A 72,089-nucleotide genomic window follows, 5' to 3' on the forward strand; every position below is an offset into this window, starting at 1 on the left:
GTACAGAGCAACCAACCGCGCCACGACAGCAGTTGATATAAATCTATGTTCGTTTCTAATACTTAAAGTTCCAGAGACCGTATGAGATCGCGGCAAAAGCAAACTGCCCCCACCTGGTCTCGAGCCCGCGATCCAAAATACGTCACGCTCTCGAGGTACAGAGCAACCAACCGCGCCACGACAGCAGTTGATATAAATCTATGTTCGTTTCTAATACTTAAAGTTCCCGAGACCGTATAAGATCGCGGCAAAAGCAAACTGCCCCCACCTGGTCTCGAGCACGCGATCCAAAATACGTCACGCTCTCGAGGTACAGAGCACAACCAACCGCGCCACGACAGCAGTTGATATAAATCTATGTTCGTTTCTAATACTTAAAGTTTCTGGGGCCGTATAAGATCGCGGCAAAAGCAAACTGCCCACACCTGGTCTCGAGCCCGCGATCCAAAATACGTCACGCTCTCGAGGTACAGAGCAACCAACCGCTCCACGACAGCAGTTGATATAAATCTATGTTCGTTTCTAATACTTAAAGTTCCAGAGACCGTACCAGATCCCGCAAAAGCAAACTGCCCCCACCTGGCCTCGAGCCCGCGATCCAAAATACGTCACGCTCTCGAGGTACAAAGCAACCAACCGCGCCACGAGAGCAGTTGATATAGAGCTATGTTCGTTTCTAATACTTAAAGTTCCAGAGACCGTATGAGATCGCGGCAAAAGCAAACTGCCCCCACCTGGTCTCGAGCCCGCGATCCAAAATACGTCACGCTCTCGAGGTACAGAGCAACCAACCGCGCCACGACAGCAGTTGATATAAATCTATGTTCGTTTCTAATACTTAAAGTTCCAGAGACCGTATGAGATCGCGGCAAAAGCAAACTGCCCCCACCTGGTCTCGAGCCCGCGATCCAAAATACGTCACGCTCTCGAGGTACAGAGCAACCAACCGCGCCACGACAGCAGTTGATATAAATCTATGTTCGTTTCTAATACTTAAAGTTCCAGAGACCGTATGAGATCGCGGCAAAAGCAAACTGCCCCCACCTGGTCTCGAGCCCGCGATCCAAAATACGTCACGCTCTCGAGGTACAGAGCAACCAACCGCGCCACGACAGCAGTTGATATAAATCTATGTTCGTTTCTAATACTTAAAGTTCCAGATACGGTATGAGATCGCGGCAAAAGCAAACTGCCCCCACCGGGTCTCGAGCCCGCGATCCAAAATACGTCACGCTCTCGAGGTACAGAGCAACCAACCGCGCCACGACAACAGTTGATATAAATCTATGTTCGTTTCTAATACTTAAAGTTCCAGAGACCGTATGAGATCGCGGCAAAAGCAAACTGCCCCCACCTGGTCTCGAGCCCGCGATCCAAAATACGTCACGCTCTCGAGGTACAGAGCAACCAACCGCGCCACGACAGCAGTTGATATAAATCTATGTTCGTTTCTAATACTTAAAGTTCCCAGAGACCGTATAAGATCGCGGCAAAAGCAAACTGCCCCACCTGGTCTCGAGCCCGCGATCCAAAATACGTCACGCTGTCGAGGTACAGAGCAACCAACCGCGCCACGACAGCAGTTGATATAAATCTATGTTCGTTTCTAATACTTAAAGTTCCAGAGACGGTATCAGATCGCGGCAAAAGCAAACTGCCCCCACCTGGTCTCGAGCCCTTGATCCAAAATACGTCACGCTCTCGAGGTACAGAGCAACCAACCGCGCCACGACAGCAGTTGATATAAATCTATGTTCGTTTCTAATACTTAAAGTTCCAGAGACGGTATCAGATCGCGGCAAAAGCAAACTGCCCCCACCTGGTCTCGAGCCCGCGATCCAAAATACGTCACGCTCTCGAGGTACAGAGCAACCAACCGCGCCACGACAGCAGTTGATATAAATCTATGTTCGTTTCTAATACTTAAAGTTCCCAGAGACCGTATAAGATCGCGGCAAAAGCAAACTGCCCCCACCTGGTCTCGAGCCCGCGATCCAAAATACGTCACGCTCTCGAGGTACAGAGCAACCAACCGCGCCACGACAGCAGTTGATATAAATCTATGTTCGTTTCTAATACTTAAAGTTCCAGAGACCGTATGAGATCGCGGCAAAAGCAAACTGCCCCACCTGGTCTCGAGCCCGCGATCCAAAATACGTCACGCTCTCGAGGTACAGAGCAACCAACCGCGCCACGACAGCAGTTGATATAAATCTATGTTCGTTTCTAATACTTAAAGTTCCAGAGACGGTATCAGATCGCGGCAAAAGCAAACTGCCCCCACCTGGTCTCGAGCCCGCGATCCAAAATACGTCACGCTCTCGAGGTACAGAGCAACCAACCGCGCCACGACAGCAGTTGATATAAATCTATGTTCGTTTCTAATACTTAAAGTTCCAGAGACGGTATGAGATCGCGGCAAAAGCAAACTGCCCCCACCTGGTCTCGAGCCCGCGATCCAAAATACGTCACGCTCTCGAGGTACAGAGCAACCAACCGCGCCACGACAGCAGTTGATATAAATCTATGTTCGTTTCTAATACTTAAAGTTCCAGAGACCGTATGAGATCGCGGCAAAAGCAAACTGCCCCCACCTGGTCTCGAGCCCGCGATCCAAAATACGTCACGCTCTCGAGGTACAGAGCAACCAACCGCGCCACGACAGCAGTTGATATAAATCTATGTTCGTTTCTAATACTTAAAGTTCCAGAGACCGTATGAGATCGCGGCAAAAGCAACCTGCCCCCACCTGGTCTCGAGCACGCGATCCAAAATACGTCACGCTCTCGAGGTACAGAGCAACCAACCGCGCCACGACAGCAGTTGATATAAATCTATGTTCGTTTCTAATACTTAAAGTTCCCAGAGACCGTATAAGATCGCGGCAAAAGCAAACTGCCCCCACCTGGTCTCGAGCCCGCGATCCAAAATACGTGACGCTCTCGAGGTACAGAGCAACCAACCGCGCCACGACAGCAGTTGATATAAATCTATGTTCGTTTCTAATACTTAAAGTTCCAGAGACCGTATGAGATCGCGGCAAAAGCAAACTGCCCCACCTGGTCTCGAGCCCGCGATCCAAAATACGTCACGCTCTCGAGGTACAGAGCAACCAACCGCGCCACGACAGCAGTTGATATAAATCTATGTTCGTTTCTAATACTTAAAGTTCCAGAGACGGTATCAGATCGCGGCAAAAGCAAACTGCCCCCACCTGGTCTCGAGCCCGCGATCCAAAATACGTCACGCTCTCGAGGTACAGAGCAACCAACCGCGCCACGACAGCAGTTGATATAAATCTATGTTCGTTTCTAATACTTAAAGTTCCAGAGACGGTATCAGATCGCGGCAAAAGCAAACTGCCCCCACCTGGTCTCGAGCCCGCGATCCAAAATACGTCACGCTGTCGAGGTACAGAGCAACCAACCGCGCCACGACAGCAGTTGATATAAATCTATGTTCGTTTCTAATACTTAAAGTTCCAGAGACCGTATGAGATCGCGGCAAAAGCAAAACTGCCCCCACCTGGTCTCGAGCCCGCGATCCAAAATACGTCACGCTCTCGAGGTACAGAGCAACCAACCGCGCCACGACAGCAGTTGATATAAATCTATGTTCGTTTCTCATACTTAAAGTTCCCAGAGACCGTATGAGATCGCGGCAAAAGCAAACTGCCCCCACCTGGTCTCGAGCCCGCGATCCAAAATACGTCACGCTCTCGAGGTACAGAGCAACCAACCGCGCCACGACAGCAGTTGATATAAATCTATGTTCGTTTCTAATACTTAAAGTTCCCAGAGACCGTATAAGATCGCGGCAAAAGCAAACTGCCCCAACCTGGTATCGAGCCCGCGATCCAAAATACGTCACGCTCTCGAGGTACAGAGCAACCAACAGCGCCACGACAGCAGTTGATATAAATCTATGTTCGTTTCTAATACTTAAAGTTCCAGAGACCGTACAAGATCGCGGCAAAAGCAAACTGCCCCGACCTGGTCTCGAGCCCGCGATCCAAAATACGTCACGCTGTCGAGGTACAGAGCAACCAACCGCGCCACGACAGCAGTTGATATAAATCTATGTTCGTTTCTAATACTTAAAGTTCCAGAGACCGTATGAGATCGCGGCAAAAGCAAACTGCCCCACCTGGTCTCGAGCCCGCGATCCAAAATACGTCACGCTCTCGAGGTACAGAGCAACCAACCGCGCCACGACAGCAGTTGATATAAATCTATGTTCGTTTCTAATACTTAAAGTTCCAGAGACGGTATCAGATCGCGGCAAAAGCAAACTGCCCCCACCTGGTCTCGAGCCCGCGATCCAAAATACGTCACGCTCTCGAGGTACAGAGCAACCAACCGCGCCACGACAGCAGTTGATATAAATCTATGTTCGTTTCTAATACTTAAAGTTCCAGAGACGGTATCAGATCGCGGCAAAAGCAAACTGCCCCCACCTGGTCTCGAGCCCGCGATCCAAAATACGTCACGCTGTCGAGGTACAGAGCAACCAACCGCGCCACGACAGCAGTTGATATAAATCTATGTTCGTTTCTAATACTTAAAGTTCCAGAGACCGTATGAGATCGCGGCAAAAGCAAAACTGCCCCCACCTGGTCTCGAGCCCGCGATCCAAAATACGTCACGCTCTCGAGGTACAGAGCAACCAACCGCGCCACGACAGCAGTTGATATAAATCTATGTTCGTTTCTCATACTTAAAGTTCCCAGAGACCGTATGAGATCGCGGCAAAAGCAAACTGCCCCCACCTGGTCTCGAGCCCGCGATCCAAAATACGTCACGCTCTCGAGGTACAGAGCAACCAACCGCGCCACGACAGCAGTTGATATAAATCTATGTTCGTTTCTAATACTTAAAGTTCCAGAGACGGTATCAGATCGCGGCAAAAGCAAACTGCCCCCACCTGGTCTCGAGCCCGCGATCCAAAATACGTCACGCTGTCGAGGTACAGAGCAACCAACCGCGCCACGACAGCAGTTGATATAAATCTATGTTCGTTTCTAATACTTAAAGTTCCAGAGACCGTATGAGATCGCGGCAAAAGCAAAACTGCCCCCACCTGGTCTCGAGCCCGCGATCCAAAATACGTCACGCTCTCGAGGTACAGAGCAACCAACCGCGCCACGACAGCAGTTGATATAAATCTATGTTCGTTTCTCATACTTAAAGTTCCCAGAGACCGTATGAGATCGCGGCAAAAGCAAACTGCCCCCACCTGGTCTCGAGCCCGCGATCCAAAATACGTCACGCTCTACCAACCGCGCCACGACAGCAGTTGATATAAATCTATGTTCGTTTCTCATACTTAAAGTTCCAGAGACCGTATAAGATCGCGGCAAAAGCAAACTGCCCCCACCTGGTCTCGAGCCCGCGATCCAAAATACGTCACGCTCTCGAGGTACAGAGCAACCAACCGCGCCACGACAGCAGTTGATATAAATCTATGTGCGCTGCTAATACTTAAAGTTCCCAGAGACCGTATGAGATCGCGGCAAAAGCAAACTGCCCCCACCTGGTCTCGAGCCCGCGATCCAAAATACGTCACGCTCTCGAGGTACAGAGCAACCAACCGCGACACGACAGCAGTTGATATAAATCTATGTTCGTTTCTAATACTTAAAGTTCCCAGAGACCGTATAAGATCGCGGCAAAAGCAAACTGCCCCCACCTGGTCTCGAGCCCGCGATCCAAAATACGTCACGCTCTCGAGGTACAGAGCAACCAACCGCGCCACGACAGCAGTTGATATAAATCTATGTTCGTTTCTAATACTTAAAGTTCCAGGGGCCGTATAAGATCGCGGCAAAAGCAAACTGCCCCCACCTGGTCTCGAGCCCGCGATCCAAAATACGTCACGCTCTCGAGGTACAGAGCAACCAACCGCGCCACGACAGCAGTTGATATAAATCTATGTTCGTTTCTAATACTTAAAGTTCCCAGAGACCGTATAAGATCGCGGCAAAAGCAAACTGCCCCCACCTGGTATCGAGCCCGCGATCCAAAATACGTCACGCTCTCGAGGTACAGAGCAACCAACCGCGCCACGACAGCAGTTGATATAAATCTATGTTCGTTTCTAATACTTAAAGTTTCAGGGGCCGTATAAGATCTCGGCAAAAGCAAACTGCCCCGACCTGGTCTCGAGCCCGCGATCCAAAATACGTCACGCTGTCGAGGTACAGAGCAACCAACCGCGCCACGACAGCAGTTGATATAAATCTATGTTCGTTTCTAATACTTAAAGTTCCCAGAGACCGTATAAGATCGCGGCAAAAGCAAACTGCCCCCACCTGGTATCGAGCCCGCGATCCAAAATACGTCACGCTCTCGAGGTACAGAGCAACCAACCGCGCCACGACAGCAGTTGATATAAATCTATGTTCGTTTCTAATACTTAAAGTTTCAGGGGCCGTATAAGATCTCGGCAAAAGCAAACTGCCCCGACCTGGTCTCGAGCCCGCGATCCAAAATACGTCACGCTGTCGAGGTACAGAGCAACCAACCGCGCCACGACAGCAGTTGATATAAATCTATGTTCGTTTCTAATACTTAAAGTTCCCAGAGACCGTATGAGATCGTGGAAAAAGCTAACTGCCCCCACCTGGTCTCGAGCCCGCGATCCAAAATACGTCACGCTCTCGAGGTACAGAGCAACCAACCGCGCCACGACAGCAGTTGATATAAATCTATGTTCGTTTCTAATACTTAAAGTTCCAGAGACCGTATGAGATCGCGGCAAAAGCAAACTGCCCCACCTGGTCTCGAGCCCGCGATCCAAAATACGTCACGCTCTCGAGGTACAGAGCAACCAACCGCGCCACGACAGCAGTTGATATAAATCTATGTTCGTTTCTAATACTTAAAGTTCCAGAGACGGTATCAGATCGCGGCAAAAGCAAACTGCCCCCACCTGGTCTCGAGCCCGCGATCCAAAATACGTCACGCTCTCGAGGTACAGAGCAACCAACCGCGCCACGACAGCAGTTGATATAAATCTATGTTCGTTTCTAATACTTAAAGTTCCAGAGACGGTATCATATCGCGGCAAAAGCAAACTGCCCCCACCTGGTCTCGAGCCCGCGATCCAAAATACGTCACGCTGTCGAGGTACAGAGCAACCAACCGCGCCACGACAGCAGTTGATATAAATCTATGTTCGTTTCTAATACTTAAAGTTCCAGAGACCGTATGAGATCGCGGCAAAAGCAAAACTGCCCCCACCTGGTCTCGAGCCCGCGATCCAAAATACGTCACGCTCTCGAGGTACAGAGCAACCAACCGCGCCACGACAGCAGTTGATATAAATCTATGTTCGTTTCTCATACTTAAAGTTCCCAGAGACCGTATGAGATCGCGGCAAAAGCAAACTGCCCCCACCTGGTCTCGAGCCCGCGATCCAAAATACGTCACGCTCTCGAGGTACAGAGCAACCAACCGCGCCACGACAGCAGTTGATATAAATCTATGTTCGTTTCTCATACTTAAAGTTCCAGAGACCGTATAAGATCGCGGCAAAAGCAAACTGCCCCCACCTGGTCTCGAGCCCGCGATCCAAAATACGTCACGCTCTCGAGGTACAGAGCAACCAACCGCGCCACGACAGCAGTTGATATAAATCTATGTGCGCTGCTAATACTTAAAGTTCCCAGAGACCGTATGAGATCGCGGCAAAAGCAAACTGCCCCCACCTGGTCTCGAGCCCGCGATCCAAAATACGTCACGCTCTCGAGGTACAGAGCAACCAACCGCGACACGACAGCAGTTGATATAAATCTATGTTCGTTTCTAATACTTAAAGTTCCCAGAGACCGTATAAGATCTCGGCAAAAGCAAACTGCCCCCACCTGGTCTCGAGCCCGCGATCCAAAATACGTCACGCTCTCGAGGTACAGAGCAACCAACCGCGCCACGACAGCAGTTGATATAAATCTATGTTCGTTTCTCATACTTAAAGTTCCCAGAGACCGTATGAGATCGCGGCAAAAGCAAACTGCCCCCACCTGGTCTCGAGCCCGCGATCCAAAATACGTCACGCTCTCGAGGTACAGAGCAACCAACCGCGCCACGACAGCAGTTGATATAAATCTATGTTCGTTTCTAATACTTAAAGTTCCCAGAGACCGTATAAGATCGCGGCAAAAGCAAACTGCCCCAACCTGGTATCGAGCCCGCGATCCAAAATACGTCACGCTCTCGAGGTACAGAGCAACCAACCGCGCCACGACAGCAGTTGATATAAATCTATGTTCGTTTCTAATACTTAAAGTTTCAGGGGCCGTATAAGATCTCGGCAAAAGCAAACTGCCCCGACCTGGTCTCGAGCCCGCGATCCAAAATACGTCACGCTGTCGAGGTACAGAGCAACCAACCGCGCCACGACAGCAGTTGATATAAATCTATGTTCGTTTCTAATACTTAAAGTTCCCAGAGACCGTATAAGATCGCGGCAAAAGCAAACTGCCCCCACCTGGTATCGAGCCCGCGATCCAAAATACGTCACGCTCTCGAGGTACAGAGCAACCAACCGCGCCACGACAGCAGTTGATATAAATCTATGTTCGTTTCTAATACTTAAAGTTCCAGAGATGGTATCAGATCGCGGCAAAAGCAAACTGCCCCCACCTGGTCTCGAGCCCGCGATCCAAAATACGTCACGCTCTCGAGGTACAGAGCAACCAACCGCGCCACGACAGCAGTTGATATAAATCTATGTTCGTTTCTAATACTTAAAGTTCCAGAGACGGTATCAGATCGCGGCAAAAGCAAACTGCCCCCACCTGGTCTCGAGCCCGCGATCCAAAATACGTCACGCTGTCGAGGTACAGAGCAACCAACCGCGCCACGACAGCAGTTGATATAAATCTATGTTCGTTTCTAATACTTAAAGTTCCAGAGACCGTATGAGATCGCGGCAAAAGCAAAACTGCCCCCACCTGGTCTCGAGCCCGCGATCCAAAATACGTCACGCTCTCGAGGTACAGAGCAACCAACCGCGCCACGACAGCAGTTGATATAAATCTATGTTCGTTTCTCATACTTAAAGTTCCCAGAGACCGTATGAGATCGCGGCAAAAGCAAACTGCCCCCACCTGGTCTCGAGCCCGCGATCCAAAATACGTCACGCTCTACCAACCGCGCCACGACAGCAGTTGATATAAATCTATGTTCGTTTCTCATACTTAAAGTTCCAGAGACCGTATAAGATCGCGGCAAAAGCAAACTGCCCCCACCTGGTCTCGAGCCCGCGATCCAAAATACGTCACGCTCTCGAGGTACAGAGCAACCAACCGCGCCACGACAGCAGTTGATATAAATCTATGTGCGCTGCTAATACTTAAAGTTCCCAGAGACCGTATGAGATCGCGGCAAAAGCAAACTGCCCCCACCTGGTCTCGAGCCCGCGATCCAAAATACGTCACGCTCTCGAGGTACAGAGCAACCAACCGCGACACGACAGCAGTTGATATAAATCTATGTTCGTTTCTAATACTTAAAGTTCCCAGAGACCGTATAAGATCGCGGCAAAAGCAAACTGCCCCCACCTGGTCTCGAGCCCGCGATCCAAAATACGTCACGCTCTCGAGGTACAGAGCAACCAACCGCGCCACGACAGCAGTTGATATAAATCTATGTTCGTTTCTAATACTTAAAGTTCCAGGGGCCGTATAAGATCGCGGCAAAAGCAAACTGCCCCCACCTGGTCTCGAGCCCGCGATCCAAAATACGTCACGCTCTCGAGGTACAGAGCAACCAACCGCGCCACGACAGCAGTTGATATAAATCTATGTTCGTTTCTAATACTTAAAGTTCCCAGAGACCGTATAAGATCGCGGCAAAAGCAAACTGCCCCCACCTGGTATCGAGCCCGCGATCCAAAATACGTCACGCTCTCGAGGTACAGAGCAACCAACCGCGCCACGACAGCAGTTGATATAAATCTATGTTCGTTTCTAATACTTAAAGTTTCAGGGGCCGTATAAGATCTCGGCAAAAGCAAACTGCCCCGACCTGGTCTCGAGCCCGCGATCCAAAATACGTCACGCTGTCGAGGTACAGAGCAACCAACCGCGCCACGACAGCAGTTGATATAAATCTATGTTCGTTTCTAATACTTAAAGTTCCCAGAGACCGTATAAGATCGCGGCAAAAGCAAACTGCCCCCACCTGGTATCGAGCCCGCGATCCAAAATACGTCACGCTCTCGAGGTACAGAGCAACCAACCGCGCCACGACAGCAGTTGATATAAATCTATGTTCGTTTCTAATACTTAAAGTTTCAGGGGCCGTATAAGATCTCGGCAAAAGCAAACTGCCCCGACCTGGTCTCGAGCCCGCGATCCAAAATACGTCACGCTGTCGAGGTACAGAGCAACCAACCGCGCCACGACAGCAGTTGATATAAATCTATGTTCGTTTCTAATACTTAAAGTTCCCAGAGACCGTATGAGATCGTGGAAAAAGCTAACTGCCCCCACCTGGTCTCGAGCCCGCGATCCAAAATACGTCACGCTCTCGAGGTACAGAGCAACCAACCGCGCCACGACAGCAGTTGATATAAATCTATGTTCGTTTCTAATACTTAAAGTTCCAGAGACCGTATGAGATCGCGGCAAAAGCAAACTGCCCCACCTGGTCTCGAGCCCGCGATCCAAAATACGTCACGCTCTCGAGGTACAGAGCAACCAACCGCGCCACGACAGCAGTTGATATAAATCTATGTTCGTTTCTAATACTTAAAGTTCCAGAGACGGTATCAGATCGCGGCAAAAGCAAACTGCCCCCACCTGGTCTCGAGCCCGCGATCCAAAATACGTCACGCTCTCGAGGTACAGAGCAACCAACCGCGCCACGACAGCAGTTGATATAAATCTATGTTCGTTTCTAATACTTAAAGTTCCAGAGACGGTATCATATCGCGGCAAAAGCAAACTGCCCCCACCTGGTCTCGAGCCCGCGATCCAAAATACGTCACGCTGTCGAGGTACAGAGCAACCAACCGCGCCACGACAGCAGTTGATATAAATCTATGTTCGTTTCTAATACTTAAAGTTCCAGAGACCGTATGAGATCGCGGCAAAAGCAAAACTGCCCCCACCTGGTCTCGAGCCCGCGATCCAAAATACGTCACGCTCTCGAGGTACAGAGCAACCAACCGCGCCACGACAGCAGTTGATATAAATCTATGTTCGTTTCTCATACTTAAAGTTCCCAGAGACCGTATGAGATCGCGGCAAAAGCAAACTGCCCCCACCTGGTCTCGAGCCCGCGATCCAAAATACGTCACGCTCTCGAGGTACAGAGCAACCAACCGCGCCACGACAGCAGTTGATATAAATCTATGTTCGTTTCTCATACTTAAAGTTCCAGAGACCGTATAAGATCGCGGCAAAAGCAAACTGCCCCCACCTGGTCTCGAGCCCGCGATCCAAAATACGTCACGCTCTCGAGGTACAGAGCAACCAACCGCGCCACGACAGCAGTTGATATAAATCTATGTGCGCTGCTAATACTTAAAGTTCCCAGAGACCGTATGAGATCGCGGCAAAAGCAAACTGCCCCCACCTGGTCTCGAGCCCGCGATCCAAAATACGTCACGCTCTCGAGGTACAGAGCAACCAACCGCGACACGACAGCAGTTGATATAAATCTATGTTCGTTTCTAATACTTAAAGTTCCCAGAGACCGTATAAGATCTCGGCAAAAGCAAACTGCCCCCACCTGGTCTCGAGCCCGCGATCCAAAATACGTCACGCTCTCGAGGTACAGAGCAACCAACCGCGCCACGACAGCAGTTGATATAAATCTATGTTCGTTTCTAATACTTAAAGTTCCAGGGGCCGTATAAGATCGCGGCAAAAGCAAACTGCCCCCACCTGGTCTCGAGACCGCGATCCAAAATACGTCACGCTCTCGAGGTACAGAGCAACCAACAGCGCCACGACAGCAGTTGATATAAATCTATGTTCGTTTCTAATACTTAAAGTTCCAGGGGCCGTATAAGATCGCGGCAAAAGCAAACTGCCCCCACCTGGTCTCGAGCCCGCGATCCAAAATACGTCACGCTCTCGAGGTACAGAGCACAACCAACCGCGCCACGACAGCAGATGTTCGTTTCTAATACTTAAAGTTCCAGAGATCGTATTAGATCGCGGCAAAAGCAAACTACGCTGGCCTGGTCTCGAGCCCGCGATCCAAAATACGTCACGCTCTCGGTGGTACAGAGCACAACCAACCGCGCCACGACAGCAGTTGATATAAATCTATGTTCGTTTCTAATACTTAAATTTCCAGAGACCGTATAAGATCGCGGCAAAAGCAAACTGCCCTGGCCTGGTCTCGAGCCCTTGATCCAAAATACGTCACGCTCTCGAGGTACAGAGCACAACCAACCGCGCCACGACAGCAGTTGATATAAATCTATGTTCGTTTCTAATACTTAAAGTTCCCGATACCGTATAAGATCGCGGCAAAAGCAAACTGCGGCGGCCTGGTCTCGATCCCAGGATTCAAAAATCCATACCTAGATATCGCTAGATATTACTATATATCCATAAAGTACAGTGTCCTTGGGATTTCTTGGGAATTTTTGGACCCTGTTCTTGGAAATAGCAAAATCGGGAGTGGTCACACTCCATGTAGGTCAGAGGACGACCTCTAGAGGTGACTCATACACAACCCGATCACCTTTTATCGATTAAGTTGTGTGTTGTCGGATTTTGTCAAGGTTTTGGTACTGGGGGGGGGGGAGGTCTCTAATTAAGTTTCGTAACTCATCGGGTAGCGATTAGAGGCCGGGTGGGGCGTAGGGTTGTGGGGCGCGCGTTTTCATGCAGATGGGAACAATCTCAAGAAGTGATGGGTGCGTCCATAGTAGTTGGTTTCATAGCACACTTGTACAATTGTTTAAGGCGTCCATACGCACACGCGCGTTATGATAGACCATATATATATTTGGAAATTTTTGAAATATATATATATATATATATATAATTTTATATGAAATATTATATGAATGAAATATTATATGAAATATATATATTTGATTTGATTTGATTTATTTTGTTTTTTCACGTGCAAATATACAAGGTGAAAGGAAGTCTTCTATAAATCATACAATAGCTTAACAATGTAGAAGACTCCCTGAAGAAAGAAAAGAGAAGAAAAAATTAAAGATCAAATTTAACGTTTCGACAATAAATCAATTATATGATATTTTAATTAATATGATGCAATTGTTTCTTTAATATAACATTTGCTAAAGGACCTACACGATAATTTATTTTTAATAATGTCAGTAATAGAATATATATATATATATTTTTTGAAATTTTTGAAAAAAAAACTAAATTTATTGAAATTAGATGACATTATAAAAGTTAATATTGCAACATTTACATACAAGGCTTGGAATGGATCATTACCAATCAGTTTTCGAAATTTTATAAATAGCAACACAGATTTCCATAATCATAATACCAGAACGGCTAGCAACGCACATTATAAATCATATAAAACACGCACTGGTATGTTAAGCCTCAGAAACCGTGCAACCAACATTTGGAATTCACTGTCAATAACTTTAAAAAATAAGGAAACAAGCTCCACATTTAGTAAATGTCTTGCTAAAGAAATTATCATGTCTTATTAATTATGATTTAGCTGCATAGTCGCAAAGCAGCATATTCACATATTGAAGCGTATACGTATTGTTATTAACATTATTTTCACTATTTTCTATCTTTTCATCATGGGAGTCTTCTGTTTTGCCAGCATAGGCAGACTTCCATTCACATTGTAATATTTATGTGAAAAAAAAACAAATAAATGAATGAATGAATGAATATATATATATATATATATATATATATATATATATATATATATATATATATATATATATATATATATATATATATATATATATATATATATATATATATATATATATATATATATATATATATATATGTACATATACACTAGTGAGAGAGGGAAAATGGAAACGTCAAAAAAGGAGTTGTTGGTGTAAGGGGTAGGGTGAGACGCACGCCCCTTCCGAAATCCTCGATCCGTCACTGGCTACCTTGTGTATATTATAGGGATCAGCGCTGTAATTATGTCACTGTTCCTCTTTCTCTTCCCGGTGTCTTGGCGTTTTTCAAGTCTTGTACTCCCTCCTTTTCTCCCTTTTCTCTCTTTCCTCTTTTTCTTTTCCCTTCCTTGCTCTCCTTCCTCCTCTTCCCCCTCTTTTTCCCTTTTTCCTTCTTTCTAAATTTCTCTCATCTATTTCCTCCCAGGGGAGCGAGCACCTCAACGCCCCTGGATACGCGCCTGTGTAAGTCGGATTGTCTAGATACCACTCTGTCGGATGAATAGATCTCTGTCAACCAGTTCTAGTGTAATACATTCATTACCATAGAAATAATCGTCTGTACTTCATTCAAGGAAATGGGATTTTCGGGAATAGTAAGTGTTATACATTCATGAACGGTTTCTGATGGCATTTGTGTTGGGATGACCTCATATATAAGGTCGCCAACCATAATAATATCCTCATCAATAAAAATACTGTTAAAAACAGTTTCACCGTTCTCTTCGCGTAAGAGAGAGTTATGTAAAATTGGTTGGATAAGCATCTCCTCTCTTGGCCTAGAGGGGACTTAAAGGGTGTGAAGACTCGCGCAAAAAGAAACGTATAATGCCGGTAACATGACCTAGTTTCGAATGAGATGTAACAAAAGTGTTAGACACCACCATCGATCCCAGAAAATACACACAGCTTGCTACCATCGGTAATTAGACACTAGTGTACAGTCAGTACATACAGCTGCGGTCAATACCTACAGCATAGCGTACAGACAATACAGCGCTGGACATCTTATATAACACGTTAACACATTTCATTACTGTACTGTCTGCATTTTGTAGCGACACGAACAAATCGTCACTTGCAAGCCACGGAAAGTTAACTGTTTCAGATGGCCGCACGCGGTTTGGGGCGACTCTTCAATGCCTTTAAATTGACCCAATTTTTGCTCAATATGTATGTTCATTTATGCTCTTCAACATGCAAGCCACAGAAAAACCCAGATCATGATTGATAACGGGTCAAAAAGAGATGTTCTCCTGCTGCTTTTTGGAACTTTTCCTGAGATTGAATAACAATCGGGCGGATAGATATTGATTCTAATAGGAGTATGCCATCTGCACCCTAAGGTAGCATACGCCCATTAAAAGCCCCATTGACTTACACACTAAATCACAAAAGTAATGTGGTCTCTTAAGGCCCGGTCACACTACAGCGATATTTTATCGAAATACGGTCCGATTTTTCCGATTTAAGGCCAAAGAGTGAGGTTTGTGGTAGTGAATGTAATGAATGCAGTAGAATATTCGAATACCTACTTCAAATCTGAGGGGTTCTAGAACTGACTACATTCTGAAGTGACGTCACATCGAAAAGCGATAAAAATCGGAAGAGAAATCGGATAGCTAACCGATAAAAGGAAACGGAGTCAATATCAAAAGTTAGGAGAGGGCTATTCCACATCGGAATGGCTCAACAGATAGCAAATCAGGTCCTTTATCACTGTGGCTAGAAGACCCGAACGAAAAACTGTCTGTTTCGATTCCTCTGGGAAAATCGGATAGTATTCCGATAAAATATCGGTATAGTGTGACCGGGCCTTAAGTCTAGATAGAAGTTTTCACTAGCTAAACGCTACCCATCACCGGATAGCTGACAAGTTGGCCTTTCATGGCACCATCAATTTGCCGTACCATGACCGTGTAGATTTTTTGCTATCCGAGCCGGAAGTTTTCGTCACTTGTAAACAAACCTCTTCACTCAGTGGTAAACAAATTTCCTACGCTGCTCCCGGGAGGCCTAAAGGTCTAAAATTGCCTCAATTGACCCAATTTTCTCACCATATGTACTTCCATTCATGCTCTTCAACATGCAAGCCACAAAAATCTAGATTATGATTGATAACAGGTCACAAAAGATGTTCTCCCGCTGCTTTTTGGCACTTTTCCTGAGATAGGAGAACAATCGAGCGGATTGATATAGACTCTAATAGGAGTATGCCACCCTAAATCAAAAACTTTTAAGTTTTTGCAATGTGCAGACGACACTGGCATACAAACACATATTTTGTATAAAACGTGTGTAGGCTAGGCTAAAAATGGTTTTGTATTGTTTTAAAGAAAATATCTTGCCTTGCTGTGCGGCCTAATGTAGCCAGCATAATGGAGATAGAGTTCGTTTTATTTGGTTTGCCTACCAAAGTACAAAGACGAAAGATTTGGGAGACAAAATTTCAATTGCATGACGGTCTAGAGGCCTACCAAGCTGTGTGAGGTGGGGATAGGCATAGGGCCATAGGCACTACTAGTACTACTACTCGGTACTAGGCTAGGCTTCAACAACTAGTATTACGACAGTAAGAGTAGATCGGCATGTTTTGGTCATAAAGTCCAGGATTTCCTGTTCAGTTCCATTTTAGGCTTGGCTTACTACTTATTTGAGATCAAAGCAAACAAGCTTAGGCCTGTGCCTTGCTTAGTCTAGGCCTACGACTGAGTTATAACAAGCCTAGCCTAGACCTAGTTATGCCAGTGCAACCCTGACTGTAGCTGGACTGAGTTAGGCCTAATGGACCTATATGCTGTGTATCTCGATCATAGGAATTGAAGTTGAATATGGCCATAAGAAGTAGCCTACTACTACTATGGGCATAGCAATACATACTAGGTCTAATGCTATGCATGAAGGCCAAGACTGTCTATAGATAAACAGTCCTCCTCAAATTCACTCGAGCATTAAGAACTTGTTACTTGATAGCATAAACTACCCCCAATACTGCCACTAGGATTCATCCTTGAGCTCACCTAATTAATTCACCAGTCAACATGTATGGTTGTAAACATAATGGCCAGCACTACTTTCCTGTGCATGAAGACATGTTTGGCTTGCCCTATGAAAAAATACTCTGTGTGCTTAATTAATCATGAATTTGTGCAGAGGAGCATTAAGTATGCCTAGCATTACCAAATGGGGTAGATATTCAATATCCCCTTTTTTGGCCAATGACAGGGGAGTCAGGTGGTATTGCAATAAGTATATGGAAGATTGTAATGGCTTAGCCTAAGATACTCCTAGGGTAAGCACCTAGCATGCTATGCAACAACGCTTTGATTGAAGATTTGATAACAGACTTATCAGCCATACGGCTAGTTCTAAATTAGCTAGGCCTTACACAGTTACAGTTTCAGCCAAAAATTCCATTAGGCCAATACAATTTGGCCTACTGCCACTGGCTAGAGTTTAAAACAATAGGGTTAAGACTTAGACTAGGCTCATGCAGTACATCAGCAAAAATCGTTTACAACAAAAGTCGATGACTATTGCTACTGTAGGGTTTTGCAGGCCTGCCAACTCTCGCGGTTTACTGTACAACTCTCACTGCAAGTCTTCAAAATTTTACAAAAGTTTGTTATACCTTTGAGTTTGACATCAGCGTTTTGGAAATTGGGTCTGTTCATGTTTCACGGTTGCCAAAGGTAGCAAATTTTCAAATTACAGTACAGAACTTCTATTCTAAATAAAAAAAAACATAATTAATATCTGCAATTATGAATTAGAATTGACCAGACCTTAAACTATTCCGGAAATTATATTCAAGATGGTAGAAAAGTGTGACAATCTATAAATTTTCCAAAAGTGGTTCTTTTCTTAATGGTGGTGCCACTCCATTACTGCTACATTTTGGGAATTCTGTCGTTAGTTCCTTTATTAACATAAAATTGACTATAATCAGACAAGTTTTCAATGATATTGATGATGTTATCAAAGAAAAATTAGAGTATCGTGAGAAAAATCACAATTTTTCCTGAATTACAGTTTTCTCTTTAAAGAGCAAAATTGAAAGTAATTGAAACAAAATACCATAAAATCAAACCACAACATAAGCATATATATATTAACCAAAAGCTGACAGTTTTGGGTAATGTCCTCTCAGATTTTTTTGTCATGACTCTTGTTCCAAACATCACCTATCCAAATAGATCTTGTTTCAGACATCACCACCAATGCTTTACCTAATATAACCTAATACTTAGTAATAAAACATATATTGTTCATTTAAAGGCAATAATAATGAGTAAACAAACATGTTATTAATTGATAACCTTACTAAAAAAGATATATAAACTCTTAATAGGTTCCAAGTTCGAAACAAAGAAAAGTGATCAACAAGACATAAATTTATTAAACACAGGCCATGCTTGTTAATACTAAGCAATACATTTCAATGTGTAACACGCAGGCACACAAAATTCTTAGTAGTTGCATATTTGCACGCACTGTTCTGGCCTCGGTTAAGCATTAGGAGTTGAGACCGTTAACTTACTTAGCCCGATCTGATATTACAAGATGACTTCTCCTGAGCTGGATACCGATGAAGAGTACAGTATCATTGGAAAATATCGTTTGTCAGGACTGTGCCCTGAAAATTCAACATTAAATGTAAAAAGATCGATACGGAAAAGATCGAAGAGTTTAGACTAACGGGAGCAATAAACAGCCACCGAGCTTTGTGCTGAAAAGTGTGAGCAGTAATAGTTTTAAATCAAGAAAAGCCAAAATCATGCAATTTAAATCATTGAAATTAAAAAAGCTTCACTGTCCAGTATCAAAAGTATTTGCGAAATTTGATACAGCATTCTGTTCTGTACAAGAATGTTGTTGGTATGATTGTGTATGGTTCTGAATGCTATTTTCCTTTTTTTTTAGGTGGGTGTGGATATGATTGGACCCCTTGCAGAGACCATCAATGGAAATAAGTACATCATAACCCTATGTGACTATTTTTCAAAATTGCCAGAGGCTGTTGCTGTAAGAGACGAAACAGCATAAACCGTTGCAAACTTTCTGTTTGAAACCATGGCCAGGTATATATCCATGTACTTTGTTTTTACTTTACATAACATACTTTTGAAGTTAGTTATGCAGACCTGCATTTGTTCTCAGTTTTACCTGTGACCCAGAAAGCGGCAAAATGGTTACAGAAATTTCTTGAAGTTGTTTTATAAGTTAATGTTAATAAAATGTTAGTGGGATAACGGTCAGTGCATCCAAGACCAGGTGTTATGTCAGTGCTTAACTTACTTGTTTTGAAATCAGTGCTAAAAGAATCTCCTGATTAAACCACGCAGCCACTCTGAAGATGCCAATAGTTTACTGCATTACTCTAACCAGTACTTTAACAACTTGTTTAATTTTCCATTTATTTAGATTTGTGTGCATGAAAATTTTCATCTCAGACCAGAGAGGAGAATTTGTTAATGCTCTGAACAAGTCCCTATTTGACATGACAGGGGTGAGCCACAGAGTATCCTTCAGCTACCACCCACAGACCAATGGGCTGGATGAAAGATTCCACCAAACTCTGCAAATGTCACTCATCAAAGTTGTCAATCAAAACCAAGATGACTGGGATGAAACACTGTCTTCCATTCTCATGGGGTACCGTACAGCAAAACATGGTTCAACAGGTCTTTCTCCTTTCGTTGTGATGTTTGGAAGGTTTGTAATAATTCAAACCTACCATTGCTGAATAGAGGTTTACATTTGTAAAGGTCATATACTGTACAGAGAAAAGCAATCAGGGACAAGAGAGTTTGGACAAATCCTGCATAGCTACACTGATCCTCTATAGGATAAAATCTCATTCGACACATCCCAGGTACAGGGAAAAACTGCTAAATAGAGGACCACCAATAACCCTATGTAAGTTACAACACCTAAACAAATAAACAGATTAACTCTGTATATGGTACACTCTTCAGCAAGTACAAAAGATGAACATTCATTAAACTATAAAAGCATGCCAATTAATTAAGATACATGCAATTAATGCCACTGACATTGGTTTTGTTTTTCATATACTATATATCATATTTTGGGCTGGTATGCAATTTGGACCTATAACAGCACAGAATATACTTTGGTTTTATATTTCTGCTGGTTTGAGTATGTGATGTGACTCAAATTTATGGTTCCAGGGTCTTAATAGCGAAAATAAAATATAAAAAAAATTAAATATTCTTCAGTCAACAAAGTGTTGGGAATAATTGATTGTTAATTTATCTTCATATATCCAGAGAGCCATTGTTACCAGTGGACATTGAAGACTCCATTGTCCAACCAGAATCTCTTGCTGCAGCGATGCACAGAGGGAGAGGGTTTTACAACTCATGTCACAGTCGCAGGACATAATCAAAGGTTTTGTGAAAGAAAATATTGGCAAAGCCCAAGAACGGCAAGAAAAAGAATTTTGACTAAAGGCAGCAATCAAAACAGGTTATTACATAATGCTATGTTGTGCATTGAAAACTGACTGTAGTTAAATGAATGGCAACATATACATTGTATTATGATGTTTATGTATATTTGCTGGATTTTGTTTTATTCAGACCTTCAAAGTTGGTTCTAGTGTTCTCGTCCAGAATGCAGGAAAGGATGCCCGAAGAGGAGGGAAGTTCGAAACTCTTGGCTTGAGCCGTATGGAGTCAAGGCTGTGAATGAGAAAGGGCTGTACACACATACTAACAGTTCCACAGGCCTTCCTTTGAAGAAGAAATAGGACCAAAATAGATTTTAGCTGACGTTCTCTTGTTAGCTCCAATCTGAAGAATGGTAGGTTGGTTTGAGGTGATCCTTGCAGCAATGACGTGCTAAGGAGGGTCGTTATTGCTTTTGGTGCAGATATCGTGCAACGAAATGAGTGGGCAGGGCTTAACATTAAAACCTGATCTGCAATTGCTCACCAACCATATGTGGTATGACTAAAGTTTATTGGGCTGAGCAGGTTGGTTACCCAATGCAATGTTTTCAGTGCTATTTTGATTTTGCTGCATATTGATGAGATGTGTGACAAAACAGGGCTTAGCTGAAATTTCCTTATAAACACAGAATCGGAAGAAATTTATTCCATTTGAGTTGATACTTAACATAATGATACCTCATAGCCTGCAGGAATAGTCCGTCTCGTTTTCTTGGCAGATATTTTCCATTTTCGCCCATGTTTGTTGCATCTCAATCATCATTGTTAGCTTTTTCTAATATTTGTAGAACCTTAATTACTATTAAGTGTGTGCAACCCCCCTTCCCTCCCCCCTCCCCCCTCCCCCCACACACACAAACAAACGCATACACAAATTACTCATGTTACATCATGGAAACCATAATGCATTTTAACTTGGTTGATTTTTCATATATTGAACAAACTAATATTAAGAAAATGTCCCTTAACATATTGCTTAATTCAAAAGGGAATTGCGATATAGCATCATTACGGTAATGTTGCTTTACTATTCCAATGTTGTTGTTATAGGAGAAATGATATACTGCTTAAATCTTCATGGTGGTGGCAGCAACCCAATGAGATTCCTGGCTTGCAGCCGACAACATCAGGAACTTGGACAAAGTTGGTTGAGTTGATAATCTAACACACTCTCTAGACTGAGTTTGCAGGAAGAACAGCCATCAAATTACCATTTCCCCATAGAGTGGTGTAGCTGGGAACCACATTGCACTTTGCATGTGTGGTTGGAGTATTAATTTTATACAGGTTGTAAAACACTGCATGAAGTCACATTTATTCTTTCATCAACATTGATTCTATCATCACAGTAATCCTCATAGAGGCAGTTCCAGAATAGGGACTGATATTGACCATCTTAAATTTCTGTTAGTTTAAAAAAAAATAAGGATACATTTTATACATACAGTATATTTGATAGACAGTATACATAATATATGTGTTCAAGATCTTGCCACAAAGGCCAGTGTCTGCAGCTCAGCATTATACAAGTATGGAAGTAGATGTTGTGTTACGTGGCCAATATCTCAGGACGTAACAGATACAGGGATATTGTGACGCTGGCCAGTTTCTTAGGACATAATCATCACACTTCATTAACTTTGCTATATGGTGCCATGTTTTACAGATAAAAACGTTGTAATTAAGCAATGTGTAAGTATACTCGAGTTTTCAAATTTGCTTGCAACTATATTGAATCAATAATTTCCATGCATGAGATATTTTCAACATATATCACCCCAAAATGGTAATATTTGCAGTGGTTAGGATAACTTGATAACTTGTTGGTACATGACTGAAAATTATTACAGTACCAGCTATACTTGTAAGACTGTACCCATGCTATTGGTATAGATCTGCATTTATTGGTTCTTAGCAAATAACCATCCAACATATGAAAATCAATTTAATACTGTATAGCTTCTCAAATTGATTCAGTTGAAATCTGAATTTTATTGTCAGCAACAATTAACAATATGCCATCTAATTGCAATGAATGAACTCAAGAAAGCATTTATTTGCAAGGAATAATTTGTCCTCTAAAATCCAAATTGCTATTCAAAATGTAAAGAGAATTTTTTTTTTTTCCAACTTGACAGTTGCTAGAAGTACCACATACAGGTTTTAAACTGCTCTAACAAGTTCAAAGGAAAAGTTCAGTCATAGAGGTCATCTAATTTTCATCTTTTTTTAATTGATTCCCCTAACTAATTTTAATTAAACGTTAACTCAATTAACGATTTAATTAATTGACTGATCACTCACTCAATCAATAATTACAGTGAGACAATTCATTAAAAATGATTCAATTGAAATAACTGGTTGACAACTTGTCAGAATATATCAGCTTTATCAACTATTCATACAACTCATTTTAAACCATTTGACCAATATGTACAGGGAAGTTGAAAGAACAGAGAAAGTTCAGAAAACAAGTCATGACTTTGGAATGAATTTTTCCCAATTCAGCCAACTTAAAGGACATCATATTTCTTAATTTGTCCAGTTTGCAATTTTGTCTTAAAAGCATGTAGTGGTCCTTCAAATTCAAATTAAAGGTAAGTAACCTAAGACAACCCATGCAGCTTTAGAAATAATTCATTAAGGCAGGGATTGCAAGCTATGGAGGTGCAAGACTTCATGTGACTTGATCCTCCCCACCTGGAAATGTTGAAAAATGAAAGACTTTTACTGTGCCAGGACCATATCCTTGACAAAACCTTATGCCTGGAGAAGTAAAGGGAAAAACCCAACCTATATCAGCACAATTGCAAGGAGCATTTTGTGATGTTCCAACCCCATCCCAAGGATTGGCACTTATTGCAGAATATCATAATTTTCACTTCAACAATGAAGGGTTTTAAGTTTTATTATCCCCCAAATATACTAGATTTTCCAACATGGGCACTCTTCTTTGTCAAGTTCATGATACCTCTACTCCTTTCTCCCAGTAGCATATTCCAACAAATGGTTATTAAGATATGATGTGTTTATCATTTTACTTGATGAGAGTAACTTTTCAGCTACAGAAGCTAGTGACAGACTTCCAAGAAAGTGCTTTGAAACATCAAGCAATCATTAACAAAAAATAGATAAAAATGAAGGTTGCAACCCAAATCTTTTCCACTTATATTGATGAGCCACCCATGTCAGATGTAGATTTCCTACAAATCTAAATTTTCCTTCTTTTTTTTTAGCTTCTTTGCAGCATCATTCGACACTATAATGGACATAGCTCTGAATTAATGGAAGTAATCAAAGCTCTCTTCCGCGCAGTTTCAACCTGAACTTCATGGGCCTCCTGTCTCGCAAGGTTGAAACAGATTCTTCCAGAGTTTGATTCAACTGCACAGGAGGATGCATTAGAATTCCTTGGTGCAGTTTACACATCATCATGCACTTCCTGTAACCAAAGCCAGTGCAAACTTTTAGATGAGTAAGAGATATAGATCGTTCTGTGAAAAGCATCAAAGCAACACAAACAAAAATAAGTGAACTTTTCAATATATTATTTAAAATTATGCCATGTTGGCCCAAAATATGCAAATATTCAAATATGGTCACCTTTGGTCAAACTTCTATAAACTGTTTTTATTACCACTTTTGATGAAATTTACCTCACGGGGACATTCAGTCATCTTGTGTGTTCATTAAGAATGTCTGAGAACAATTTGGACTAAGGGCCTCCATGAAAGTAACTTGTTGAAAACTTCTAGCAATTATAGCATCCTATAATTTGGGGCATATACAGACTACCTTTAACATTGAAACTGATTGGGAATTTGCTTAGGTTTGCAGGGAATTAGTCATTTTTGAAAGAGGTATTATGGCACCAGTTAGATCTGACTGATAAACTTGCATCAATACAATGAGGATGCACATTTTGTAAGGCTGGGTTTAGATGATAGTCTGTATCTGATTGATAAGTTTGTTGCTCTTAATAATAATTCTGATAATTTTAAGTAAAAGCTGAATGAAAGTTTTCATTTATACCTGATAATCCAGAGGGTAAAGGAACAAATGGGAATTGCAATAGAAATGCAACATTGTTGTAATGAGTAACTTATTTTTTCCTTTCCAGGTACTTCTTCTTACATACAACAAATGAGATGAAGTGGACTTCCTGCAATGAGACTTGGCACTGTCGGGCAAACTCCTATCCAGTAATTCCGATATATCCTAGTAACAAGGGCTATATGTCATGCTTGAGTATGCAGGGGCACCTTGAGGTGTGTCTAGATTGCAAAGATCTTGAAGGCTTTTGTGAGTCCTGGTGAGTTCCTGCAAACTCCCTGTTTTTGTCATATTGTTTTCATTCCATGCTGTTTTGTGTTATGTAAAATTGTTTCAATATGTAACACAATGCATTTTTGTGAAGTAGCAGTATGTGTGTTTATGAGTGTAATGCTAACAGCCTGTCATTACAATAACTCAATAAACTGACAAATGAACAGGAGTCAAATTCTGAAACTATTAGTGATGTAAGTTAATGGCCAGAATTCATACGTTGAAAATTTTCAGGTTTAGAGTCCAGCTTGAGTTGTAATGATCCCATTGAGCAGTTCTAAATACTGTATACAGGCATCTTTTCATATTGACTGTAGATCTCTGGTGTTATGTCTTTCTCAATTTATTTATTTAAAGTGTTGTGGAAAGAGTTAATTTCACATAGGGTGACATGTATATGTGAAATTAATTAACTAGTTAATTGTATTCTTTGCTATATGTACTTTGCAAAGGGATTATTATAAATAGTGCACATACTGGAGAACAATGGTCCAGTGTGACGAAATTACACTAAATCACCATCGTCGCCCTAAGTGGTGAGTTTATGCTATGTCGTCCTAAGTGTTGTGAAAAGAGATGAATTCGCCTAGGGCGACAAAGGTGTCGCCTTAGGTGCTTTATGTGCAATTCACTATTTTTTAATTAAATACCTTGGTATTTGTATTAGGCAGAGGGATTATTATAAATAGCACACCATCCGTCCGGTTCTCCTTCAATACTTCTCTCCAGAAAGGACACAATTTTGGGTCAATGGTTCAAGAACGGGATTGATAAAGTATACCGTTTGTATTAGAAACCATTACTTCATCTAGCTAAGGATGTGAAGAATTATTAGTCTCCAGTAGTTCTTGATTCAGTTGTCCATATTCAATTCATGTGGAGTTTTCAGGAACTATTACCAGTTATGCAACGAGTCAGGGCTAGAGTCACTAAATTTCAGAGTAATAAAGTAACTCAAACACAAGTTCATGGACAGTCTTCCCATAGATCTAGATTATGCAGTCCAAGATTCAACTCAAACGTAGGTTTCATAAAAGTGATATCTTGATTAAGTATCTTGATAGTCACTGACTTTTTCATGTTTGCTAATAGTGGTTGTACCAGATGTCATTGTCTTAAACTCCACAAGTCACAAAGTAGTATTAATATTCGGCATACCTTTTTTTCTAATAGGGTTGTGAATGAGTGGAATGGCTCGCCTGAGAAAGTTGTACTTGCAAGTACTGTAGTGTGAATGGGTTTAAGAATGCTTTGGACAAGCACTTTAAGCATTGTAATCGGGTCTGATCGTTTGTGTCATCAGTTTTCTTCCCTCTCCTATAGGGTCTTTGATGGGGACTTGAGTGTCCCTCCTGATCCTTTTTCTTTACTAAACTAATCTAAACTAATAAGGTCAAGCATAAAGTATGTGTGCTTAGGCCTACGCAATTGCAGAAGCCAATCTCCTTAACCTTTTTGAACTAGCACTTTTAAGGTTAACTTAACCTTTTAGAAGGTAAGCTTAACTTTTTCTTTGCAAATGTAACACGAACACTGTTGAGCAAGAGTCGTGCCAGCAATGCCACTGCATGAGGGAAATTCACAGTGACAGAGTAAATAATTGCTTTCGCACCCACGGATGAACACATGTTAGGTATATTACTATCACTAATCTGGGGAAATTGCATTTAAGAATATAAATATGTTTATCAGCTAGTCAACAGTTATTTAAGGTATCATTTAATTCTTTTCATTTACTCCATTAGTGATCTTCCCTTTTCCAACAGCTTTACTGGAAAGACTCTTGCTCAGCCGCATTACACAAACACCTTACGAACAGAATACTGCAGATAGCTGATCGTTAACTATGTTAGGAATCCACATGCAGTTCTGGTTATGAAAATAGTAAGAGACAAGATCTGTTTTTCAATCTATGTTTATGGTGAACTACGATTAAGAATAATGAGTTGTAATTTTAATAAATGAGCCCTTCAGTACTGATAACCAGGATTTTAGTTATCTATTTTTTCTTTCTTTACAGTACAGAAATGCAGGGTTGCACTACACCATTTCCAACAGAGGAAGTATGGCAGAAAACAGGTGGAATTTTACATATAAATGCCGAAAATGTGCTGGACAGAGAGGTTCAATAAACTTTTGGAACATTGACACCTCATTCACTTACATGAGGAAACCTTTTCTCATAGATGTTGAATAAACAGTTGTAAGAAGATTAACATGTAGAATTGGTTCTGAAACTAAATCAGTATTTATGAACTCCTCACATCTATGATCTCACCATAAAAGATCAGAAACAAGTTTTTGAGTTTGAAGAGTTAGCAACTTAAAATTAGGAAAAAGTTTCATATTAAAGAAGAAATCAAATTTCAACTTTATGATAAAGAATGGGATGATTGCATGGGTAGGTGTGAAAAACCTCTCAGCTACCTCAAAGGGGAAAAGTGAAAGTAATACCCATCACCTCAGAGCTTATACCATCACAGACTTACACTCACTAAGTAGTACATGTAGCTTATTTGATAGTGAAGTTGTTCATCTGGTGAGTAGCCTTCTCTGTGCAGTGTACCTAGTAGAGCAAAAGTGACAGTCAGAAGTTTAAAAGCATATATTACTACTCAATGTGGTGTAAGAATCAGCTGAACTGAGCCCCAAGCTGCATTCAGAATAAGCTTAGGCCTATATACATTTAGAAATATGTAACTGGAAAGCTCACACCTTTGCAATTTCAGATTGGATGGCATGGGCTGATGACATAAATGAAAAGTTGGCAAAACATACGTTAGCCCCAGCAAGTTACACAAAGGGATGCAGAATGTGGACGGTGCCTACACCATCAGTAAGCCAGGGGCACCAGCATATGGCATTATTTTCACAATGCTAACAGCAGAGTCCACATTCTGACATATATGCTCTTCAAAGTATTGTGCAAAGTAAAGAAATCTTAAGGACCAAACCATTTGACATCTCCTACATATGCCACAACAGCCTACATGTGGAGAGAGATGTCACATCTCTCAACAGTATCTTGCAGTGCAACACAGCAGTCTGCCTTGAAAGTTTGATGGCACTTGCCAAGTTTATGGTCATCAGCTTGATTGCCTACTTCCCTGAATGAGTGATACTGTTTTAACTCATAACAGTGAGTGTGGATAGACTCAGTTTACAAATTACTGGCATCACTGATAAATATTGTCATCTTTATCATCAGTGTAGTTTTTCATCCTAGAGTAACTGGTCATGAATCAGTTGATCTTTCTTATAGATACTGGACTGGTTTATGTTTATAGTTCTACCATGTAGCTTGTACTTTCTCTCTCTGAGTTGTGCTCTCCTCCTTCTGTATATTCTAGCTGCCTCTCTTACGTAATTCATCACATTGCTGTTTTCTTTGCATCTATTTCAGAGTCTGGATACATGGACTATTTGACCTCACCTTTAATACTGCACCTTCCATCTTCCTGGCTATGGACTCTCCAGGCACATTATATGTTATGTGTATGGAACTGTAGTCCCTGTACTGACCATTGCATGAAAATGTACTATGTTTTGGATTGGTCACAGTGAAAGCCTAATTGACGGTATCTACATTTGAGTGGAATTAAGTCTCAAAACGAGTGGACCATAATGTTTGCTGCAGGTGGGTGTCTCAGATATTTTGTTTAGCTTCCTGCTGTCAGTGTGCGATATTAGCAGAGAACCCTTTGTAGCATTTGGCATACATGGAAATGTGTACTTCCTGGCCTCTTGCATACAAATGAATGCTTTGGGCAATGTGAATGATTTCCACTGTAGTACTTTGCAAGGCAGTCTAAACATGTTGATAAAGTGCTTTTGATATTTAAGATATAAGGATCTTTATTGACCATAAAAATTGACATTCATAAATACATCGAAACACATAAAAATCTGATTCTTAAAACGAAAAATTAAGACTACTAAGTCCATGTTCTGACACATATATTTGGCCTATTTCCTACATAATTCATTGGCAAGATTGAGAATAGCCCTTTGCAAGAAAGAACGCCTGTATCTCTCGGTTCAGCATCTCATGACAATTAGTCTGCCCGTTTGATTGCTGTAATCTACCCGATGCCCCAGAGGATGTTGGGATGACATGATTGACTTCATATTACTCTGTGATACTCTGACAAGCAACTCATCTACTGAACTGAGGTAATGTGACCGACAAACTTTCCTTGCTTTAGAAACTAGTCTATTTAACTTGGTCATGTCTCTAGCAGTAGTATTTTCACCCCACGCTGCTAAACAGAATGTAATGGTGGTCTTGATTGCCGATTTTAATATAGAATAGAGAAATGAGAGTTGGTCTAGTCTGAATAAATTAAGCTTCTGTAATAGGAACATACGCTGATTAGTTTTTGCTAGAGTACGTTTTACATGTTCATCCCACTCCAATTTATCAGTGATGGTTTCTCCCAGGTATTTATAAGATTGTCAAGTGCTTCTTAGTCACAGTTTTTGCAGGAACATAGAGGAGAATACTGCTTTAATATAGTCAGTGCTCTGCGGAGTGACTTGAGTAGGTGAACTTGATCTAACAGGTTAAGTTCACTTTCAGAATGAGTAGTTACAGCCATTGTACTACTGAACCCTTTACATGCCTTGCCATCAGCATCAGTTGTGAGACACTTGACCATTAGTGGATTCTTAGCTGTAAGTAATTTGGATTCACAAATCTTTCCACCATTTTGTTCATGATCTCCGAAATAGGGCATCTTTGCTGAACAGCTCTCATTGCCTGGACATTGTACCTTGTGATCCCTTCTTCTTTTCATTTCACCCATTAAGCACAACTTGTTACTGTGATGGTAATCAATAACAAATGTATCCATGGTGACATTCGCAACTATTACATCTCTGCATTGGCTTGTTGGAGCAAATGGAGTCTTACTTCTTGCATTATACTCATAGGGTTGTGATATGATCATATTCTGCCTGAATTGGAAAGTCTTTGGAGAGGCCACGCAGTTGCAGTGTCTTCTTAATTATACCCCTCTTTTGTGCCATATTATTTTTCATTAATTTCTTTCATTACCTGTAGGTACAAACTGGTTGTAGTGTACTGACAGCAGGACTGGGAAGGGACATGCTGTTGAGCAATCTACGAGCTGCACTTAAACTGCCCACTACTCAGAGGCAGCGGGGGTACCCATTCCTGGGAAAGGCAGCCATATACCTGGAGCTCATCCTGTAGTAAGTAATGTTGATATGCACATGCTATTGTGTCTGGGCTGGGTAAAATATAATTCCTTATGCTAGGTTGCCAAGGTCAGCTCTGTGCATCGTTGTCTTTGTAGAGAATTTCAGAGTGTTTGGTAGACCAAACCAACTGTGAATAGGAAATAACGGCTTTCAAACAGCATGTGCTTGTATTTGATTAGATGTGCGTGTGCTTGAAGCTATGGGGTTGGAATGGGATTTATTGTGATTGGTGATTACCTAGTATGTGAACATACAGCATTCGATATTATTTATAATTCCTTTTGAAACAGGAGTACTGGAGCATGAAGTTGATGGACAAATTAAGGAATGAGAGGAACACATGCAAGCAGAAAAGAGGAGAAGAAACATTGGGGGCACCTGTTCCACTGAAATTAACCAAGTAGATGACCCAGCTAGCAAACATAGGCATAAAATGTAAGTTCAGGTATAACTTTTGAGAATGAAGCTCATCTTGAGGAGAATAGATATTAAATAATTAACATACTAGGCTAAAATTGCATTATGCAGTCCTTTTCACAAATTTGATTTGATTTGATTTATTTGTTTTATCACGTGAATATATACAATGTGATAGGAAGTCCTCTAAAAAATCTTCAGATCGCTTAACAAAGTAGAGGACTCCCTGTTAAGAAAAGGAAAAAGTGAACTAAATATATAAGAAAAAATGAACATGTTCAATTAATAAGACGCAATAATTTTTTGAATAAAGTTTCTTCTGAATGATTTTGCAGAAGGTTTATTTGTAATATTGCCTGATAGAGAATTCCAAGTTTTGATTGTACGTGCCCTCAGTGATAACATCCCCATTGTAGAATTATACCTGTTATAATGTGCATTGCCTGAAGATCTGGTATTGTAATGATGAATATCACTGTTACATATTAAGTAGTCATTAAAAGCATTTGGTAACAGTTCATTCCAGGCCTTATAAGCAAATGTAGCAAGGTTAACTCTAATAATGTCATCAGCTTTTAACAACTTAGAACGCTTAAAAAGAGGATTTGTGTGGTCCCTCTGGTTTGGCATGTGTTATATGGCGGACTGCTTTCTTCTGTGTAATACAAATGGGATTCAGATTGGTATATCTAGTACCAGACCATATGTTACAACAATACGTAATATGTGGCTGGACTAATGTCTGATAGAGAATCTTTAATATGTGTGTGGCAGATAATGCTTAAGCTTAGCTAAAACACTGGTGTTTTTTGCAACTTTTTTACAGACAGTTGTAATGTGGTCACACCATTTAAGTTCATGATCTATATATACGCCTAAAAATCTAGTACTATTGACTTGTTGTAGTCTTTTACCACCCATAGTAATATCAGCATTCCATGTAAAATTTTTATAAGTATTAAAAACTATATAGTTTGTTTTATCAATATTCAATGATAATTTGTTGTCAGCGAACCAGTCGCTGAACTTGTCTAATTCAGTTGATACTTAAATATGAAATAAAGTTCTCGATTGTGATACGAAGAAAATATTTGTGTCGTCAGCAAACAAAACAACTTTAACTTTATCAGAAACATTGGTAATGTCATTAACATATAGGATAAAAAGCAATGGACCAAATATAGAGCCTTGTGGCACACCACATTGAATTCTCTCCGGTTGGGAATGAGCATTTTTGTAGGATGTATATTGGTAGCGGTTTGCTAAGTAACTGTCGATCCATTTTAGGGGGGTTCCTCTTATGCCGTAACAGTGTAATTTATTAAGCAGAATTGTGTGGTCTATTGTGTCAAAGGCCTTTGAGAGGTCCAGGAAAACCCTGACACAGGTACTATTCTTGTCAAGATTACTATACAAATTGTCAATGGCATCAGCTAGTGCTAGCTCAGTGGAGTGTTCAGGACGGAATCCATACTGTTTCTGGCATAAAATGTTATATTTTGAAATAAAGTTAAAAATACGATTATACAGAAGCCTTTCAACTATTTTGGAAAAACATGATAATAGTGATATAGGTTGATAATTTTCAAAGTTTTCTGAATCCCCTTTCTTAAAGACAAGGATGACCTTGGCAATTTTTAGCATATCAGGGAAAATACCGGTACTGAACGACAAATTGCAAATATGGGTTAATGGTTTGGTAATAAATAAGATAACTTGTCTTACAATGCCAGGCTTAAAATCATCGTATCCAGCTGCTTTATCAGGTTTCATGCAAGAGGTTGCTGTTTTTAACAACTCCTCCTCACTGACAGGATGAGAAAACATGGAATGAGTGTTAACATCAATGTTAACAGATTCCTGTGATTTACGTTTGTGGTTGATTTTACTTGCCAGTGATGGCCCCAGATTGACGAAAAAGTCATTAAATTTTATTAGCAATATCATGGTCGGTGTTAATCTCTTTGTCACCATCCTTGAAAGAAGAGGGATACGATGATTGTTTACGACCTTTATGGAGTAATTGGTTAATGGTATCCCATGTGCCTTTTGGGTTACTCCTCGCATTATAAAATTTATTGTTGAAATATAATTTTCTAGAAAATTTGATAACATGATTGAGCTTATTACGATATTGAGAATAAATAGTTTTATTTACACCAGACGGGTTCTTAATATGTCTTTTAAATAGCTTATCGTTTCTTTTGATAGAAACTAGAATACCTGCAGTAATCCACGGGTGTCTCTTTCGACGTTTCTTAGATTTGGTGACACATTGCTCAGGAAAGCATTGATTATATATGGCATTGAAATTGTTATAAAACATAGAATAGGCAATGTGTGCATCAGTTTGGGATGAAACATTTTCCCAAGAAGCATCTCGGATTGTTGAGAAGAAATTCTGTACATTTGTCTTGCAGTAGTTCCTTACATACATAGGGCCCCTTTGTCTACTTTTGTGTATGGCAGTTTGGAGAAATATTGGATAATGGTCACTGAGATCGCTTACAAAGATACCAGTTATTAGTTTGCAGTCATCATTGGTTATAACATTATCTAAAACAGTTGCAGAAGTGCAACCCACACAGGTAGGTTTGGTAATAGTAGGAAAAAATCCACTGGCATATAGTAAGTTTAAAAAGTCAGCAGATTTAATATTGTCAGCAAGATCAATATTATAATCACCCATAATGTACGCACTATGTCGTTCATTGGAGAGTTGGGTTAAAATTTTGTTTACGTGTGTCAGAAAAATATGCAGTGAACTTTTTGGAGGCCTATAAATTACGCCTATGGTATAATTTTTCATTGCTGATGTTATGTCAACCTCTATGAACATTGACAGAATCATTGAAAATGCTTATATCGTTTCTGAGTTTGAAATTTAGATCTTTGTTGAAAAATGAACAAACACCACCACCTCTCCTTTCGGGACGATGTCTTTCAACAAGCGTATAGTTATTGATATGGATTAAGGGGGATATATCTGCAGTAAGCCAGGTTTCGGTAAATCCAATGACAGAGAAATCCTTCAATAGAGACGTAAATGTAGTTATGTCGTCTAAGTTTTTGTTAAGGCTTCGACTATTATGGTGGAATAAAGACAATATGTGTTCGCGAGACATCTTGTTGTATGAATCAATATCGTAGTAATTGCATGCGATAGCTTCCTCCCCTGTTTCAAGGTATTTTGCAGCTTGCATCGCTATAAATAAATAAATGTACCGTATAACATGAACGCCATCATCTTTGCATAGGTTCGGCCGAAGAATCCTTTGTTCTGACATTTCTCGCTCTGCTGAGATTAGGAATAAATGATTTCTTCTTTAGTCTGATAGTTTGAAAGCCGTCTTCGTCTAGGGATATTTGCCTTTTGTGGGGTTGGATGTTTCCCCCTTGTGTGCTTGCCCCCTCCATCTGCTGAGATCCAGTCTCCGGTTGTGTTCTCCGTTGTTCTACTACTTTTTGTGTTGGCAATGTCGTCTTTTGTTCAGTTCGCTGTTGTTGGTGGGTTTTCTTTAACTCCTGGTTAGGATTACTCGGGTGTCTGGATTTCGCATTATTGTTCTTCTTTGCTGTTGAATCCGTGTTTTGTTCGGATTTCTGTGCCCTGACCTCGTGAATAGCGCGTGATCGTCCTGTTCAACCGACCCAGTGACTTATCCCTCAGACTGATATTGTGTTTCGTTTTCATGTGTATCTAGGGTCGAGCCAGTGTCTGTGTTGTCATGGCGATACTCTTCAAACGTTCTTGGCATTTAAAGCATCTGACCTTTGGGCAATTAGCTTCCCGGTGCCCTTGGACATCGCAAACTTAACATTTGTAGTTAGGACAGTTTCTCCTGATGTGATCGCTTTCCAAACACAAATTGCATACTTTAGTTTGACCATTGTGCGTTAAGTTCATATTAATCCCGTTAATTCTAATTGCGTAAGGCAAGCTCTTGTGTTCTTCAGGTAGTTTTAACTGTACATATCGTATTCCGTTCCCGATATTTGGGAATCTGGGGAAGGTCTTTCCTTTCCATTCGCCTCTTATTTTACACCCATACTCACAAAGTTTTCCTGTTAGATCTTCGCCCTGTATGAATGAAGGTACTCCGAAAACACTAACAGTTAGGAACGTTCTGTTGACACCAGTAGAAACTGATTCCCATTCATGAGGAGTCCACTGTCCAAAATACAGTAAGATCAGCTTGTTCCTTTGCTTTTAATGTGATAATCCAGCATCCTAAAGATTTCACACAACTTGCAATTCCATCTCTACCAACATCATTCATGATAGCATACAAAATCTCAGTATCTTTATATGAACTGTCGGCAACTCTGATGCTACACTCCTTTAATTTCTCCACTGTCGCAGAATCCATACTAACAATCTTGTAGGCTAACGAACGTCGCAGGACGTCGTTGCCGAGATCTCCAGCAGAAAAAGTATTCCAAAATTGGAACAAAATAAAATTTTCTGCTAAATGTTGTCTCAATTAGTGTCTCAAATAATACAATTTGCAAGATGTAGTGAAAACCACACTCTATTTAACCTCGGAGATCATTAGAGAGTAGAATATATAAGAGCTCCTCAAGGAACAGTGTCAACAGGTTGACGGTTGGTTATCCAATAACGGTTGGTTATCCAATTTTTTGATTTAATGAAGTCAGACCAACTTAAAATTGATCTCAAGGATTGGGCTTTTTGATAGGTCTATTTATATGTAGAGATATGCACTAGTTAATTGCAATTTCAGCCCTCCAAACTAGTGTAGGGATATGCACTAGTTAATTGCAATTTCAGCACTCCAAACTAGTTATAGGGATATGCAATAGTTTATTTGCAATTTCAGCGCTCCAAACTAGTGTAGGGATATGCACTAGTTTATTTGCAATTTCAGCCCTCCAAACTAGTGTAGGGATATGCATTAATTTATTTGCAATGTGACCCTTCAAACTGGTGTAGGGATATGCACTAGTTTATTTGCAATTTCAGCCTTCAAAACTCCAGGAAGTTGCGGGTAAGGAACCTGAAAAAGTTTGTGGTCAGGACCATTGACAATGTAGTTTATACACGAAACCTAAGATTTATGTATATATCCCCAAAAATTTGTTATTTTTAATTAACTTTCCCTGCGTCAGTTTATCATCAAAAGCTCTATGAGGTAATAACATGTTTCATTTGTAACTTTTCTAAGATTTTGACTGATATGATGCTTTTTTTGTAGTTTGACGTGAAGTTAGGTGTTGCAGAAAATGTACGTTTGCAGTGTATGCTGAGGGCAGCTATGGAGACCAGGTACAATCAGGTAAGTTTGTTCCTCACTTTTTAAAGATCTTAGGTCCAAGCATGTATTATATTATGTGATATGCCTGCTACTACTGTACTAGATCCAATAATTATTTCAGTATGTGACAGAAGACGTTACAAGTATTCATATTTGCTTGCATTTCATTTTTATGTTGTAGGTGATTTCTGTTGGTAGACAGCATAAGGCTAGATAGGTTGTACATATTCTGCAGTATTTGCCAGTACGCCCTCAGTTTTATCACAAGTTTTTGTAGTATAAGATGGCCGTGTCCATGTGTATGATAAAGGTAACTGTTGTGTTCATATTGTTGTTGGCGTTGGTACATAATAGTATTCCATGGCATTGGGATTAGTTGGTCATATGCACACTTAGAGTTGTAATAAATAAGCTGTATTGATTCCCTTTATCATCTATTGACAAAGCAAATATTTTTTTAGATAGTTATGGATTTTGGACAAATTTAAGATTTTATATCTTATTTTTTTTTATCATATGTCGGTTATAGCCATGATTTTTAGAATAGAAGGTTAATTTTTGACATGAGAAGCATTGTGGGTTGCATGGCATAAGCATTTAAAAGAGCCTTCTACTCCTTAATATTAAAGAAGCCATTCACTCTTTAATATTTTCTGAGCATTAAAGGAGTGTTCCAACATTTAAAAGCTAGTTTATGATTTTATCAAGCATTGTTTATTACACATTTGTTTTCCTTTTCCTCCTATTTTTTGATGTAGAGCTTGCTAGTGGGGAACAAAATACCAGCGCTTAAAGAGAAAAACTGAGTTCTGCCTTCCCTTGCCATACTATATCTCCCCCCCCCCCCCCTTTGGATGTCGCAACCAGACTCCTCTAACCACCCAATCCTTTACATATAAACAATGTCCAATCAATTGCCAGGTAGTGTTTATAGAGTTATAGAACAACAGTGTTTGTTTCAATTATCTAGGAGACTTCTCTGCATATGCTGGTCTTCTCTACTGCTTTCAAATGCTAGCTAATGGCTAACTTGATCAATTGTCTTTCTTGATATAGTTTTGCCTTCTTTTGTGTAATCTAATTAATTAAGTCACTCACTGTTTTATTTAAAGGCAAAAATGAACTAAGGGATTTTTTTTGGATCAACAGATAACTTCTGGAGATGAGTGGAATAACCCCAATGTTGGATGCTTCTCGGCCAAAAGATGTTTTTCTCATCAACTTCAAAGCAGTTGCTACATATTGATAGATAGTGTTCAAAGTTAAAAGTCTGCGAAAGCAATAGTAATAATAAATCCACACCATGTACTAAATGCATTTAACATGTGCACACTTCGGCAGCCGCTGCTGTGAGTATCCACCTTTATAATTACTTTCATGATTCTTAGAGCAGGTTCCTTTTTTCTTTACTTGGATTTTGATCATTTTGTTTAACATCTTTAGCTTGACTTGTCACATTTCGATTTGTTTTGATTAATACCCAGTTGGCTTTATAAATTTGCTGACCACAAAAAAAAAAAAAACTACCTTAAAAGCAATGATGTCATAGATTATGGAGGATTTTTAAATGTTCTTTGAATATTCAATATGTTTGCCTAGCATTACCCTTCCTGCAAGTTGTTGACCAAAGCAAATCTTTAAAAGCAAAGATGTCATAGAATATGGAGGATTTTGAATTTTTTGCTTTGAATCTTGACAGGTCTCAACTATGAAGTGTGGCCTTTTGTCGATGAGTCAAGAAGCCTTGATTTGTGGTGAGATCTCTACACTATGACTACACGGGGATCGTGGTCGAGGAGGAACAGGAGGATCAAATCATCAAAAACAAGATCCTATTCTTGCATAACCATGGTATCGTCTGCTGTGGTGGGTCCATAGAGGAGGCGTACTTCCTATCCCTCAACTGTGTAGCAGCATGCGAGATACAGGTAAAGAATTAGCTGGACTTGGTCCAACGTGGTCGGATTGCTTGTAAAACTTAGCAGTGTGAGGCCAAATGTTCTCTGGTTATATTACAGTTTGTTCATTCTCCTCCATTTCAGAATATTTTCGAGACCTGTGAAATTTACAGAGTTTTCCTTTTTTAAGCTGTTTTCTAAAGAGCCGGGAATGGGGTAAGGGGGTTGAGGGATGAAAATGGACAAGATTAGTCAACTCCAAACACAAAGTAAATGGTATGGATTGAGTTAATCTTTGTTATGACCCTCTCCTCTGAGAAAAGTTATCTGAAATTTTCAAACTGTTTCCAAACAATATAATCAATTTGGAATTTTTATTGTCTTGGGAATGATTGTATCTCCTAGCCTACACGGAACTTGATTTTGCCATTAGCGTAGTCTACTTCTGTATCAATATGTAGTCATTACACTCTTCTAACTCTCTCCACCTCTGAAGATTCTGCTTCTGTACAAACTTTTGTTTGCTTTTCTCCGAGTCAAACTAGGCTCTGAGTAACAGCAGAAAGTCACCTGCAATAGCAAAGCCTGCTCCATGAAACGAAAAGAACAGCGGTTGAAGAAGTATGTTTGACTGGAATAATTGCTAGTCTTGATGCGACTTGCCGACTCCAAATCGGATTTATGGATTTAGATGAAGGCATAGTAGGGAGATGTTTGCTTTCTAACATGTATGGGCACTAATAATGTTGACATTCATCGATAAAATTCCCATAATATTCTTTTTGATGTCTGACCCCAAGGGCAAGGTTACCCACCTGGGAGATGTGTTTCATTATTGACCTTGGAATCCAGGGTCTTTTGGCTACTGTAAATCCTTAGAAAAGCTACCAGTTGAAACTGTGGGAAAAATCTCACTTAGAGATCTTTTATGAAAGTCATAATTGAGTTTTCTATTTGTTTGTCTTGAAGGTTCAGCAACACACTTTACTAGTGGGTTGGGATTACAAGTGGTGGGGGAAGTGGGGGGTGTTGATGGGCAGGAATGGGAGTACTTGGTCCTCTCTTCTCCCTGCAGCATCAAGAGCTGGTTGTCTGGGTTTTGTCAACCTACAATTTTATCAATCGGTGTGTGTGTGGTTTTTTTTGTCGAGTCTGGGTAACAAATAATGGTCGTTACAAAGCGGATTATCTGCTTTCTAATAAAGCCACCCTTACCTTACACAAATATATTCGATAAGTATTCAAAAAGTATTCAAAGATTTCCTCAGTATTCAGAAAATTTACCATATAACACACAGTACAAAATAAGTATTCCAATACTAATATGAATAACTATAAGCCTTCCTCAGAGCCAAAATATGTAAATGAGTGAAGTATTCGAATACCTGTTAGGTATTCAAATAGGTATTCAAATAGGTATTCGAATAGGTATTCGAGTAGATTTGGAATAGCTATTTGAATACTTAGCTCATTTACATATAAGTATTCGCTCATTTAAATAATTTGGCTCTGACGAATACTTATAGTTACTCGAATACTTATTCGCTAGTATTCGAATACTTGTATGCTAATTAGTTATTTTATGAAGGCTTAACAGGTTTCTGAATACTTACTCAAATACTTATTGAATACTTGTATGCTAATCAGTTCCAAGTAAGGAGAGTTAGGAATTTGGCCAGCTTGTTGTCCTAGTTATTGATTAAAACTCTCCAAACAAATAATGAGAATAACCAGAATTCTGAAGTCTCCTTTTTTATGCAACAACTATAAAATTACAAAACAAAACAAAAATAAAATACAGCTTCTTCAATTTCATGTATCTTTCTTGTAGCATTCATGCACTTGTATGCAAACCGTTTGTTCATCTCTTGTGGCTGTGGCTCTGTCCACTGGTTTCTGCCACACGTACTGTGAATGTACTCTGAACATAAAACAAATAGAAATAATTAATAATGATAGGGCACAAATATACATTGGCACAATAACCACCCACCAGAAACGGAAAATATAATATATAATATTCAGTGCATAATGGACGTCGCAACGCGAGGGAGAGATGGGTGGCTTTAGACCCCACTTTTTTTGCAAGCAAGCATGTTTACACATGTCTTACAACATGTCACAAAGTTTATATATAACCTTACTAGCCCTCCCCCCCTGTAATAATTATTAAAATGATAAAAAATTTGGCCATTGCATATAACCACATATGAAAAACAGAAATGTAATCACATTAAACCCTGCATGCCCAACACTCAAATGTTTTGCATTTTTATAACGCTATTTCAATGGTAAGTAAAATCTCTGTAGTACGGTAAGAGAAACGTCAGACTTGAACGTGAAGTTTGACTAGGTAAAACTAGGAAACTAATCCAAGTACTGAATGTCCAAATAATTACCAAACATAGGTATTGCCCCATGCACCCATAAGAATAAGCTTAACTGTAGTAACCTTATAAGTTTAGGCCTAAACAAGAAATATTCTACACATGTAGCCTTGTCTTATTTTAATTTGATTATTAATTTTATTAACTGCAAATATGCTGTTTATCGTTGCACAAGACAGGATAAAATTAGAAGTTGATCTTGGTTATTGTGCCACTGTCAGAAAGTTTCATATGATTACACATAGAAATGAAACAGAAAAAAGGTCAACATACCACTTATTTTGATGATTTTTCTAGAATACGGCCGCTTTCCTCTCCACTTTATCAAGCAGACTGCATTTTCAGTTGCATTTTCTTTGTCCATCACCGACTCTGTACTAACTTGTTGATCTTTCATCCAATAAATAACACATTTTTTAGGCTTGGTCTTCTTCGATGGGTCAACAATATTTTCCATATTCTTGGATAACTGCAGCAAGTTCTGAACATCCATTATTGGATATTTAGGCCTAGGCCTATCGCTGTGGGATAAAATTTATTTTCTTCCAAGTTTCAGTCTAATGTTAATAAAGTTCAGTCGGGCTGCAAGGACTGGAACAAATTTAGTCCGACTCAAAAACTGAAACATTTATTTCTGCGAACTCAAATTCAATCTGCTAATAAAAGTTGAATAAAATTCAAGAGGAATAAATATCTGTTCAAAAGGGAGTATTAAGCACAGAATACTAAAACAGTAAGTCTATGAATATGATCGATGAGATTTTGGAAAGGCTTCAGTTTTCAATCCTCCGCGGTATATTCAAATACTGCCGTGCCTGTGCACTTCACCTTGGCCAGAAAGCGTATTATAAATACTAATGTGATGACACTAACATCATGAAAGGAAAGCTGGGATGCTCCTGAGGGTCTTTGTAAGTTTGATGAGCTCAGCTTGTGCCCGCAGGCGTCCACAGGATTCTGTATCAAATCGTTTGGAGAAGAGGCTTATAAACACAAACATCCGTTTTCCTGATAGTGTTACAATGCTTCTATTGTACCTCATACATATTGTACATAATGCTTTTGCCTGTTTGCTATCAAGGTGCTTTGCAGAATCCAGGCATTGGTTATATCCACCATAGAGAAGTTGACATCTTTTTGTTCATTAAAGAGCAAATAATCAAATAGCCAAGTTTGGTCCAGTTTTGTTGACAGACAAAACAATTTTGTTGGATAGGAACAAATAAAGTATTATTGCCCAGACAGACAGTTGGCTCAAATATTTGCCTGTTGAAGGAGAAGTGCATTTCTGTGCTTGTTCTGTAATGGCAGTATTTAGCTCTTTTGTCCCTTGACAGAGAGATGGAAGACAAAATGCTTCAATTGAGAAGGATTCAAAGGTTTCATCAAAAGGACGAAATTTCAAACCAGATTTAAGCTAAAAACGACTCTTTAGTGGGTCTTGTATTTTTGAAGCATAAATGCCAAACGGATGGTTTCTTCGGCAAATCATGTACGATTTTGTCGTCCTCTTATATGAAATTGTTGAGTTTCATTCTTCGGATGGCATATACAAGATGACAAATATAAGAATCTCCTTAGTAGTGTTAGGACCAGCAGAGCAAAGTCGGCAACGAGAAACGACAAAGGAGGAATAAGAGAGATTAAAAGAGTCGCTCGTAAGACTTGTGTTCGATAATGTAGCAACAAACTGCATTCAAACGCTTTACCGTATGCTAATTATTCGTGACATATACATGCCGTAGGCCTGGATAATGTCATCCACCTACCGGATGAAGTCAGAGACAAGGTCGGCGAAGCAACTGCCAAGGACGCAGGTGGGGTCAGTGAGACAGGACACAAACTGAAGGTCGGTAAACTGGAGTTTGAAGCCATGATGAGACATTTGGACAATATGGTAAGATTTCAAAATGCAAAAATTCCAACTCACTTGGCCTGCAACGTCTGTGCAGCAGACCAACTAGCCTTATTTGCATTTAAAGATCTGGGCAAACATAGCTAGCATTTACTATGCTAATTGCCAACCGATGGCGTCGCTAGTTAACGTATGAGGTTTTTGATCATATGTGTACCAAGCTAATACGCTTTATTAAGTGAGATAATTCAGTGAGAAGTGAGTTGTAGGAAGTCAGTGTGGATAAGCAGGTAGCTTCGTTCAGTCAAAGTAAACAGCTGTGACGTATCAGGATGGTTGGATACACCATTCGATTTGATTTGTGTCTTACTTGAAACTCTAATTGTTACAGCTTGATACTCTCTTAGATTCACTATATATATATATATATATATATATATATGTATATATATATATATATATATATATATATATATATATATAAATATATAGTATTGGCAAGCTCTTGACTTAATAATCAGAATGGTTTCATACGCTATTGAACATAATCGATACTTTATCGGTTTGGGGAACTTCATGAAGCTCCCCCATGTGATCTGTTGCACACCCCACCCATTTTGAAACTATTTTCAAGATCACCTGCATCCAAAATTGTGCAATATTTCATGGAAATGGCATAGAAACGGAATGTTCCAATTAGTTTGTCCTGAATGCACCAAAGACAGCGAATGTGTGAGATTTTCAAAGAGATACTTGTGGAAGACTTGATATGTAATCATTTCATAAGTAAAACAGCAAAGATGGAGGAATGTTGTGCTGCTGATGTTAGATGTAAGAGTGACTTAGATCTGCAACCAGCACAAAAATTTGATCACAGGAACTTTTTAATTTGTTACAGGGTTACATAACAGGCAACGTGTACGGCCAGCCGTTTGTGAGACACGAACTGAAGCCCAAGAGCGACGTCGCCTACCCAGCCGCCTCCACCAACTTCATCTACATCTACGACAACAAATTTGAGAAGAGCAGATACGAGTCACCGATCAAGATGTTGAACAGGAGGCAGGCAGAGGAGAAGACGAAATGGCTGAACACGCCAAACACATACTCCAAGGTGAAGGTAGCCCAAGAGTACGCCAACTGGGGAGAGGAAGGGGAAGACGAGGGCTACAAGACAAAGATACACCTGAGTAGTAGTGACATGTAATTGGTGGTAGGCACATCATCTGTTTGACAGAATCACCCGACACAATCCTTAATTTTGGGCAATTTGGGGACTTTGACAATTCAAGACATCAAAGAGGCACTTGCCAAGGTGATGAAAATGTTTTGATTTTAGCACTTTCCAGAAACAAAAAATATAAATCTAAAATGTCCTACAGATGGAATTATCAGAAGTTAGTCATCCTTTGTTTGTTTGCTATTTATTTAGCAAATGTTTGATCTTTTCAGAGGGAGAACAAGGATAGAAGGGTTGTTGGGGGGAGGGGGAGGCGGGATTGTCACCATTCTGGACAATGTTAGTCATCCTTTGATTGGCTGAATAAATATCTATCTATAAATATCTATCTAATGTGATCCGGGGCGGTGATTTGTTTCAAATATTGATGGGGTACATTTGCTTGGGTGCAGGTGCGTAGCAACTTTCATCCCCCAAATTGTTCTCGCGCTTTGTGATATTTTGTATATTACTAACTAAGCGGAGCGCCACCATCGGTTGGCAAGCAGCGTACAAGAAAATTTCTGGTTTTGATAGCCCCCAGATCACCGAAAATGGCACTTCTCAGGCTTGAAAATGACCAACCAGATGTACACTTTTGCCTGAGAACCAAGTTTTTTCCAAATAGTTTTTTTTTCCATCCATTACCTATTTTAAGATTGACACCAGTCACACATCATGTTGGACCTCATTGCATCTCCTGTGGATCATTGCTTTTGTAGGTAATACTACGTAACGGCCCAAAATACCCGTCAGCCCCACTTTTCAAGGTTTTAAAGCCCATTATTTGTTTAGAATTTGAATAAAAAATTCACTTCAAACATGCCCATAATGTTGCACAAAATATCATCTATGGACAACCAATATATAGAAAAAAAACCTTCAACCCCTAACAGACCTGTCAAAATTGCACGAGTAGAGGGAAGTATGATGAAGAATGTTGGTCAGGGAAGTTTCGAAAATTCAGACACAGTTAATGATATTAAAACCTCTTATAACAGCTACTATAAAACTTCCATATCATAAAAAAAAAATACAAAAAAAAAATTGAGGGGGGGAGCGGTCTCCCCCTTCGCCCCCTGGCTACGCTCCTGCGGTTAGAAATCTTGTAGGAAACAGGCCAAATGGAAACCCAGTAACTCTTCTCTCTGGTTACATTTTTCACAGTGGGTAGGTGACAAGGACCCCAAGAGTGGTGATGCAGGCGCTATCACCGATCCACAACAGTTTGCAAGACAGGGACAAGGTCATAAGGAGTACAAGAAGAAGGTTAAACTGTACGTTGATGACGTTATACACTGTTATTTCTAATTGATTGTTTTATTTTTGTTATTTGTCACCACTTTCTCCTTCCTCTCACTTCTTTCCCATTTTTTCGCCTTTCCCCTAATTCGGTCTTCCGAGGAGTGAATGATGTATCTGGTATGTTATAGAAAAAGTGGTAAAAAAAAAAGATAATGTAAAAGTGTATCAGTGGGTGTTGCCCTGGATTCGTTGAAGCGGACTCCGCACGTAGGTAGGGTTCTCCCCTTGGAGGGAGCGGACTCCCCATTTAGGGAGCCATTTCCACATGTAGGGAGGGTTCACCCAAGAAAGTTTTTTAAGATGTGGTATTTACTACTTTTGTATTTTTATGGTAGGTTGAAGCGGGTGGGTGTATATTTCCTCACGCCCCCGACCCCCTTCCCACCCAGGATCATTTTACACACAGCAGACCCTTAGCCAGCCTCAAAAATTTGCTGTGAGAACTTTAAACATTCTTAAATCTCTCCTCCTTAGTATCACTCTTCAATGTCCTCTTAGTGTTATGTTATGTGTCTTCTTAGTGCTATGTTATGTGTTCTGTCATTCTGACATCTTTGATAGATGTCCCAAAGAGTGTCTGCCGGTGAAGTTTCCGTAACCATATTACCCAGAAATGAAAATTTGATGAGGTCACACCTGCATCCAACAGAACGAGGCATTTAGCACTCATGCCACATGCTCCTTGCAGCTGGTGCCAGGACCGCGGTGGCAAAAGGCATGAATTTTTAATGCCTCATCCTTAATGGCAGAGAGACTATGAATAGAAGTGTTATAATGTTACCAACGAGGATGTTGTCTACTCTTTGAATTTCAGATTAGGCAAGAGCGTTTTGGGGATAAGACACACCCTGGACCCATCTCTGAAGTTCTGGCAGGTATAACTTATGGAGATGCTTGCAGAACACAGGTGCGTTGGAATTTTCCTTGTCTCTGGCCCCCCTACCTTCCATTCTTCTCCCCACCCCCCACCCCCTCTGCATTTATCTATTAAGTCCACATTCTTAAAGGATATCTCTTGTTTTAGATTATGAAGAGCAGAGCCACCCACCTATTTCTGTTTATAGATTGTTTATGATTTGCATACTAGTATAAAGTATACCGACTAAGTTCAGTAGTATGTCAGCTGATAAGGCTTTTTGTTTCATGGACAAGACCGTAATAAGTTGGTGTAGGGTTATATAGCAGTTGTACGGGTATGCTACTGTAGACAAGGACAGAATAAAGCGCCCTCGCTACCTGTTGTGTTCTAACACGTCTCATACCAGCACAACAGTGTCCTGTTTCATTGAAGCTTTTACACTGGTTCGAGAGTAAACCACTTGTATCAGCCCGATGACCCTCTAATAATATTGTAAACATTGATCAAGATCTAATAATATGGTAAAGTTTGATCAAGGTACCAGTTTACTTAAGAATAGAAAGTCTTTTTTTTTCTGTCTGTAGTTAGGTAATAGCTTGGCTGGCCTATCCCCCAATCCCAACACTTATTTTTATGTTATTTGATTAAGCATTATCTTGACCGCACCTACCAATGGGCTGCCAAAGACTTAAGTATCCTTGCTTAGAAAAATTGTAAAAATCTTCATCATTAATCCAAAACAAGCACTAAGTAATAGAAAGAGAGAAAATAAAAGGAAGGGGGGGGGGCAATTTTGTTTTATCAATGTGCCTGGTGTGACAGTCGTTAGGATACGATTCATGTGTACTTATTAAAGTGTGGTGAAAATGACGGATGGTCTCCACATTCCTGCCGTTAGGTTCTATGTAAGTAATATCAGTGAATGTACCACAAGAAAGTACATGAGCTACAGGGAAAAGTTGAGATATTAGCCCTCCTCCCACCACCCCTGCACTCCACCCAGTAAAATGTGTGAGTAAATTGACACTGAAGCTAGTAATTGGACATGCCACTGGAGTTGCACTTCATGTTAAAATCAATAGGTTGAACAAACTTCCATTGATAAGATCGAATTAATTGATCAATCTCAACTTACTGAAGCCAGCTTACTCGGAAACAAATATCTTTCAGTTATGGCTTGTTTTGATATTCTTCATTAATGATTACACAAAGTGATTGGTTTTAAGTGTAGAAATCATGTCACCTTTTATGTGAGTCATAAATCAATGCTTTGCTTTACTTTTGTTGGTGAACTCGGTTTGATCAGTGCTGTTCTACCCAACCTCTACCCCCACCTATCCCCACCCCCCAAATTGCAGTTGTTTTCGGATTGGTTTGACTAGACACATGTTTGAAAGACTTGCCTGCAGCTTTTGTTTACTTTTCAATTGAGTGTTTTGTTTTGAATTTATTTTTGAAGTGATATTGTTTTCGTAAGCTTCACTTTCACCCTTTTTTGCATGAAAAAATGTTTTTATGGTAATGTGTGTATCTTTGCTGAACATCAGAAAGAAAAAAAATACAAGAAGATAATTTCATAATGAAACTATAGTTTAGAGAATTAATACCCAAGAGATTCTCAAAGAATATTATTTTAGATTTGCCAGATTTTCTGAAAGCATCGGTTCTGATCCTGCCAGACTCTATGTTTATTGTTCAGTTAAAGTAGCATTCAGCTTGAAAAATCTCAATAAAACACCAAACCATGTATTCCATATCAAATACGAACATAATCGATGTGCAAATGATAGAAATTACACAAAGAGGAAGTTTTAACCTCCGACTATGTCCATATTAGCTGTTAGCGTTAGTCTTTACCATGTTTTTACTGTTTCTAGTTTTAGTGTTCGACTAACAAACAGTTTAAAACAAAAAAAATTTGGAAAAAAGTGCTCCTTTAATCTAAATTGCCTGCATGGAATATAGCTCCACTTTTAGTCAAATTACAGTAGTGCATGTCACCTTTAAACCCTGTCATTCTTCAATCTCCTTAAACTAGATCCCCCAAAATTGCTTGACTTTCTCTCCAAACTACGATGTTGCCTCGACCAAAAAGAGGGGAGAAAGGAGAAACTGTTTTCTTTCTTAATTCAGCCATCTTTTTGGGCATTTGCTACAATGATGTGATTTTGCTGTGACGTTGTCACAACTTGTCACAACGTGTCACAAGTCTGTATTTACTCTGTCGTTGTCGTTGATGTTGTTGCAAGTTTTGGTTTCCTTCCCCACTCGGTCGACCAGGATGCGCCACTGTCGGATTCTCGTGACAGTATGTAACCAGGCCAACAGGAATAGGAAATAAATTTAATAACAAAACAAGGACAATAGCGCATCTTGGGAATAAAAGCAACCGAAATATCATCATTTTGTCACGGTGGATTTATATTGCAGACTTGAGGTTTCTGTATTATCTATGAGGACATTATTAGAACAAACATCAGTAGCAACTGAAGTTCTCTCTCACCCTGTTTACTTCATCCATTTTCATTTTTCTTGGTGGTGAAGGGTGATGGGTGTGGGGAAGTGGGGGGTTAAATGCCACCCTGAATATTTAAAATATGCAAAATTCTTAAAACCACAGAAAGATCAAATGTAAGAGAGGATCAAGATGTCTTACTTGACTTTTCATATAGCAGAAGGGACAGAGGTGATCAGGCTAATTAGCCATGTGAAGTTGCACCTCTTTGGGCGTGGGTCGGAGGGGGAGAAATACACCAAGGGTTTCGTACAGAAATATTGCATAATATTGCCTTCACCTGGTGGTAATTAGAATTGAATGAAAAGTGTAGTACGTTAAATGCTACTTCACAAAATTGATTGATCTTTTAGCTTTCAATTCAGGCTTCGTCTCTGAAATGCTCTCTCAACCGATTCTCCATTCAGTGATAAAAGGACATCTGGATTCAACTTTAAGTCTCTGCTTGTTTGTTTGTTTCTGTCCTCTCTAAATATGAAAGTCTCAATATCTGTCCCATCCATGTTTTGCCATGCCAAGCATCATATATTTACAGACTAATTGCACCCATTTCGACAGTGCTGAAGTAAAACTCTTTAAAGTGTTTTTAGGGAACTATCTAGTAGCTACTTGACCCGACTCAACTTATTTTCTATGGTATCAATTTTTCTTTAAATCCATTCGGATATGGGTATTTTGAGTTTTTCATACGACGTAAACACAAACAAAAATGTTGGTCATGAATAGCACACAGCTCCTCTGTTTTTACTTACATTTCAAAACTGAGTAAATCGGTTGGTTTTATAACTTGCCTCGTAGTTGTGTTCTGATGAATATCCTTCATTGTTTGTACTTACTTTCATGTGATATTTAGGTATAAAGCCCCATTATGCCTTCCATTATAAACACGAACAAACTGTTCCCTAACCCTAGTTTGGTACCATTGTGTAGTTAATAAGCAGACAATCTTGTAGGTGCATTGTTTGCCAAATATTTTGGCTGAATCTCAGAGAACGAGCGAGAATAGAAACCTCCAAAACATTATTATTCAGACCGTCCAGATGGAATGCATAGTGAGACTTTAACATCAAAGGACAAGATGTACAGTGACCTTTGAGTTAATGTTATATATTCTTTGATGGTATGATATTCCTTTTATTACCCTTATATTTCTTACATCATGGTGAAGCGTGTAAAACCTACCTTTATAATCCCCACCGGTTTCATACACAGTGTATCAAAGACTGGAACAGTATGAACTATCTTTTTAACTGTTTCCATTCATTTAGAAGATAGTGTGCTTAACAGGTCCCATTGGCCCCAGTAAGCTTTTGCCGCCCTATCTAACCCACTAATCTGCTCCCAGGGAGGACGAGAACCACTCTCCTTCCAATTCAACACTGGCCCAATATTACTATCCTTTAGTTGGTACCCCCTGAGCTGCTCCTTGGTACAGCTCTCAACCTAATTAGAGTCCGCCGTAACTATGTTACATAACCCTGGGGTCTCTTTCGGAGGGTTGGCAGGCAATGCTCCGGAATGCACCATGGGGGGATCACTTCTCGACAAAGCGTCTGCATTGGCATGCACTCTGCCAGGCCTAGTTTCTATCTGAAAATCATATGTGCCCAGCACTTCCAGCCACCTAGCTACCTGACCCTCGGGGGATTTAAAGTTATACAACCAACGGAGGGAGCCATGATCCGTGCGTAACAAAAATTTCCTGCCATAAAGGTAGTGGCGGAAATTCTTAATAAAAGTTACAACAGCAAGAATTTCTCTACGTGTTATGGAATACTTCTTTTCACTACTGCTTAGCGTAAGACTGGCATAGGCCGCAGGATGTTCTTCACCCCGAATGGTCTGAGACAACACAGCCCCTATTGCTGTATTGCTAGCATCAGTATCAAGGATAAACATCTGACTAAAATTTGGGTAGGCTAATGCGGGAGCTGTCATCAGTTTAGATTTCAGAGTCTGAAATCGTTCTTCACACTCCTCAGACCACAGAAACCTTTGGCCTTTCTTTGTTAGTGCATGTAGGGGACTGGCAATTTCTGCAAAGTTCCTAATAAATTTCCTGTAATAGGAACACAGTCCCAGAAATCCCCTTAGTTGCTTCAGTACGTGTTGTGGGAGGGGGCCAATCTGTGATTACTTCGATCTTACTGGGATCGGTACCCACCCCGTGATCAGAGACAATGTGACCTAAATACTTGACTTCCTTTTTGAGCAAGTCACACTTGGAAGGCTTAAGCTTCAACCCTGCCCCCTTAATCGGTCGAAAACTTCTCCTAGGCGTACTAAATGCTCCTCTATCGTGGTGGCATATATTATGATATCATCGATATATATAAGACATATTTGCCAATGTAACTCACGAAGTACCTGCTCCATTAATCTCTGAAAAGTGGCAGGGGCGTTGCACAATCCAAAAGGTAACACATTAAACTCATAAAGACCACTACCCATTGAGAAGGCTGTCTTCTCCCTGTCTCTACGGTCCATTTCGACTTGCCAGTACCCACTTTTTAGATCAAGGGTAGAAAACCACTTAGCCCCTGATAATGCATCTAAGCTATCATCTATCCTAGGCAATGGAAAGGCGTCTTTATTAGTAACGTCATTTTACCTACGATAGTCTATACAAAACCACAAAGAGCCATCTTTCTTTTTCACTAGAACCACTGGGGAGGACCACGCACTCTTAGAAGGAAAAATGACGCCTTGCGTCAACATCTCATTCACTTCGGCCTGTGCTTCTACCTGTTTATGAAAGGGGAGTCTCCTAGAGAGCTGTCGGATTGGGGTTGCATCACCCGTATCAATGCAATGCTTAACCAGCCCAATCCTTCCTAAGGGGTCACCTTCGCAAGAGAACACACTACGGTCATCCTGCAAAAACTGCCTCAAACGAATACGCTCACAATCGGGTACACCCTCCCCACTTCGATGGAGCAAATCTTCCATCTCGGCCGGTAACCCACTGGTATAATTGTTCTCTACCTCATCTACCTCCACAACGTTGGCAATGGGGGAAACTATGCCTACATGGGTACCTTTGTACAATGTTACAGGATTCGAAGTACCATTTAATAGTCTAATAGGGACAGTCCTTCTAGAAGTATCAACTAAAGCAAGTCCAACCATAACATGGCGGCTTTCAGGCACTCCAGGTTTAGTTTCCAGTAGGCCTGGCCCATTCAGCTTCCCCGGGGGCACTCCATACATCAATTCTAACACCCCTGACACCATAATCTCGCTCTCTGCAGGGATAAAGACTGTCTCAACCAGTGCTACCCTAACTGGCTGATCCAGCGGAGTCTCACAAAGAGGAACAGCTAAGCGGGTCCTACCAACAAACAATAGGGGTTCACCTCCCAATTGTATCAAACATTCATGTTCTCAAAAGTCAATTCCAAGTAAACCAGGGGCAGTGATACCGCCAACTAGGACTTGCACTGGAATCTTCAGGGTGTGAAATTTGAAGGTTAAGTTACATTTACCTTTTACTTGGAGTGGCCTACCATCAACATCGGCAAAACTGGCTCCCGTCTCAGTAAGTGGAGCCAAATTACCTGCAGAGCATAAATGCTCCCATGTCTGAACACTAATGATGGTAGTACCAGCGCCAGTATCTACTAAAAAAGCAATCTCGGTATTAGAGATACATATATTTGCACACAAAGCTCCCCCTGACTTGACCTTCTCCCCATTTCCAAAACGTTGCAGGGCTTCAATTTGCTCAGTCGAGGGGCACCCCTCATCCCCGACTGACTCTAGTTTCCCGATCCCTGTCTACTTGGCTTAGAGGGACAGTACCGGCTAATGTGACCTAACTGCCCACACCTCCAACACTGCATGGGACCAGGCCCAGACCCAGTTAAAGGGGGTGGCGCTGGCGGACCTTGCTGAACAAATTGACTTAACCTAGCATTGTCCTCCAAACCTTTTCCCAATTGTACTTCCAGCCTATCCAATCTTTCAGTAATTCCGCCAACCGTATCCGACGATGCCAAAACAGTATAGACAGAACGCCGGGGTTTCATCACTCCCTCTGCCTGGTCAATAGCCTCCACCTCAAGGGCAAGATGCAGAGTATTTTCTATTGTCTTGGGTCTACCCCTTCGAACAACAATCCTAGCCAAGGGTGTAGGAACCGGGGGGGGGGGGGCTGGGGGGTGCCAGCCCCCCAGTGAAAAATGTGGAGGGGCGGAAGTATCATTCCGCCCCCCCCCACTTCGCAAGTCAGAAAACCCCTTTTCATTTCCAAATGAGAAAAAAATCTCATTTGGAGCATCAAATTGCATCTAAGGCCAGGTGAAAATACAAAATTAAGTTTACAAAACGGAGTGGGTGTTGAAGTGTGCTATATTGCACCAAATTGCATCTGAGACCACCTGGAAATGCAAACGGTCCCCCTCCCCTTAGACCCCTCCCCCAGGCCGGCCATCAATCTTCAGCCCCCCCACTCAAAAGTACCTTCCTACGCCACTGATCCTAGCATCCCTGTCACGTAAAGCACCCAAAAAAGACTCTAGAGCTAACTCGTCATGTGCTCGCATATCAAGGCCGGGATAAGCCTCTATCACTTCCCGACGGATTGAAGAGCACAGCCCAGGTAAGGTCTCACCCTCTGCCCGTACTCTAGATCTTAATTTTGCCCTTCTAGCGCTAGTCAGGGCTGCTGGAGCAAAAAATCTAGAAAGTGCGTTTACAGTGGTCTCATAACTACCACGGTCTGTAGATGATAGTCCCATATATACCTCCTGGGCGTGCCCAGTTAACTTAGCTACCAGGATTTTTGATTTTTCTAATTCCGTCCACCCATTAATCTCCGCACAGACTGTAAAATGAGTCAGCTAATGATCCCACTTTCTTCTCCCATCATAACTATCTGGCATAATAATAGGTTTACGGAATGAGTCACCTAAGGCATTTGAATTACGAACCCCTCTGCCTGGCGAAGTACCCCTATTATATAACCAATCCCTATCCCTGGTAAGATTAAATTGACAAACCTCAGCTTCTCTCTCCAGTGCCTCTATCTCGGCAATAAGCCTCTCCACAGAGTCCCCCTCGCTCTCTCGTCGTGCAGCCATCTCGCCTCCTTCCAGAAACCAGGCTTACTTAAAGGTAAAGAAACTTGGTATGATATTAAATTGTCAAAATACCATGGGGCTCCAAAGCCCTGCCAGCAAACTTGAAATAGGGAGGTGGGGTGACAAAAATAATCCCACTTCTGACACCAATTTCTGTAACGCCCTTGTACCCCAGCCGAGCGGTAGCGTGGGAAATCAGGCAGCTGGAGGCCACCTGATGTCAGGGCAGGGGAAGGGGGGAGGCGAAGACTTATGCTAGCAGGGCTTGAACCAATACACAAAAAAGAGAGAAGAATATAGTTAAAGAGAACTGGGTCTCAAATCAACAATTTAATAGCTTAATTAACTTTAAACATACACTTAACAAAAATAAGGCAGTGACTTTCTGCCGTACACAAATATAAAAGCAAACAACGTTCCGGGCAGAGATTCAGTTTAAATAAATAACAAATACACTACATACCAGGGCGTGGGCAGCACGGCTCTTAAGAATCACGAGAGTGAATACCTGACACGTGGCGCCAACGGCAGACTAAAGAAATACTGCCTAATGTGGTCCCGCCCCGATTAACTTCTGCAATACCTCCGGGGAGAGCCCTAATTTGACCCTACCTCCGGAGTCTATAACATGCAAAGAAGCCAACCAGGACGGGAAATTATTAGTTGTACAATACAAAAGGAATCGCGCCCGGTAGTCAGCCCTCACTCCCGGACCCGCTCTCTAAAATAAATGAACCTTGCCTTTAAAATAATACTATACTCTAATTGCCGTGCTGCTCACCGCTGGTCTCCAGTTCTCTGCCCGAACTTCAACGAAATAAATTAAGTGTCCACAAAACAAAATACATAAGAAAAACAACGTCTTAATTAAACAAGGTAAAGAGAGCAAGTGAAAGTACAATAGATAAACGGTAAACAGAACAACTCGCGTAATAAAAGAGCGAATGCCTGGAATGCTGGTGATGGCAGACGACGGGGAGAGCGAAAGAGACCTGCATAATAAAACAAAAGTAAATGGAATGGTGAATGAATGGACAACAAATCGCAGGGTAAATTATTCAAACAAAACGGGAAAACATATTCTTAGTAGCCCTGGGCGCATTCTAAATACGGGGTACACGCATCCCGAACAACCCAGGGCGTAACAATAGTACAGTATTCAAATGGTAGCCTTTACTGTAGAGTTGTTAACTCTATTGTTCACTCTGATAGTTGAGTATAATTAAGTTACATAATATATGCTGCAAGACACTTGGGGCGATATTTTATGAAGGAAGTACGTTCCGTTGTAGCTACTTGTTCTGTTTGCTATATGATCTAACTGTTAACAATGAATTATTTGACAACCTGTAGGCTTTATTTTCACACTCAAATGAGTACTTATTAATGATTACCCACATTGTTGATTATTATAGATGTGATTGAACACACAATATCACAACCTAATTAAAAGGCTTGTATTAGTATACATCTCTCTCCAGAGGCTCCAGTTCACTGTACTTTGATCAAGGGATGTCATTTTCTTATCATGTTTTCAGTTTTAGTACTTTTATCTTTTATGTTACTGTTTAATTATCATTCAATTATGGTGTGTATGTATGCTGTTGATAAATAAAAAGGATTCCAGCTTCCACGGAGTGGTAAAATAAATGGCTGTCCTTTGAGTTTCTTATAAAGCAAAGATTTATATCAGAGCTGTAACATTATGTAAATGTGGTTTTCTGTTTCTTAATCGATCTTGGTGTCCAATTGCACTACACATCCAACAAATGCAGATACCCCCTCCAACCATACCAAAGATAAGAATGGGGTTACACGGCCCTTGTAATAATAATAATGAGCAGTTATTTTTACAAAGCTTAACCAAACACAAATGTGGGAGAAGCCCGCGCACAGGCGTATGGATCACAACTTACACTACGGGTGGCTTCCAATTCAACATTTTATATAAAATTTAGAAACTCATTTCAGATGGGAAAACTGTAGACTGCTCTTGGATGATAAACCCACCTTACATAGAACCTCCTGATTGCCAAACCTCATTGCTTCAAATGCCATTGCCTTTATCCACTCGATCACAGCACCAGTGGTTCATCCTAGATGAAACCTAGCTGGCAGAGGGAGGGGGGGGGCACCTAAGATACAGTTACAGCAACTGAAGTAGATATAACTTTTGATTCTATTAAAATTTAGCAAACCTCTCCATTACCCAACCTCTACTTCAAGACATGCATAAGGAACAGATGCTCTAGAACTCTGCACAAAAAGGTAAGACTGTACTTTAAGAACAAAACCTCTACATGGATCAGAGAAACAGTGAATTTCATTTAATACCTTCATTTATATTGGGGAATGGGTTAAAAATTCAGACAGTTTATCTAAAAAATCTCAAATGTGACATTTTATCACAAAATTCAAGCAGTTTTTGCCAAAATTTGTTGTATCTGAGAATGTTCATGCAGCTAGCTAAACAATTTTAGGTTGACATTTTTATGTCAAGATTCGCCCCAAGAGTCCGGCCCCCTCAAAAAGTGTAAATTATTATCTTTAGAATGTCTGTCCCATGGATACGCCAGACCTACACCCTCGCCCCCCCCCCCCCCGCGTTGATCATGACAGTACGCCTACTGTCCCGCCTAGGCCTAATGCCAGACCAACCCATTCGAGTAATGATATATTGGTCATTAAAACAACTTTTGTGACGAGATTCGCAGCGAACTCAATAAATTATCTTGACCATGCAACATGTTTAATGACCTTAGGCCTATGTTATGAGAACATTTGAATTGTTTCGTTGTAAATGTAATGATTTCAAATGGATATGCATCTAGCATGTCATTGCTAGTTTATTTTTTTTCAATTAATACGTTGATATATTATGCGGTGTTTGTCCCACATGGCTTGCCATAGACGCACACGGTCGTGGTCAAAGGTTAAGCAACGGAGCGCGAATTATGATCTGTATATAAAGCTCACGAAAGGTTACACGAGCAGTACGTGCAGTTCGCTTCCTGGCAGCCGTTGGCTAACAATTCATACGTAATTGTAATTTGTAGCCTATTCTGTATGGGGGGGTAACTGCCAAAGAATGTGAATGGCAGATATATTCGCCAGCTCGAAGGTTGTGTATTAGTTTTATGGAGCAAGTTAGTACTTCACATTGTTTGAGTCAGCGAGCGTGAGAAATTACGCTAGCCTATCATATAATAGTATAGCTTAGGCCTAACGATAGGCTAGCTCACGTAGGCACTGGCGTCTATACTAGTTGGAATGCTAATCTAGGCCTAATATGATTATTCACTAGACAATTAACGTAAGTAAAGTAGGTCACTTTATATCTTCCGACAAAATACTAGACCTAGCTGGTTGGGCCTAATTACTTTCTGGTTAAGGCTAGTACAGTTAGGCTAGGCCTAACTTAATTAGCCTAGGCCTAAATGTCTTTAAATTCCTACCAGAGTAGCCTACCATAGCCTAGGCTATGCCATCTAGCACTTAACAATAACAGTAACACATCCACAAGAAACTAACTCGCAGCCGGACAAATTAGCTTAGGATGAAAGCTCTCTTTCCTTTTTTTTTTTCCATCGTGACAGGCAAGTCCGTTGGTTTCTTCTCCAACTTCCAAGAATAAAAAAAATAGTTTCCTCCCTGAAATTATTTTTAGGGGTTGAAACCAATGTTTTTCAGGGGAGGAAAGAAAGACGGCTTGGCTGTGGAAAGAATTAATTTAGGTAGTGAAGCAACTGCACGTAGTAAATGTGTCTTGTGATTTAGGAGAGTTTGGTGAAAGAAAGGAACATATTTCAAGAGCCACTTGTACCTGTAGTAATTGAAGAAACTGGTAAATAGGAAAACAAGGAGAGGAACCAAGGAGGGCATACCTATAGGCTAAATTTTCTATGTTATTTCATTCCCACAATGAATGCCATTACAAGCAAACGACCCATTACCACTATGAATTCCACGCATGTATATTACCCCATGTTCGCATACAATCCTATGCAAACAATCCGGCCTATTCACAAACACTTTTTTATCTTCCAATCACTGAACAGTTACACAAGGAAGATACCTGGTCACATTTTCTATTTTCATACTATCACAACTTTCTTTAGCTTACTCTACAAGAATATGCAGTCAGAGCCTACAGAACAACAGTCTCCTCCCTTGAAAATAGTATGTTAGTTTCCTTAACCGTGTTATTTTTCACCCTTAACTTTACCTTTCTCCCTTTAAATCTTTTCTTACAGTTATTCCACTTACAACATCTATTCTTTCCACATAGCCTAGCCAATATGCCTCCCATGAAAAACCTTAGTTAACTCCCCTGAAAATGTTAATGTAAGTTGTTCAACTTTTAAGTGGGAGGAAAATAATGTTGTTAGGGGAGGGAACAGATGGCCCCAGGCTAGGCCTACCACCAAATGAAAATGGGAAACCTAGGCTAGCCTACCAAAGCGAAGGCTAGATAGAGATGAGGACTAACTAGCCTATCCTAGGCTTCTTATACAAGCAACAGTACTTTGTAAAATGAAATTCTCAAGCAATTAGGCCTAGCTCTGTGGTCTAATTGATGTTAGTGATGGTTCAAGTATGGAGAAAACTCTCCATGAAAGCTGATGTTACCTAGCGTAGGCAACTAAATTGATATACATGTATTAATTTGATCAACTAGCATAATTTTGACCTGAAGCTAGGCTTAACAGTATTGGTCCAACTCTTGGCATATCTTTATCAGATCATAGCCTTCTTTGATGCCTAAGGCATGATTTTATGGTCTGCAGAACTGTTTCACTGAAACTTTGATTATTATTAAACCGAATTCAAACTTTGCTAAGTCGACCTCTCATTGTTGAGTAATTGTCTTTGATTTGGTTTTCAATTTGAAAACATTGATTGAAAGCTGTGAGGAACACAACTCATGGTAAACACATATTAAGAGTATTGAGAGATAAGTACAATATATAGTATCTCTGTCCTTGTTGATATAGAATATTATTACACAGGTGCTAGAAGTCATGGAAGCACATGATGGTTTACCATGAATATACTAATATGTTGTTGGTACTTGTGTGTTGGCTGAAAAGCCAGTTTTCATCTTTGCTAAGTGTACTTGTTGTAGCTTAAGTGTCGGTCCTTATTTCACTTGTCAAGTTTCTCGTTTCAAGAATGATGTTTATTTCAGACATTTTTCAATTTTCCAGTTCCTCATGAATGTGCTTGCTAAGTTTGTTTAAACTAGTACATGCTCTCCAAATTGTTTGACTGATGAAATGTTCTCAAATTGTGTTGAATCCATTCCTTTCAATCAGCTTGACCATTATAGTGAACAATATACATCAAAGGAAGTTTTGGCATTTTACGAAGTACTCCATAGGTTTGATAGCAATGTCTAGTAAGGTTTATTAAAGAGTCATATTGCAAGTATTAAAAATAAACAGGCACTTAGTAACAAATAGAGGTACAGTTTATTCATGTTTGTAAACATTCATCAAAAAGGTATCTGCATATGCAAACAGGAAGATGATCTTATGTAAAACTACTTTAAAAAAAATACTTAAATTTATGTCACACCAAAGGTATATATATATATACTGTACATATTGCTTTGATATTTGTCTTTACAGCATTGCATTGGCCACACTGATTCACAAGGAGACTCCATGAACTGTGACTGTAACATCCTGCTGGAGGTCTGAGACATTGAAGATTCTGTAATGCTTCCGTTTGGGTATGCAGTTTACTATAGTAACACAGAAATATTTAAGCTCTGGTATTTGTTTCGTTTATTTCTGCCATTAAACCACAATCATATACATTTGTTTATATATTGTTATATCAATGAGGCAGCAGTCAGGGTTGTTTAGGTAGTCAGGGGGAGGGAGGGGAGGAAGGGAGTGTATAAAAATGAGTCTAGTTGCAATGTCTATCTGCTTTCCAATATATGAAATCTTCTTATCTTTTACAATACTGTCTCAGGTGAAAGAAGAAGATGAAGAAAATTGAAGGAAAATTGTGAGTCTTGGATGTCTGTAATGAAGCTGGATCAGGTTTAGAACAAGTGGTTGAAAGATCATAAACTCCACCAAATACGAGAAGATCCTTCAAGCCTGTCCTCTACAGAGAGATCTGGAAGTGTTATCTGGAGGTGATTTAATAGAAATTGGAGAAAAAGTAAGATTCAAGGAAAACATCAGTGTGAGCCAGTATCATGAACATCAGTCTTGTCCTCTCAACAGTTGACTGTTGTCAAGATCATTTCTAAATGTAGGAGACACGGTGCCTTAGCCTGTTGGAACCAGTCAGTATTTGGTGTGGTCTGTTTTTGTGCTAAATGTACGAGACACGGTGCCTTAGCCTATTGAAAATAGTCGGTAATTGGTGTGGTGTGTTTTTGTGCTAATTGAATGAGACACGGTGCCTTAGGCTGTTGGAATTAGTTGGTATTTGGTGTGGTCAGTTTTTGTGCTAAATGTACGAGACACGGTGCCTTAGCCTGTTGGAACCAGTTGGTATTTGGTGTGGTCAGTTTTTGTGCTAAAGGTACGAGACACGGTGCCTTAGCCTGTTGGAACCAGTGGGTATTTGGTGTGTTCTTGTTTTTGTGCTAAATGTATGAGACATGGTGCCTTAGCCTGTTGGAACCAGTTGGTATTTGATGTTTTTTGTGTGCTAAACTACTATTCTTACAGAAAGGCTGAACAAATTCCATGATATAGTTTGAACAGAGTGACACATTCCACTCATTCCAAGCAACCATGACAACATCAAAATGAACCTAATTGGTTTCTTAGTTTATTGGCATGAGATGTAGTCTGTTTTTGTGCTAAATTATTGAGACATGGTGCCTTAGTTTATTGGTATTAGTTTTTAATTAGAAATGTAGGAGACATTTTTGTGCTAAATGTATAAGACCTCAGCCTTAGCCTATTGGAACCAGTCAGTAATTGGTGTGGTGTGTTTGTATTAAATTGATAAGTTCTGCCTTAGTTTATTGATATGAGTTGCTAATTAGTGTGGTCTGTTTTGTGCTAAATTAATGAAACCTGTTGCCTTAGTTTGTTGGAATGAATTTGTAATAAGTATTTTTGTTGTCTAAAATTAATAAGACATTGTACCTAGTTTGATGGAACGAGTTGGTATTTAGTGAGGTCTTTTTTGAGAGTTGTTCAAACCAGTGTCCAATAACTTTGATCTGACCATAAAATTTCATTTCTTTCACAAATTGCCCCTCTAGAAGAGTATACATGTTTTGTCTCACGGCTGACAGTTTGGTTGTTAACAGGGTTTGACTTTTTTACTTTTGCTGTTACTTTGAAGAAAAATGACTAATTTGTTTTGTATTCCTCTCCTTTCATCAGAGATCTCTGGCCTATGTTGCTCAACAAGCTTGGATCCAAAATGATACCGTGAGAGGAAACGTTCTGTTTGGTAAAGATCTCAACTCCACCAAATACGAGAAGATCCTTCAAGCTTGTCCTCTACAGAGAGATCTGGAAGTGCTATCTGGAGGTGATTTAACAGAAATTGGAGAAAAATTAAGTTTCAAGGGAAACATCATTGTAAGCCAGTATCATGAACATCAGTCTTGTCCTCTCAACAGTTGCTTGTAAAGATCAGTGCTAAATGTTCGAGACATGGTGCCTTAGCCTGTTGGAACCAGTCGGTACTTTGGTGTGGTCTGTTTCGTGATAAATTAAAGAGACATTGTGCCTTAGTTTGGTGGAATGAGTAGCTAATTAGTGTGGTCTATTTGTGCTAAATTGAAGAGGAGTACTGTGATAATTTGTTGGTAGTTAGTGTGGTGTGTTTGTATTAAATTTATAAGTTTTGCCTTAGTTTATTGATATGATTTGCTAACTAGTGTGGTCTGTTTTGTGCTAAATTAATGAGACCCGGTGCCTTAGTTTGTTGGAATCATTTTGTAATTAGTAATTTGGTTGTCTTAAATTGATGATTGTTGCCTTATATTGTTGGAAAGAGTTGCCAATTAATGTGGTCTGGGTTGTGGTAAATTAAAAAGACAGTTGATTGTTGTCAAGATCAGAAAACTCGAAGATGACTCAAGAAAACTCATTTGAAGGAAAAACACCAGCTAAGCTGGAAAGCTGCAATATACAGTCAAGGTTAGTCATAAGAAAGAAAGGTTCATAAAAATACATATTTAATTATGTTTCCACCAGTAAAGTTTCAATCACAGTCTAAACTTTGTTGGAATTAGTTGCTAATTAGTTTTTTATGTTTTGTGCTAAATGTACGAGACTTACTTTGAAGAAAACTGGCTATTTCTTGTGCATTCCTCTCCTTTCCTTAGGGTTCTGTGGACTATATTGATCAACAGTTAGCTTTTTGACATAGCGCCACCCCATCATCCTTCACTCTATGACTTACCCGCCATTTACAAAACGTACGCCTCCTTGGATACCAACACAACGCTGCAGAGTACACTTTCGATTCATAGTGTGTCTCTTCAAAAGGAGTTCCTATTCTTTCCGTCCGCCGTCTTAGGCTGGAGACTAATTCTTTCTAGTAAGTAAAGTTTATGATCAATTTCATTGTATAAAAGCCATTTAAAACCCGTAGGGAGGGGCTGTTTTGCCAATATGACAACCCCTTACCCACCTATAACCGCCCCCTTAGTCGAAAACCTAAACCTCTCTGATTTTGACATAGACATTAATGACTGGATCCCTGTACAAAAATAGCAGAAAAAGACAACGTCCAATATACGTTGAAATAAACCCATCTCCAAACTCCAAACCAACCACCAAAAAGTCCGCTCAAACAATCATTGTATCAGGAATCTTACCAGAACTATCAAAAAACCCAATAAACACTTGCTAAACTAATCAATGAAGAAAAACCAAATGCCATGATCTCAAATATAAACCGTCTTCGTAGTAACAACATCCTAATCACCCCCCATGACCCTAAAACTGCAAATATCCTCCTGAAACCATGGAATCAAAAGACTTAACTAGGCAACCCCAAACCAAGAATCCCCAAAAAAGTATGACAAAGAAACTTCTCCGTAGTAGCCTGTGGCATAAACCCTGAAATTCAAATCAAAGATATTGAACAAGAACTCAAAGACCAAGAATACACCCCAATACAAGCTAAAAGACTCATTAGTCATGCCACAAACAATACAGCTTGGAAAGTAAAAATGACGTTTGAAGAACAAGAGCCTCAACAATCCCTAATCAAACAAGGTTTCTACTTAGGATACTCTAAACACAAAACAGAAGAATACCACGAACCCCCCCAAATCACTCAATGTTTCAAATGTCAACTCTTTGGACACACCCCCCATACTTGCAAAAATCAAACCAGATGTCTCAGATGTGGCAAAAACCACAGAGTTAAAGACTGTCCCAAACCAAAAGAAAACCCAAAATGTGCCAATTGCTCAGGGACTCATGTCGCCCTTTACAAAGGATGCCCAAAATTTAAAGAAGCTAAAACTGAAGCTAATAACAAACAACAAGAACAAAGAACCTACGCGAATGTAACCAATTTTACCCCTAAAATTGAAATAACAAATAAAATCGTCACTGAAAAAAAACTTAATATCCCAACCTTTGTAATTGAATTAGTACAATACACCTTCCAAACAGCCAACATTAATATTAAATCTGACGACCTTGCCAGTTACGCCACCGTGTTAGCACTAAAACACCTAAACTTAAATATCCCAGAAACTGTAATTATGGAACGTCTCCACCATCCTTCAATATTTAGCCCTCCTCAATCACCTACATGACAAGCACACTCCCTCCTTCGGTCAAGTTCCTCCACCTAAATATCAACAGTATCCTTCCAAAATTAAGCCTCCTACTTAGTATATTCGCCAACCACTCCCCGGATATCATTTCTTTAAACTAAACTAAATACAAATTCCCACCTTAGCATCCCTGGTTACCAAACTTTCAGACACGATATCTCTCGATATATGGTTTGAGTACTTATTGAAAAAAACAACCTCAAAGCCACCCTCCTCCCAAACAAACCCAAACAATTGAAATTGTACTCGAAAGAGACAATAAATCTCTCCACATTATTAGCTATTATAGTCCCCAAATGAGCCCATATCCACAATCAAAAACAGTTCTAATAAAAATACAATACTACTAGGAGATTTAAATGCCCACCACATCATTTTTGGTAGCACCAAAATATCTGAAAAAGGCATATCCCTCTTAGAAATATGTGATAAACACAACTTAACAATAATTAACCAAAATACCAAAACTAGGATAAACCCAATAAACAATAATACTGAACTACTTGACTACGCCATAACCTCAAACCACCTTGCAACTAAAACTCATTCGATTCAAATCCTAGAAGATGACCTAATCAGTGACCATTTTCCACTCCTTTTTGAGCTAGACATAAACCTCAGTCGCATCCAAAATAACGAATTAACGTATAATTACAATAAAGCAGACTGGACATCATTTAAAAAGGGATCATAACAAACAACACTATTGCCAATTACCACAACAACAAGCTAAATTACATCGGCATATATTGTGACAGCATTGCCCAACATATCTTTAATACCTTCAAAAAACACTGCCCCTTAAAAACAAAACAGGAATCCAAAACTAAATAGGAATATTCTTACACTAAATAGATCAGACGTCGACTACATAGAACCTATATGATCTCCCCAGATCCAACTCTAAAGCCCTAAATTAACCAACTTGAAAAACAAATAAATACACAAATATCGGCGGTCGACCAAAACCGAGTCCAAAACAAATGCGATTCAATCATTAATGACAAAAACCCAAAACACTTTTGGAAAAATTAAAGAAATATCGAAAACCCATTACAACCCAAACACAGGTAATACAGACGAATGCCTTAGAGATAAAGTAGGTAACCTCATCACAAAAACTTAAGACCAAATAAAGCTTAGTGAATCATACTTGAAAACTATATTCAATATCTTAGATGGCCCTCCATACGATAACAGATTCCAACACAAAATAAACCGTACAATTATCTGTAATGCAACCAGCTTTATCCCCAACTTCTAAGGATGTCTCAACAAAAACATCCCTCTACTCAAAGAAATAGATATAAATGATTGGTATAGTGCCACTGAATATGCAAAAATGCCTCCTCCCCTGGTCTTGACAACATAAATGACCTAATGCTAAAAGATTCCCCTCCGTGGGCCTCCGATATTCATTAACTCTCATATTTTCCCATTATTTAACAAACTCCTTAGACTGGGTCATTTCCCAACCCTGTGGACATCCGCCAAAATGATTTTAATACCGAAACTAAGTAAAGACACACCAAAATTCAAAACTATCAACCAATTAGTCTCCTACCAGCCTTAGGTAAGATTTTCGAAAGAATTATAGATAACCGCACCAGAAACCACCTTGAGCAAATTAATCACTTTGCCCGTATCAATCAGGCTAATTCCGGGCACACAAATCTACAATAAACCAAACTTTCCACCTTTCCAAAGAAATTCGCATCGGCTTCATAAAAAAACATGATACCACTGCCCTCTTCCTTGATGCCAAAAAGGAGTTCGACAAAACTTGTCACAACGGCATAAGAATTTAACTACTTAACTTTAATCTCCCCTCCAATTACACCAGACTTCTTTCCTCTTTCCTTAGTGAGCGCAATGCCAAAATATGCTACAAAAACCAACAATCAAAACCTTTTCCACTTGGTGCAGGGACTCCACAGGGCGCTGTTTTCAGCCCCCTCCCCTGCACCCTATATGTTAATGATTTGAACATCCCCCCTCTATCTAAATGCAGCTATAGTCAGTACACTGACGACATAGCCATTTGGAGCACCAGTAAAAATATCTATATGACGGAACTAAATATTAAAAGAGCAATTACACATCTCGAAAAGTGGTGCTCGATGTGGAGAACAAAAATATATCCCTCAATATCTAACCTAGCCAATTTCTCCATAATAAACTCAAAATACCATAACCATATTGCCAAAATGAATCTTTTCAACACCTCAATCACTGCTACTCCTAATGCAACCTTCCTTGGTACCACTTTCGATAGCAAATTATTGTTTAATCTACTTTGTAACAGAACTGCAGGACGCTGCTGGTTCCAACTTAAATCCATTCAAATCCTCTCACACAAATATAACTTCCCTCCGAAAACCATTATCCAAATCTATAAATCCAAAGTAAAAATGATTCTCAGTTACGGGAGCATCTCCCTGCTTACCATCTCTAATCCCAATAAACAAATTTTAAACAGAATCCACACCACAGCTTATCGACTCGCACTCAAAATCCCTACCTATATTGCTACTTTGTACGTTCTCCGTGCAGGAAACACAAAATCTACTTTCACCCGACTTGAAGAATTCAACACCAAGTTATACAAAAACAACCTCGAGAACGACCCTTTGATTGAAGACCTCCCCCTGAAATACAAAGTCGCAACAACTCACTACCCCAAAACCAAACCCTTTCTGTATTCACAATTGTTACTACTTAAAGTCTCATTCCATTAAAAAAATCCTTTCCTAAATGGTTCTAGGCCCAAGTATACTTATATATACAGATTATATTGTTACCAAACAATAGAAACCACAACCACTCCCTACCCAAACAATAGAAACCACTCCGTCTCCACAATTCTCAGTACTTAAAAAATTCCTCTCCTTTAGAAATCCCTCCCTAAGTGACTCTTTGACTCTGACCTCGGGTATGATTATGGCTATCCTGTCCAATATAAATATATAAGACTTCATTTACCAGCAATTCCCTGACTGAACATAGACAACCTTTCCAAGAAAAAAAAAAAAAAATGTCTATTCTATAAAAACAAACTTATTATCCCCCGTAGGACCTCTCGCCAGGTCGACCAGGGGTTAAACTCCTTTTGATTTGATATCAACAACAACAAAGACAAACCTTTTACTCAAATTAAAAAAAAAAGGTAACTAATTTCATTTATTTCATTTCATTTATTGATTTTTGTTCTATTTTAACATAAGTATGACATAAGTATGACATATGACATAGAAGGAGATAAGAAACAAAACTTGTGAAAGGAAGTGTATTAAAAAACCCTATAGGGCTTGTCGGGTAGTGACACTCCCTAAAAACTCCCTAAACTCTAAACTCCCTAAAGACATTATGATTAGATTTTGGTTTCATTTAATCAATAGGTAGAGGAATTGGACACTCTTGCGCAAGATATCAACGACTTGAAGTACTCTGCTCAGGCGGCCTCCATTCTAGGTATGTACTTAATAATAATATAATAATAATAATAATCAATGTACTGTGTTTGGCAAGAAACTTTTTGCTGCTTTGGATGAAGATTAAGGATTCTTGTTTTTCAAAAGGCAAAATGCAAGATGGACTATATATGAAAGGATGAATACCAAAACTTTAAGAAAAGAAATTGGGTGGGGGGGAGGGGGAATCAGGCAGAGACCATCATGTTACTACCCTGTTAATTTTGTGTAGGACACTGGTTAATTTAAAAGGAAGAAATCCTTTAGTACCCTTGAGTTTCTGAAAGGTTTCTTCTTTGGGATAACAGTGGAGAGACATATCGATGTTCTCTTTTGGGTCTGATCGTCAGGAAAATGCAGATTAAACTGCCGTGTCCATTTGGAACCTTGGAATTGAACCCTGCTACTGGAACAAATGTATTCCATCAGAGCATAGACAATGATTCAGAGAAATATGGCCTTTATATTAATAATCTGTTGTTTTCTTTCCCAAATTTTTCTCTTTGGTTAAACAATGAGTGAAAAGATTCATTCGGTTGGAAGCAGCACCGCCCCTTTTCACACCTTTTTTTTTGGGGGGGGGGGGGGGGGAAGAGACCTATTAGCCCTTAGGGTCTGAAAATATTACAATAGGATTATTGTGGTGGACAGGACAGACAACAGTTATTTTTGCTTGTAGCTGAATGTATGATGTTCAGGGATCACAAGGAAGTATCAAAAGCCTGATCAAAACTGCCGTCTTTTGTACTATCGAAATTTGTCAGAATAAAGAAATTGAAAGCCAAAATATAAAGAGTTTATCTGGCCTTGTAGACTGCGATTGAACCAGTCTCTGTCATCTACAAATAATAGAAAGTGGGTATCCATTTCTGTTTGTGACAGCAATAACAAAAAATGACTGCAAATTAACAAGTTTTTGTAAACTTTCTCTATTCAGGGATTTGAATCCCAAATTCCACTCGAATATACCCCCCCCCCCCCCTACTTATGAACTGTCACGTAGCTCAAGGTGACAAACTTACTACAAAGATGAGAATAGGCCTTAGGTGGTTCCTAATTCAATGACATTTCTCACAGTTAATTGAATTGACTTCCCCCACCCTCCAGATTATCCTCACCCATAGAAAATACCCTCCACCCAAGAATACATAAAAAAAAAACCATGGCTTACCAAGAACCTCTCTGCGTTCATGTTTCAGATTCCAATGAACCTTTCATCAGCAAAGGAATGGCGCAACTCGGTCTGAAGGACAATCGACCGCTGGCGGAATGGCTTGACCGGTACAACGCCAACCAGCCGGACCTGGCCGCCAAGCCCAACTTCACCACATTTCCACTGGACTTTAAGCCGTCACCGTGCAAACCGCTCTTCTTTGACATAGCTCTGAACCATATAGAGTTACCCTCCTTGGATGAGAAACTGGAACAGAATAAATCGTCCCCGCAGGGGGGTCTGGGTGGGTTCCTGCGTGGATGGTGGAGCGGGGGTGAAAAGTAACTCTCGATTTGCCACGATGTCGGAAAAAGGATTTCGGAAAAAGGTCTTTTGTATACATAAGCCGGTAGTATTTGGGAGGGCTCTCACTCTTCTCCTGCATGTGCTATAATCATCTTTTATTTAAGTTTTATTTGATTTTATTTGTTTTTTAGTATAGAAAACTACACCTTGTTGCAATGCAAACACCTCTGTGTTTGCATTGCAACAAAGGAAGGCCAAAAAGAATAACACTCACTTTTTTAACCTGGCTTGGCAAACAAAATTTGAAGAATATTCAAAATGGGAATTGGAATTTTATATATTTTGGATTTGGTGTTTGTGTGTTTATCTTGTTTATCTTGTTTAGAGAAAAAGAAGAAAAAAACAGCATCTTTATTTGATGGGGCTTTAAAGTTTTAAAAATGGGTTTCGGTTGTTGATTTCTTGGTCTACAAACATTGTGGTGCTTGACTGACTGACACTTTATGGGGGCATGATAAGGTGACTGAATTTAGTATTGGCAGGAGTTATGGATGGTAGTTGGAAGGACCAGGGTTGGGGTGGGGGGTGGTGAGGCGAAGGATAGAGAAGGAGAAATGAAAGTGAAGAGGGAGAATCTTTGAATTGAATTTTCAGTTTGCAGTAGCACAGGTTTGCTGCATGATAAGGCTATATTTAAAGAAACTTTCAATAATGCACTCTTCGTGTATATAATTTGGGGTGTGGTAGTCGGAGCCGGGGGGGGGGGGGGGTGATTGAGACAGCAGTGAAAGGGAGCAACCTTTCCACATATATGTTGTTTGTGCTATGGTAGTAACGTTTCCTTTTTCAAACTGGAGGGCAAAAAATGTAAAAATTGAGTTATCTAAAATTAATTCAAAATCAGGTTTAGTTAATAAATGAAAGTTAAAGACAATTTTATTGATGGTAGCAGGGGCGCCATGGTATTGTAAACTGAATCAGCAATCAGCCATGGAAGGCCAACTCCTTTTTGTTGGGAACTTGTCGTCAAGCAAACCTATGGATTCAAGCCCTATCTGGCTAAAGTAAGATGGGGTTATTATTTTTATCTAGGAGAAATCAATTCTTTTTCCCCTCATGTTGAAATGGTCTTCCAAATGTTTAAAAAAAAATGTCCAAAAAGAATGTACTGGTGTGAATTGGATAGCCACCTGGTGTGACGTAAAAAGGCCATAGGCTTATCCCATATGTACATGTGACTGCTTAGTATCATTAAATAACTGCCCTCCAGGCTGATATTATAAATAATAGAAACATTATAGAAACTGTCTGTTGTCACCCAACCATCTCAATAGTAGATGCAGGTATCACTAAGAATGTTTATGAAATATGTATTGCATGTTTTGATTAGTATTTGCATAATAATTTGATGAGGGATAACCTGTTTCTGGACAGGTAGTTGAAGGGTATTAACTATGGTGGGAGGGATGAAGGTATATCCTGTCCATGAACTGATTTGTCATTAAAAAGAAGAAGTTATTTCAAAGTATCATTCTTTTTGTTCCTTTTTTTCTTCCTTTTACATGAGTATTGTAAAAGGAAAAGCAAAGATTGAGTTTGAGCCAGGGACCTTGAGATGCAAAAGCAAAAGTCTTTACCACTAGACCATTAGGTGGGCCTCTGGTTTCTAAAGCTTTACAAATATTTAAAGATCCTGCTGTTTGGACTTAGTCTTTTTTTGTAAAAACATTTTCTCCACTACTCTCTCACCCCCGATTAGCTAGTCAGGGGGAGGGGTGGCGGCGAACTCACCTTGTCCGCGTTGAACCTTGTCAGGGGGAGGGGTGGCGGCGAACTCCACTTGTCCGCGCCTTTACCTTGTCAGGGGGAGGGGGCGGCGACCTCACCTTGTCCGCACCCTCACCCCCTCGCACCCTCACCCCCTCTCATCCTCCCCCCTCTCAGCCTCGGTACTCACCTTGTCCACCTGCCAGGAGGAGGGGGACCGCCCGCCTTCGGGATTCACCTTATCCACTTGTCAGAACTCCTTTTGCGAATACTCACCTGGGGCTTGAACCGATGCAATCCAAACCAATCGCTTACTGAACGATGGAATAACCAATTACACCATTTCGGTTCCCTCTGGAAAAACTTCGTTTCTTATATTTATACTTCCACTCCCTCCAAAGAACAGAAAAGTAAAAGGCTCTGTCTAGACATTAACCGCAGACATGATGCTCTGTCTGGGAATCGAACCGGAGACATGGAGTTTGTCTGTGTCTCTCCAGTCCAGAGCACTACCAACTGCGCCACTAGAACTGTTGAGAATTAATGCTCGTTTCTAATATTTAAACTTCAAAGTCCAGAATGGAAGAAGGAAAAGAAAATCAAATCAAACTGCTCTCTCTGGGAATCGAACCTGAGACATGGAGTTTGTGAGTCCAGAGCACTACCAACTGCGCCACTAGAACTGTTGAGAATTAATGCTCGTTTCTAATATTTAAACTTCAAAGTCCAGAATGGAAGAAGGAAAAGAAAAGAAAATCAAAATGCTCTCTCTGGGAATCGAACCTGAGACATGGAGTTTGTGAGTCCAGAGCACTACCAACTGCGCCACTAGAACTGTTGAGAATTAATGCTCGTTTCTAATATTTAAACTTCAAAGTCCAGAATGGAAGAAGGAAAAGAGAAAAAATCAAAATGCTGTGTCTGGGAATCGAACCTGAGACACGGAGTTTGTGAGTCCAGAGCACTACCAACTGCGCCACTAGAACTGTTGAGAATTAATGCTCGTTTCTAATATTTAAACTTCAAAGTCCAGAATGGAAGAAGGAAAAGAGAAAAAATCAAAATGCTGTGTCTGGGAATCGAACCTGAGACACGGAGTTTGTGAGTCCAGAGCACTACCAACTGCGCCACTAGAACTGTTGAGAATTAATGCTCGTTTCTAATATTTAAACTTCAAAGTCCAGAATGGAAGAAGGAAAAGAGAAAAAATCAAAATGCTGTGTCTGGGAATCGAACCTGAGACACGGAGTTTGTGAGTCCAGAGCACTACCAACTGCGCCACTAGAACTGTTGAGAATTAATGCTCGTTTCTAATATTTAAACTTCAAAGTCCAGAATGGAAGAAGGAAAAGAGAACAAAATCAAAATGCTCTGTCTGGGAATCGAACCTGAGACACGGACTTTGTCAGTCCAGAGCACTACCAACTGCGCCACTAGAACTGTTGAGAATTAATGCTCGTTTCTAATATTTAAACTTCAAAGTCCAGATTTATGACTTATGAAAAAAATAGAAATCATATAAACAAAAAGCCTTTTCCGGTCACTCGGTCAGATAATTACACGAAATAAGTGTATAACAAAGACAAGGGTGTCTTCTACTCCACGTCTAATTTTAATTTCGATGGGTGCTTCAGAGAGGACAAGAGAGGGGCCTTAAAAGAGGGGGTTTTCCAAATTGTGCACTTAAAAAGAACACGTATTTCTATCGGGTCCTTTGAGACCACGTATCTCCCGAACGGAAGCAGATATGGACCTGGGAGTTGCAGATTTGGGCTCCTGAGCATCGGTTACCCCCTGTCACGTCATATGGGCGAAATCGATTTGGGGTCAATTTTTGGCAATTTTTATTTGCGACAAAAATAGGTTTTTTGTCTGAAAAGTTTAAAAAGTACTTCTTTTTGATACCCAATTCCAAAATAAACTTCAGATTCGTAATCAGCGTGTCGCGAACTACCAGAAAAGATACACATTTATCGAATTTGCGACAACAAGTTTTTGCACCTCAAACTTGAAAAAGTAAGACCGAAAAACTTTTACGACGAACAAAGGATTAAAATCTTTTGTTGCCCCTAAAAGTTTTTCCGTTTTCTATTGTTCCTCTGAAAAGTTGCAAACTGAGCGAAATAAAAGGGCGCTCGACGCATCTTGCCAGTGATACGTGATTTCAAAGCAGTCAAATCAAACCTTTGTTTGTCATCTTGAGTTTTATCTTGACATTTATGAATAAATGGGTCAAATTTTGGCATAAATTTTGGAAAAAACTGCTTACGGTTTTTAAAGGTGAAAAAACTTTTTGTCGCAAAGGCGATAAATGTGTATCTTTTCTGGTAGTTCGCGACACGCTGATTACGAATCTGAAGTTTATTTTGGAATTGGGTGCTGTGTGGGGGCGTGCAGGGGAAAAAAATGATTTGTGATTTATGAAAAAAATAGAAATCATATAAACAAAAAGCCTTTCCCGGTCAGATAATTACACGAAATTAGTGTATAACAAAGACAAGGGTGTCTTCTATTCCACGTCTAATTTTAATGTCGATGGGTGTTTCAGAGAGGACAAGAGGGGGCTGAAAAGAGGGGTTTTTCAAAATTGTGCACTTATAAAGAACACGTATTTCTATCGGGTCATTTGCAGTGGCGGAGCTAAGGGTATTGGTCGAGGGGGGCGAGAATGGTCTGTAGGGGCGCTTTCGAAACTATCTAAGCGGAGCGCCACCACGGGTTTGGCGCGGAGCGTACCGAAAATTTTGAATAAAGATGCTCCTTAGATCGGCGGAAATGACACTTTCCGGGCCTTGCTAATTTGCAGATAAAGGATAAATGTCAATAGGTAGATGAGAGCGCAATAAAAACGTCAATAATAGCATATAAAGTGGTAAAAAG

At 40.3% G+C, this 72,089-nt stretch overlaps 1 protein-coding gene across 2 annotated transcripts; it reads left to right on the forward strand.

Annotated features, from left to right (window-relative positions):
• Positions 1 to 39,419: 39,419 nt before the first annotated feature.
• Positions 39,420 to 54,376, forward strand: LOC139959388 (gamma-adducin-like). 2 transcript variants are annotated; one of them, XM_071956956.1, is made up of 5 exons: positions 39,420 to 41,789; positions 42,646 to 43,062; positions 44,134 to 44,243; positions 45,086 to 45,178; positions 50,307 to 54,376. In XM_071956956.1, the coding sequence occupies exons 1-2, from the start codon at positions 41,766 to 41,768 to the stop codon at positions 42,952 to 42,954; spliced, it is 333 nt and encodes a 110-aa protein (XP_071813057.1). In that variant the 5' UTR covers positions 39,420 to 41,765; the 3' UTR covers positions 42,955 to 43,062; positions 44,134 to 44,243; positions 45,086 to 45,178; positions 50,307 to 54,376. The 2 variants fall into 2 exon arrangements, with proteins under 2 accessions (XP_071813057.1, XP_071813058.1); XM_071956957.1 differs by having other exon boundaries at positions 42,646 to 42,960.
• Positions 54,377 to 72,089: the final 17,713 nt, after the last annotated feature.

The sequence above is a fragment of the Apostichopus japonicus genome, chromosome 19 (assembly GCF_037975245.1).
Source record: "Apostichopus japonicus isolate 1M-3 chromosome 19, ASM3797524v1, whole genome shotgun sequence".
In the NCBI taxonomy this organism is placed as follows: Eukaryota; Metazoa; Echinodermata; class Holothuroidea; order Aspidochirotida; family Stichopodidae; genus Apostichopus; species Apostichopus japonicus.

Excerpts from the sequence above, each read along its gene's own strand:
- LOC139959388 (XM_071956956.1), top strand. The coding sequence starts at position 41,766 with ATGATGAGACATTTGGACAATATG. Across the intron at positions 41,790-42,645 it reads TGAGACATTTGGACAATATG|GGTTACATAACAGGCAACGT; the intron begins GTAAGATTTCAA and ends AATTTGTTACAG.